This window comes from Phaseolus vulgaris, chromosome 1 (genome assembly GCF_000499845.2).
Source record: "Phaseolus vulgaris cultivar G19833 chromosome 1, P. vulgaris v2.0, whole genome shotgun sequence".
Classification (NCBI taxonomy): Eukaryota; Viridiplantae; Streptophyta; class Magnoliopsida; order Fabales; family Fabaceae; genus Phaseolus; species Phaseolus vulgaris.
In genome coordinates this window covers 19210056-19280708 of record NC_023759.2, presented here as the reverse complement: position 1 = coordinate 19280708, position 70653 = coordinate 19210056, and the positions used below count along the sequence as shown (strand labels likewise).

The 70653-nt window shown below is 44.0% G+C and overlaps 6 protein-coding genes and 1 long non-coding RNA gene across 9 annotated transcripts; 3 read left to right on the top strand and 4 right to left on the bottom strand.

Moving 5' to 3' along the window:
- Positions 1-3726: 3726 nt before the first annotated feature.
- Positions 3727-5043, bottom strand: LOC137815642 (uncharacterized). The gene has a single exon (XM_068618756.1). It carries the CDS (start codon positions 5041-5043, stop codon positions 3727-3729), a length of 1317 nt encoding a protein of 438 aa, XP_068474857.1.
- Positions 5044-12673: 7630 nt separating this feature from the next.
- Positions 12674-13321, top strand: LOC137815641 (uncharacterized). The gene has a single exon (XM_068618755.1). The coding sequence runs from the start codon at positions 12674-12676 to the stop codon at positions 13319-13321; it is 648 nt and encodes a 215-aa protein (XP_068474856.1).
- Positions 13322-19771: 6450 nt separating this feature from the next.
- LOC137815640 (uncharacterized) lies at positions 19772-20671 on the bottom strand. The gene has a single exon (XM_068618754.1). It carries the CDS (start codon positions 20669-20671, stop codon positions 19772-19774), a length of 900 nt encoding a protein of 299 aa, XP_068474855.1.
- An 11787-nt stretch (positions 20672-32458) lies between these two features.
- LOC137815639 (uncharacterized) lies at positions 32459-33246 on the bottom strand. The gene is made up of 2 exons (XM_068618753.1): positions 33151-33246; positions 32459-32905 (listed from the first exon to the last, which is right to left on the bottom strand). Exons 1-2 carry the CDS (start codon positions 33244-33246, stop codon positions 32459-32461), a joined length of 543 nt encoding a protein of 180 aa, XP_068474854.1.
- Positions 33247-39084: 5838 nt separating this feature from the next.
- On the top strand, positions 39085-39603 carry LOC137815638 (uncharacterized). The gene has a single exon (XM_068618752.1). It carries the CDS (start codon positions 39085-39087, stop codon positions 39601-39603), a length of 519 nt encoding a protein of 172 aa, XP_068474853.1.
- Positions 39604-48581: 8978 nt separating this feature from the next.
- LOC137813743 (DNA cross-link repair protein SNM1) lies at positions 48582-61660 on the bottom strand. Of its 3 annotated transcripts, XM_068616157.1 has the most exons (11): positions 60998-61660; positions 60559-60739; positions 60172-60411; positions 59939-60083; positions 59668-59722; positions 50198-50332; positions 50044-50110; positions 49838-49915; positions 49265-49317; positions 48953-49152; positions 48582-48862 (listed from the first exon to the last, which is right to left on the bottom strand). In XM_068616157.1, the coding sequence occupies exons 1-6, from the start codon at positions 61542-61544 to the stop codon at positions 50262-50264; spliced, it is 1239 nt and encodes a 412-aa protein (XP_068472258.1). In that variant the 5' UTR covers positions 61545-61660; the 3' UTR covers positions 48582-48862; positions 48953-49152; positions 49265-49317; positions 49838-49915; positions 50044-50110; positions 50198-50261. The 3 variants fall into 3 exon arrangements, with proteins under 3 accessions (XP_068472258.1, XP_068472256.1, XP_068472257.1); XM_068616155.1 differs by lacking the exon at positions 59668-59722; XM_068616156.1 differs by lacking the exon at positions 59668-59722 and having other exon boundaries at positions 48582-48807.
- Positions 50582-51726, top strand: LOC137813744 (uncharacterized). Its single transcript, XR_011081501.1, has 2 exons — positions 50582-50713; positions 51488-51726. It is a non-coding gene; the product is annotated as an uncharacterized lncRNA (long non-coding RNA).
- Positions 61661-70653: the final 8993 nt, after the last annotated feature.

Sequence of the window (70653 nt, the reverse complement as noted above, 5' to 3'; positions counted from 1 at the left end):
CTTGGGGGATAGCTTGTTCTCTAGCTGGTATGGGTGGGCCTTCCACATCACCAGGTCGGCGACCTAGAACTGGCGAGGCTTCAGCTTTGAGTTGTGCTTGTACTCCACCTTTCTCTTCAAAGCTTCAACTTTAATTCTTGCTTCCTCCCTGACTTCATCCAGTAGGTCCAGGTTCACCTTTCTCTCTTCGTTGGACTCTTCAGCCACGAAGTTCTGGAAGCGTGGCGAGCTCTCCTGGATCTCCACGGGAATTATCGCGTCTGACCCATACACCAAGCTGAAGGGTGTCTCTCTGCTGGTGGACTGGGGGGTGGTGTGGTAAGCCCACACAATTCTAGGAACCTCCTCTGCCCAGGTTCCTTTGGCCTTTTCGAGCCTTCTCTTCAGACCTCTGAGCAGGACTCTGTTGGCAGACTCGACTTGCCCATTCGTCTGGGGGTGCTCGACTGATGCGAACACCTACTTTAGTCCAACTTCTGAGCATAACTTGCCTAGCTGTTGACTCGCAAATTGTGTGCCATTATCAGACACCAAGCGCTTCGGTACCCCGAAGCGACACACTATGTTTTTCCACACGAAGTGCTGGATCTTGAGGGCCGATATGACTCAGCCTCTATCCACTTCGTGAAGTACTCTATGGCGACCACGAGGTACTTCATCTATCGTATCGCCAAGGGAAAGGGTCTCAGGATATCGATTCCCCAGGTATGGAATGGCCAGGGGCTGTAAATCGACCTGAGCTCTTCCGGTGGCACCTTGTGCCAGTCAGCATGTTGCTGACAATGCTTGCATTGTTGTGCGTACCTCGTGCAACCTTCCCTTACGTTTGGCCAATAGTATCCCGCATGAATGGCCTTCGATGCTAGAGATCGACCACTGATATGACTCCCACATATCCTTTCGTGGAGCTCTACCATTATACATGCACATTGGTCGCCGCTTACACATACTAAGATTGGGTGGGTGAACCCGTGTCTGAACAGCTCTCCATCAATGAGAGTGTACTTGGCAAAAATTTTCTTTATTTTTCTGGCTTCTGTGGGTTCCAACAGGAGTATTCCATCAGCTAGGTAGCCCTTGTAGGGCGTCATCCAGGTTTCCCCTCCTTCGACCAGGCAGACCTGTAATGATTCTTCTCCCAAGGTTGGATATGTGCTTACCCTGGGAGTTTTCTATGTCTCCTGAGTCAGTGACTGATGACTCCTCGCCCCTCCTCTCGACGTGCTGACCTGGTGGACCCCCACCAGATTGTCTGCTGTGAAGGTTCGAGGTATCTTCAGGGTTTCCTGTATGACGGTCCTTTGTCTGCCCCCCTTGCCTGAACTGGCGAGCTTAGCTAGCAATTCAGCTCGAACATTCTTCCCTCTAGGAACGTGTACCAGCTCAAGCACCGAGAACGAGCCCTTTAGAACTTGGACGTACCCTAGGTACGCGGCCATCTGAGGGTCTTTGGCCTGGTATTCTCCCGTCACCTGACCTGTGACAAGTAGGGAGTCACTCTTTGCGAACAAAATCTGCGCCCCCATCTCCTTGGCTAATAGCATGCCAGCAATGAGGGCTTCGTACTCTGCTTGGTTGTTGCTGGCCTTGAAGGTGAACCGTAGGGCCTGCTCGATCAATAGCCCGTTTGGTCCCTCCAAGATGACACCTGCCCCGCTGCCTTGTTGGGTAGAGGACCTATCTACGGAGAGCACCCACCGGAAGTTGGCTTCCTCTTGGTGTGCATCTGCCGAGGAGAGCTCTACCACAAAATGTATGTAGACTTGGCCTTTGATAGGACCTCGGGGCTCGTACTGGACATCGAACTCTGATAGTTCCACTGTCGTACCATCCTTCCCGCCACGTCCGGCTTCTGTAGGACCTTGCTGATAGGCAGGTCTGTCATCACCACCACTGTAAAACTTTGGAAATACCGGCGAAGTCTCCTCGCTGAGAACACCACTACCAGGGCTACCTTTTCTAGGGCCTAGTATCTTACCTCAGGCCCTTGCAATACTTTGCTCACAAAGTATATTGGCCTCTGCACTTGGTCCTGCTCCTGCACATCGCCCGCTCGTCACAGCGAAGTACAGGCGGACCAGAGTACCTAACTATGGCTTGCACAACTCTGGGGGACTGGCCAGGTACTCCTTCAGCTTGAGGAACGCCTCTTCGCACTCCCTGGTCCAGATGAACCTGTTATTCCTCCTCAGACACTGGAAGTAAAGGTGACCCTTGTCTCCTCCAGCTGATACAAATCTAGACAGAGCGGCCATCTGCCCTGTCAACTGCTGCACCTCTTTCACTATGATCGGGCTTCTCATCTCGAGGATTGCAACGCACTTCTCGGGGTTCGCCTCTATCCCACGCTCGGTGAGTAGGAAACCCAAGAATTTACCCGCTTCCACCCCAAACACGCTCTTCTCGGGGTTCAACTTCAGTCTAGTCTATACTTGACTATTGTTGTAAATAACTCTTCTAGATTAGTTACATGTTGATCCTTCACCTGTGAGGTCACCACCATGTCGTCCACATAGGCTTGCACATTTCGCTCTATCATAGGCGCGAGCACTCTGTCCATCAGCCTCTAGTAGGTGGCGCCTACATTCTTCAGCCCAAAGGGCATCACTGTGTAACAGTAGCAAGACAGCTTTGTCATGAACACTGTCTTGCATTCGTTCCTGGGATGCATCTTAATCTAGTTGTACCCAGAAAAAGCATCCAGGAAGCTAAGCATCCTGTAGCCCGAGGCACTGTCCACGAAGGTGTCAATGCTTGGTAGAGGGTAAGGTTCCTTCGGGCAAGCCTTGTTGAGGTCCATGAAGTCAACGCACATCCTCCACTTCCCGTTGGCCTTCTTCACCAGGACCACGTTTGCCAACCATTCAGGGTACTGAATCTCCCTTATATGGCTGGCGCTCAACAACTTCTTCGTCTCTTCTTTTATGACCTGCCGCCTCTCCTCATTGAACTTTTTCTTCTCTGGCGGACAAGCCTGACCTGTGGGTCCATGGTGAGGCGACGGCATAGGAAGTCTGGGTCTATTCCTGGCATGTCCGAGGCGGACCATGCGAAGGCATCCAGGTGCCGTGATATGACCTTGGCAATCTGGTTCTGTGCCAGTTAGCCTAGTAATTTGCCAAATTTGAACATCTTGCCTCCAATCTCCCTCTCCAGGACGTCTTCTGCTGGTTAGGGTCGCCACTCCCCGGCGATCTCTGCACAGGCAATCTCTGCACTGACAACCCCTTCTTCACTTGGGGCTCGTGTGGTGACCATGAACACCCTTCTCTTTGTCTTGAGACTATTCTCATAACATCTCTTAGTCTCCTTTTGATCTGACTTGATGGTGATCACCTTTCCTCCCAAGTCAGGCAACTTCATCTTCATGTGCCTCGTCGATGTCACCGCCCTCAGCCTGTTCAGTGTGGGTCTACCCAACAATATGTTATAAGCTGAAGGGGTGTTAACGATGAGGTACCTGATGTTCTCTGTGCGGAACGCGACACCATCCGTGAAGGTGGTTCTCAGCTTTAGGTGCCCACGCACCTCCACCTGGTCTCCCGCGAAGCCATACAAACAACCAATATAAGGCCTCAGTTGATCAGGGGACAACTACAGCTTGTTGAAGGTCGTCCAGAACATCACGTCTGCCGAGCTTCCCTGATCCACCAGCACACGGTGTACCTTTCTCCCTGCGGTCACTACTGAAATCACCACAGGGTCATTTTCGTGGGGGACGACATCTCAGAGGTCAGCCTTGGTGAAGACAAGGTCGAAGTCAAGGGCCTGGTCTGCCTCTTGCGCCTCTACTGACATCACCGCTCGTGCATACTTCTTCCGTTGAGAAGCAGTGCACCCTCCACCTGAGAAACCCCCCAAAATAGTGTGAATCTCGCCATCCACGGGCATCTCGTGCCCCTTATCTTCTTCTGGCGTTGTCAAATTTTGCGCTCCCTGTGACTCCACCAAGTAGTCCTTCATGAAACCATTCCTCACCAGCTCGTCTAACTGGTGTCCCAACGCCAAAGAGTTTCGTATGGGGTGGCCAAACGCTTGGTGGAACTCGCACCAGGCGTTCTTGTTAGGTCCCAACTTCTTGTCAGTCTTTGCGGGTATCTTCAATCTCTCCGTTATGTTGGGGACGGCGATCAAGTCCTTCAATTCTACTACGAAGTTGTGCCTTGGTGGCACATTCTCCCTGGTGCGCCCCCTAGTTTGGGGCTTCCTAGACTCGTAGGGCTGCTGCTTCGCTAGGGCCCTCTTATCCGTCGTTACCTCATGCACCCTCAGGGGCTGAGGTCGACCTGGTGCTCGCGGGCGCAAGGGAACAACGCATGTGCGCTTCTCATTGACCTCTCCCTCTGCGACAATATGGGCCACTGCTCGACGCCTAATCTCGCCAAAAGTCTTGGGGCGGTTCCTGATGAGCGATTCACTGAAGGGTCCCGGCACGATCCCCTTCCTGAACGCGTGTACCATCATGGTTTCGTCTTTGGTGTTCAACTTCACCACCTGTGCCCCAAAACGCTTGAGGAACTCCTTCAGGGACTCTCCCTGATACTGTTTTACGTTGAAAAGATCATAAGAAATTGGTGGGGGAGCCCGATTGGCTATATACTGCTCCCTGAACAACTTAGAAAGTTGTGTGAACGACGTCACGTGGCCATCAGGGAGGCTAATGAACCAATCCATCCCTGTGCCTACTAGTGTGCTCATGAACAGCTTGCAACGCACCGCGTTGGAGCCCCCAACCAACATCATCTGCGTATGGAAGGTCGTGAAATGAGCCTCTGGGTCCTCTATACCCGTGAAGGTGGCTTTGAGCCTCACGAACGTGGCTGGTATCACGACGACCATGATCGCTTGCGAGAATGGCATTGGGAAATCCCTGGGTGGCGTGGCAGGTTCTTGCTCTTCCACCTCACGTTCCCATGCCAGATTTCGCAAATCCCTGTGCAATTCTTCATATCTTGCTTGCGACGCAACCATATCAATCTGGATGCGTTCTTGATCTACTCTTGATGCTGCCACCGCTTCTTGGAGCGCCTGCATCATTTCCATGATCTGTTGCAGGGTGAGTTTCTCGCCTCCGTTTGGTGCAACGGATCCCTGCCTTGTGTTTCTCATCTTGATGGATCTTTTCTGTTCTTGCTAATGGGACAATGTTTTAAATCGGGCCCCACGGTGGGCGCCAAATGTTCCTGCCGGTTGACTCGATTGCCTTCGTACATCTACGACGATCACACGCCCAATTTTTTCTTCCTTCGTTCGTGCTTTCCTGTGATCAAAAACTTGAAATTGCAAAGACAAAGGGCGCCCTAGAGGTCGTTTACACTCTGACGCTCAAGTCAGTACTGGGCTAGGAAACACCAAAACATAGCTGTAAAAAGCTCTATGTGTAAACTGTGTGTATTCACGTAAATGTTGCGTACCTTATTAGGTTTGTTACTGCCCTTTATATACTCTAGGGTTTCCGCTATTTCCGCTAACCGCAATTAGGGTTACCGAAGGTGTGCCTTAGCACCACTACACCCACTCTTAGGGCAATCTAGCGCGTAGGGCTCCCTTACTAGAGTGCAACCTCTAATGTGTTGACCACCTGGGTACCAACTTGTGCACCTAATCTCTGGGGCCATGCATCCTGGGAGTGCCCTAGCTGCTCACGTGCCATGCATGCAGCTTACCCCTGTAACGCAACCCTGATAGGTCTTCGCTCTTTCAGGGGCTCTTTACTTGTGTTACGCATGAACGCGTCATCCACAGTACACGCATAGACCCCTCGTGATCTAGGCTTCTCCCTACAAATAACTGGTGTGTGGTATGGGATCCACCTCACGTGGCCCAACTCTGCTGTTTGAGTCACCGATGTTCGGTGTCACATCGCTCTCACTCTGTTGCCGATGACACATCAGCACATGCTGGTGATCGACGCCTGACCACTCTTCGGAACCTTGGCTCACGTGCCTTGCGAGACACTGGCCCACGCCGCTCGTGGGACCCAACTTACGTGGCCCACCATTACTAGCGGTCAACGGGTAGACACTCGGGGGTTATAGACTTGTATACTAGGTTCAGTGAAGGAAAACATCTTTGCCGAACTATGAAGAAAAGGTATTTGATAGTTGAGGCTAAAACCTCCTATAATATCTGTCTGGGAGACCTTCTCTCAATGTCCTTCAAGAAATAGTGTTAACACCCCACCTCGTCATGAAGTTTTTGTCCATGTCCGAGGACATTGTCATGGTGCATGTAGATCAGAAGGTGGCATGAGAGTGCTATGTGGCCAGTCTAAGGGTGAAGTCTACTAATAGGGAGTGGTCCCGAAAGCCTCACAAAGAACGATCGCGAGAGTTTCACAGGGAATGATCTCGAGAGCCTTGTAGGGAACACTCTCGAGACAAAGAACGCATTCGAGAGCTTAAAACACCTAGGAGGGAGGTCTCAAGAGCCTAGGGCCCCAAGAAAAAACACATGGTTGCTCTTGTTGACTTGGACTCCAGAATGAATGATGCTCGGTTAGAGTTGAAGGAGGACCTATGTTCAATCCCTTTAAAAGATCAGGAGCATACCACAAATAAAGAAGTACCATTGTCTCTCGACGATGCTACCCTCATACGACAAACGCTCCTTGAAAATGATGACCTCTTTGGTTGGACTGCATTAGATATGCTTGGGGTACACCCAAATGTAATCACTCATAAAACTTATGTCTACAAGTCAATCAATCGCCTAAAAGAAGAGGAAGCTAGGTGAATAAAAAAGAAGCACTGCAAGGGCCAAGACTGAGAAGCTGCTTGAGGCCAAATTTATATAAGAGGCTCATTATGTCACATTGTTGGCTAATGTTGTGATGGTTCAAAATTCGAGTATAAAGTGGAGGATGTGCACAAATCTGAACAAGACGTGCCCGAAAGATACCTATCCACTACCGAGCTTTGACCGATTAGGGGACGGGGCAACTGAACACCGATTGCTGAGCTTCTTGGATGCGTATTCTGGGTAGAACCAAATCAACATTCATATGAGAGATAAAGAAAAACAATATTCATGAAGGACAATGCCAATTACTATTATGAAGTCATGCCCTTTAGGTTGAAAAATATCAGAGCCACTAACCAACCACTGATAGGCAAAGTCTTTAAAGGAATGCTCAGACAAAGTTTTGAGGTTTATATCGACGATATTATGGTAAAGTCTGACTTGTTTGACCAACACACAAAGGACTTACGCGTAGTGTTTAATGCACTTCAAATAACTGACATGCAACTCAACCTTGAAAAATGTGTGTTTGGGTGGAATGGGGAAACTCATCAGGCATTTAACTGCCCTATATCGATTCGTCCTGAAGTTGGTCGAGTAGATCCGATAATGGTGCACTAGGATGTTAAGTGTGAGAAAATATTTCAACAGTTGAAGGACCTTTTAGATTCATCACCGACAATCCAAAAACGAAACCCCGAGCAACCGATAAGAATTTACTTATCGGTCTTTGAAGACGCTGTCAGCGCTGCACTCGTCCAGGACATCAAAAAAGAGGAGTACCTGATTTACTTCGTGTTCCGGCCGGTTGACCTGGGTCGTCTTTATGCGTGGCTTGTTCTAATGAGCTAGGGCACCTTCGTTTTGCTTCGTCTGTCAGTACCTGAAAAAGAAGAACAAAGGGGCGCCCTCGCGGCCGTTTGCACTCCGACGATCAAGTCAGCTAGCGAGAAACACCAAAGTAACTAGAAACTGTATAACTATCTCAATGACTGAAACTGTGTGATTTAACTGTGTTGCCCTAATTGTCTTGTACTCTCAGCGGATGCGCCGTCAAAGACAACTAGAGGTTACTACTCTGAGTAACTTTATGAAAACTAGGTTAAAACTCATGCAACTGGGGACTGAGAAAACGTACCTCTTTAGGGCTTATTCGTGCCCTATATATAGGTGAAAACTAGGGTTTACCTCTGCGTTGCTTGCTATTATCTAGGGTTCCTGGGAGAAGGTCCTTGCGCCGCTATCTTTAGGATCTTAGCGTATCTGGCCCATGGACTTCCCTTATCCTGGAGTGCAATGTATAACCTCATGGCCCCTTGGGCTCTAACTTGAGTGCTGTATTTATCGCGCCATCATTCTGTTCGAATCCCCTAATTGGACACGTGTCATGCATGCAGCTTTCCCTGGGTACCTTCAACGAGCACGTGGGCATTACCACGTGCCCCTTTGACTTGATCATTTATTCTGTACACAGGGACCCACAGCGTCGCTGCCCAACTTAGGGTTATTCCCTCGTGTGGGCCCCCTCTCTGTGAAATGCTTACGTCATGTAAGTTGATTCTTTAGGCGATGGGCGATGATCCATCTTGGCGATGACACATCTCGGCGATAACCGTTTACGCAGCGGTAGAGCACGCCGCGTTTACACACGACGACCAAGTTGACTTCTTGACTACCTACCTCTCTCTTGTCCACGTCATCATACCCGATGACCTGGTCGGTACACAAGCCCCCAGTCTTGAGCTGATAACTTGTTTTCAGCGAAAAGACTAAAGCTTGCCCCCTACTGCCGTTGCGGCGTTATGATGACATGCCATCTTCCGATCGATTGACGTGATATTTTTGCATCGCCGGCGCAACGTACCCTCAAGGGCTCTGACGATGTGACACTCTCTGAGTGACATAAATGACGTTTTGATCCGTACCTTTACCTCGCTACACGTGGCCCACTCGCGAAACGCTTGCTTTACTGCTGCAATCATGAGGCTCGAATCTTGAAAACCCCGCATCTCAACTCATTGTCTCTGCTTCTTTCGTATCTTTCTTGCACTATTCACCTTCTTTCCAAGAACCTCTTGCCCCACGTTCTTTCTTTGCGACCCTTCTCTTTGTTGCGTTACTGAACCCTTGACCCCAGTTTCTTTCCTGCCAGTACACACTAGGATGTCTGCCAATCCATCTTCCTCCCGAGTAAGTCACAAGGATCTCTATCCCTGGGCTTTGAGTGAACTACTCGACGAGTACTCTTGCTTACTTTCCTCCAGGGCCCTGAGAGAGCACGTGGGGGAAGCATGCTCCTATGACCATCGTGCCTTCGCAAAGAGGCACGATGATGACATCGTCGTGCTCCCTTGTTCCATGGGGGAGCCGGTGCGCGGGGATGAACAATCCAACAACGGGGTCCCCTTTTTCTATTTCTATCAAGTAGTTTTTAAGTGCGTCGGCGTACGCCTTCCCTTTTCCAGGTTCGAGAGGGAGCTGTTAACGGAGATGAACACCGCTCCAGCCCAACTGTACCCTAACAGTTGGGCCTTCGTGAAGGCCTTTGACATTTTGTTTGGCTTCCTTGGATGTGCGCCTTCCGTGGACATTTTTCTTCACTTCTTTGAGGTGAAGAGGCAGAGAAACAATCTTTGGGTAACTCTTAGCAATATCCCTGGTAGGATTCTTTTGACTCCCTTTCAGCAAGCCTTCACAGGGTGGAAAGCAGGTTTTTTAAGGTATGCTGCTCCAGCTTGGTGCCTTCTGCCCTGGACGGCTTTCCTTTGTACTGGACAAAGGACGCAAAAGCTTTGAAATCTAAACCCCTTAAGAAACTGTCTTCAAGGGATCAGGAAGCTTGCAAGATCCTGGCGGGTGTTGGAGGATTTGATGCGGCTGCTTTAATAAGCTTGGAATATAATGCCGAGCTTCTTAAAAAATATATATGTGTGTGAGGCTCTTTCATGACCTTCCCGCTTCTTGTTATGATTCCACTCAGAGATACTTTGTTTCACGTATGTTTCTTATTATACTTTACTCCTTTCTTTCACGTAGGTTCAAAGTTAAACGATCATCAGAGGACTCTTCTGACTCGGGCCTTGCGGTTTGGAGACGGGACCTTTTCGTCGCACTGCTTGAAGCCTGGGACCACCGACGAGTGATGTGCTCTTGCTTTTTGTGTAGATATTTAGGACGTATATAGGTTTACAATTCCATTTTGCAAATGCTACAAACTTTGGTCTGTAACCCTAACATTGGTCCTGCACTGTTACTTATGCTGAAATGCTGTTTAAATTATCTTGCATGCTTATGTTCTTTGTCATGCCGCGCACGTCACTCCGATATCGCCTTTACGCTTGGCGTGAATTTCTTAGATTTGTTGGTTCCCGTTCCTTAAACATCCTGTCCCTGGTTGCCTTGTTTATGGCTCTACTCGATCTTCGCTTTTGTGACAGATGCCTTTCCGTTTGGGCTTTCGTGTTTGAATCTTCAGCATTATCACGCCGAGCTCATTGGGATGATTGGCGACATACTGCTCGTAGCGATGTCAGACTGCCTAGCCCTTCGTTTGCCGACGACCTGTTGGCGGTCATGTACATTTTGCAGACCACCCCTCTCGCACTTCCTGATCACGTCATCGCCCCTGACGACCCGGGGAAGGTGAGTTTAAATTTCGGCGATCTACGTGGCTCGCGCGCTAATGCGCACGCCGGTATCTGATTTGACACTTCACCAACCTTCTCCCATCCAATGACACGTGGATCCATCGACGGTTGTTATTTCGTGTCGTTTGCGCTTCCCATAACCTTCAAAACTCTAACTTCTCGCGCCACCCCTACTGTTACATTATCTTCCTGCTTCTCTTTCAAACCCTTGATACGCTCTGGTGAACGCTTCATCTTCCCAATCATCATTTCCTCGTACGCTCCCTCGACCATAAAAAAAAAAAAGGTAAGCCCTTTATCACTTTGTTGGCACTCATCGCATTTTGATCAACTTGCATCATCTCTTAACTGTCTGATGCATACGCTGTGGGCTGTTTGCTCTCTGTTTCGCTTTTTTTTTTTTTTCTCTGCGCCTTTAGGTTTTCTTTCCCTTCCTACGACCCCCGTTGTTCATGCTGCTTTCCCTTCACATTTTTCGAATTGAATCATTCCTTTTAGTGACCCTCCACTTTCCTTTTCTTACTTTCCTTTCGTCTCTCCTGCAGTTCGCGATGGCTCGTACAGGTGCCAACCCTGCCTCCTCTCGAAACCCTCCTTCAAAATCTCGTAAACAACCTTCATCAGGAAACCCTTCCACGTCTCGTAACCCACCTAGAGACCCTGGCATCCTTCCAAATCGGGCTCAAAGGCCTGCGCCCTCTCCTCCCAACCAATCGCACTCAACTCCCCCGCAAACTAACGCCACTGCCCGCCTCATTCCTGATTACAAGCTGTTGTACTCATGGGCTCCTCCAGCTTTGCTGAATGAAACTTCCTCGATTAACTCTGAGGCTGACATTCTTCGACTGAGGGACAAGACCCACCTCACATTCCATAAGGAGCATGATGACAAGGTTGTCATTCGTCCTTGTCCTCCCGGGGAACCTGTTTGTACTGATAGCGAGGGCAACGATGGTCACCCTTTCTGCTTTGTTTACACAACCGTGTTCAAGAAGGTCAAGCTCAGGTTCCCCTTTACTCGTTTTGAGAGGGAGCTTCTTACTGAGCTTGATATTGCCCCTGCCCAGCTGCATCCCAATGGCTGGGCGTTTGTCAGGGCATACCAAATTGTTTGCGCACATTTAGGCCATCCAGCCTCTGTAGACGTGTTCCTATTTTTGTTTGAGGCCAAAAACCCCGGGGACCGCTTGTGGGTAAGTTTTAACGGGATTGCTGGGAGATCCATCCTCTCCATTTTCCAACAATCTTATAAGGATTGGAAGGGTAAGTTCGTTCGCGTTTGCTGTAATGACCAGAGTCCCACACTCCTCGATGGGTTTCCCTTGTACTGGGTTGACAAGAGGAAAAAGGATTCTCAGGATCACTTTCGAAAGGCTAGGAGTCCAGAGAAGATGGGGGAGCTCGATAGAGACCTGTGCCACTTCTGGAAGGAAGTTGCCTCGACCAATACCACCTTACCTACCTCTTCAATTATCAAGTTCGAATTCTATGAGAGTCAACTAGACTTTTACATAGGTCTGTTCCCCCACTCCACCTGGATTTCTCTTCCTGTGCCAAATCTGTTTTACTTCTTTACTAAGCTTGTTCGCATTACATATCCTGCGCTTACCTTTGCACTGCTAATTATCTGTGTTTGTAATTGTATTGATTTGTGGACATTGATCACTTCGTGCATACACAATGCTGGGGAAGGATCATATGGCTAGGCTGCGTTCTATAGTCAAACGGCACAAACTCGTCGCGGGCTCTCAAACCGTCCCGAATTCTGTGGCGGAAGCTGCTGTTGCCCGAGGCGAGCTTCCTCCCGTGGGCTCATCTTCCCTTACCGCCCCTCCTGCCCCTTCGAGAAAGAAACTGCCGCCAAAGAGGGCCAAGAGGAAAAATCCCATAATGGTGTCGGATGAGGAGGACGACGAGAGCACTGAAGATGGACTTATCCGCAAAAGGAATAGGGCAACCGTCACCGAGCTACCCGCAAACGAGAGTACGGGCCCAGATTATGCGGAAAATCCCCCAGTGTTTCTACACCCTTTGAGAGTGCTGGGGATGCTTTGCCATCAAACACCTCAGCTGCTGGGGGCGTTCTGGAGCAAACTACGGACACTCAACGGTCTCCCCAACCTGTAGTGGAGCCAGACGTGTCGCCGCCGCGTCCTGATGTTCCCCTGATTGTCCATACTTATGAGGGCAGCGACGAGAACCAACCCCCGACCCCTCTTCCAATCCCTGTTCTTCCAGCCCCTATCGAGGAGGTCTTGAAAGCCCACGCCGCTTACCTCAGCGCTATGACCACCGAGTGCGTAGAGAAACGCCTTTACCAGATGATGGGCGAGGCTTTAAGGGACTCCTTGAGCCAGTATGAATCCGAAGCCGGTGTTGCGAAAGACCAAGTTCAACAACTTAAGCGTGATCTTACGATGCGGGGGTTGGAGTTTTCGCGGTTAGAGAATGCTTTGAAGGAGGAGTTGCGGAGCGAACGCAAAAACAGCGTTGAACTGGGCCAAAAACTCAACGCCAAACTTTCAGAGGTCACTGAACTCGAGGGCAGACTCATGCATCAGCAGGAGAAGATAGCGGGCCTTGAGGAGACTCTCAAGGCTAAAGGGGACTACGCCGATGAGCTCGAGGCCAAGTCGATTGAGAGGGAGGATCTGCTGGGTAACATCAGAGCTGACATGGACCAAAAAGCCAAGGAACTGAGCGAGAAGGATAAGGAGCTGAACGAATCTGCTGCAAAACTTGCTCAGGCGCTTGAGGAGAACGAAAAGCTGAAGAAACAAAGTGAAGAACTCGACCTCAATGCCGCGGACGTTCTGACTTTCGGATTTGGCGCAGCCTTGGAGCAGTTCGCTTGTGCTTACCCCGACTTGGACCTCTCTCAGTTCTCAATTTGCCATGAAGTGGTAGACGGCAAAATCGTACCCTCAGACTAGCGTTTTCATTTGTTCTTATCTGACATTTTCTTTAGAAACACTCTGAAAGACTTACATACTCGACCTCTGTCTATGTGCAACGAATCTGTTTGAAATGACCTCTTTCTTCGAACCGTGTTAACTTATGCTCATGATTTATCTTTTACCTGTTGTGCGATCGCCTGATAACTTGGTTGGTTTTTACTCAACCCAATTAACTTAGCGTAAACTGATGCCTAATTTCCTGGAAATCAACTTATCTTGAACAAACAGTTAGTCTATAGCAACAACATTTGACACAAAATTACTTACTGAGCAGTAGGCAGGAGTCATTTTTAGTGTCTGACATCTCGCTTTCCTGATCTGCACGTGTATTTCTAGGTCATCACCTAAAACTTTCGAACTTGCCTCAATTTGCTTAAGCAAAGAGGTCTTGTATCCTGTTCTTGCCTGAACTCATCCAAGGGTGAGGAGGACTTTATCTGGCCTGAACTCGCTCGACGGCGAGAAGGACTTTATCTGGCCTGAACTCGCTCGACGGCGAGAAGGACTTTATCTTGCCTGAACTTGCTCGTTGGCGAGAAGGACTTTATCTTGCCTGAACTCGCTCAACGGCGAGAAGGACTTTCTCTGGTGCCTCAACATTGTCCAGGGGCTACCTTTTCCCTGGATGCACTGAGGGCTTTTAACCTTATCTTGCCTGCACTCACTCGAGGGTGAGGAGGACTTTCTCTGGTGCCTCAACATTGCCCAGGGGCTACCTTTTCCCTGGATGCACTGAGGGCTTTTAACCTTATCTTGCCTGCACTCACTCGAGGGTGAGGAGGACTTTCTCTGGTGCCTCAACATTGCCCAGGGGCTACCTTTTCCCTGGATGCACTGAGGGCTTTTAACCTTATCTTGCCTGCACTCACTCGAGGGTGAGGAGGACTTTCTCTGGTGCCTCAACATTGCCCAGGGGCTACCTTTTCCCTGGATGCACTGAGGGCTTTTAACCTTATCTTCTTGCCTGCACTCACTCGAGGGTGAGGAGGACTTTCTCTAGTGCCTCAACATTGCCCAGGGGCTACCTTTTCCCTGGATGCACTGAGGGCTTTTAACCTTATCTTGCCTGCACTCACTTCGAGGGTGAGGAGGACTTTCTCTGGTACCGGGGCTAGCTATTCATACTTGAGGAGGGGGCGTCCCGAAGGAATCCCTTAACCCCTGCTCAAGGACTAGGTGCCCGGATTTTAACTCATACTGTACATATCTGTCATCTTGCTCTGAACTCTCGCCTATACTCGTTCTTGGCGAGTAGGACTTCTTATTCTGTTCTCGCCTATGCTCGTTCTAGGCGAGTAGGACTTAAAACTTAACTTTCACCTCCGATTGCCAGGTGGCGACAAGAACTTAAAAACTTTATACTTGTGCCTCCGATCGCTAGGTGGCGATGAGGACTTAAAAAACTTAATTTGTGCCTCCAATCGCCGAGTGGCGATGAGGACTTAAAACTTGACTTGTGCCTCCAATCGTCAAGCAGCGATGAGGACTTAAAACTTAACCTTTACCTCCGATCGCCAACTGGCGATGAGGGCTTAAAACTTTATACTTTTGCCTCCGATCGCGAGGTGGCGATGAGCTCTTAAAACTTTGGACTGAATGCATGCGATCTGACTCTGCCCTAAATTACACAAGGACGACAAAGTCTTTTCTTTGAAAACTTAAAATGACAATCATGCAAACTCAATAACTGGGAAGCTTTGATAAATTATTTGAAATGATAAGCATGCAAGCTCAATAACTGGGAAAACTTTGATAAACTCGAACTTTCTTTATTGGGTGGCCTCATTAAAAAACCCTTCTCAGGGAAAAAGAGCGCCACCTTGAAAAACTGTTTTCACTTGACTGTTCGAATTAACTGCTACTTACAATGTTTCAACTGTAATAAAACTTGAGGTGAGTAGCGTTCCAAGTGCGAGGAATCGCCCCTCCCTCCAGTGTTTCCAAACGATAGGCGCCATTCCCGAGTGCTTCGGTTATTCTAAACGGTCCCGTCCATTTGGGTGACAGTTTATTCTGCATCTCGTACAGGTGGGCCTTCCTCATTACCAGGTCACCATCTCTGAACTGTCTTGGCCTTGCCCTAGAATTGTACGAGCGCTCGACTCTTCTTTTTATCGCCTCGGCCTTTACCCTTGCCTCCTCCCTGACCTCATCCAACAAGTCTAAGTTCATCCTCCTTTCTGCATTAGAGTCTTCTGCCACGAAGTTTTGGAATCTCGGCGAGCTTTCTTGGATTTCAATTGGGATCATTGCATCGCACCCGTACACCAAGCTGAACGGGGTTTCGTGGGTTCCTGACTGTTCAGTGGTGTGGTATGCCCATATTATACGGGGAATTTCCTCGGCCCAAGACCCTTTGGCCTTCTCCAATCTTCTCTTCAAACCTCTTAGTAAAACCCGATTAGCCGACTCTACCTGCCCATTCGTTTGCGGGTGTTCCACAGAAGCGAACACCTGTTGAGTTCCAACGTCCTCGCATAGCTTCTTCAGCAGGTGACTTGCGAACTGAGTCCCGTTATCCGACACCAAACGCTTGGGCACACCGAAGCGACACACAATATTCTTCCATACGAAGTTCTGTATCTTGTGCGTTGTGATCTGGGCTACTGGTTCTGCTTCAATCCACTTCGTGAAGTATTCGACTGCCACAACCAAATACTTCATCTGCCTAATCGCCAATGGGAAGGGTCCCAGGATATCGATTCCCCATGTGTGGAAAGGCCAGGGACTGTAGATTGATTTCAACTCTTCCGGAGGCGCCTTGTGCCAATCGGCGTGCTCCTGGCACTGCTTGCAACGTTGGGCATATCGCTTGCAGTCTTCCCTCATTGTCGGCCAATAATAACCCGCACGAATGGTTCTTGTTGCCAAGGCTCGACCTCCGATGTGACTCCCGCAAATCCCTTCATGAAGCTCGACCATAATTCTCGTGCACCTCTCTCCATGCACACATACTAACAGGGGGTGTGTGAACCCAAACCTGTACAACTCACCATCAATGAGGGTGAACTTGCTGGAGTTCCTCTTTACCTTCCTAGCTTCCGTCGAGTCCATTGGGAGTAAGCCATCTGTGATGTATCGCTGGTATGGCGTAATCCATGTGTCCGGCTCGTGGACGGCGCAAACTTGCGTCATTTTTATCTCCCCTACTGGATGTGCTCTAACCCTTGGCGTTCTCAAGGTCTCCTGAGATAGGGACTTATGACTTCTTGCCATCCCTTCCTTTGACTTGCAGATTTGGAGAACTTGGTGGTCTGCCACGAACGCTCGAGGTGTCTTCAGGGTCTCTTGTATGACGGTCCTCTGCCTGCCCCCCTTGCCCGAACTGGCGAGCTTTGCTAGTAAGTCGGCCCGGGCGTTCTGCTCCCTTGGCACATGCACTACTTCGAACGAAACAAAACACTTCCTCAACTCCTGCACATACTCCAGATAAGCTGCCATCTGCGGATCTTTAGCCTGGAACTCGCCGATTACTTGGCCTGTGATTAGCAATGAATCGCTTTTGGCCAAAAGCACCCTTGCTCCCATCTCCTTTGCCAACAAAACGCCAGCGATCAAAGCCTCGTATTCCGCCTGGTTGTTGCTGGCTTTAAAGGCGAATTTTAGGGACTGTTCTATCAGCACGTCGTTGGGTCCTTCAAGAATTACCCCGGCCCCACTGCCCAACTGGTTGGAGGATCCGTCCACTGAGAGCACCCAACGAAAACCATCTCCGGCGCTTTGCACTGTTTCAGAAGATAATTCGACCACGAAGTCAGCGAAGATTTGTCCCTTGATCGGTCCCCGGGGCTCATACTTGATATCGAACTCCGACAACTCTACCGCCCATTTTACCATTCTTCCAGCCACATCTGGTTTCTTTAGGACCTTCTGGATAGGTAAGTCCGTCATTACCAACACTGTAAAACTCTGGAAGTAGTGGCGCAACCTCCTCGCGGAAAACACTACTGCCAATGCCGCTTTCTCCAAGGCCTGATATCTCACTTCTGGGCCCCGCAATACCTTGCTGACAAAATAAACGGGCTTCTGAACTTGATCCTGATCCTGGACGAGCACCGCACTCAGCGCCTTCTCAGTTACGGCGAAGTATAGTCTGAGGGGCGCTCCTACTTGGGGTTTGCACAGGACCGGCGGGCTTGCCAAGTACCCTTTGAGTTTTACGAAAGCCTCTTCGCACTCCTTCGTCCAGACAAATCTATTGTTCCTTTTCAAGCATTGGAAATAGGGGTGACCCTTTTCTCCACTGGCAGACACAAATCGCGACAGGGCGGCCATCCGGCCCATGAGCTGCTGCACCTCCTTCACCGTAGCAGGGCTCCTCATTGCCAGAATGGCCGCACACTTGTCAGGGTTTGCTTCGATCCCTCTTTCGGTCAAGAGGAAACCCAAGAACTTTCCCGCTTCTACGCCGAAAATGCACTTCTCGGGGTTCAGCTTTAGCTTGTATTTGGCTATCGTAACGAATAGCTCCTCCAAGTCAGCTATATGCTGGTTCTTCTCTAGGGATGTTACGACCATATCGTCGACGTAAGCTTGCACGTTTCTCCCAAGCATAGGTGCAAGCACTTTGTCCATCAATCTTTGATACGTGGCTCCCGCGTTCTTAAGCCCAAAAGGCATTACTTTCTAGCAATAACACGACTTCTCCGTCATGAAGGCAGTTTTTTCCTCATCCATGGGGTGCATCTTAATTTGGTTGTACCCCGAGAACGCGTCCAAGAAACTCAACAATTTACATCCTGCTGCGCTGTCCACTAGGGCGTCAATACTTGGCAAAGGATAGGAATCCTTTGGACAGGCTTTATTTAGATCTGTGAAGTCCACACACATTCGCCATTTCCCATTGCTCTTCTTTACCAACACGACATTGGCTAGCCATTCCGGGTACTGTATCTCCTTGATGTGGCTTGCCTCGAGGAGTTTTTGCGTTTCATCCCTGATCGCCTGTCTCCTTTCCTCATTGAACTTTCTTCTTCTTTGTCGGACTGGTCTGACCTGGGGGTCCATTGCTAGGCGATGACATAAAAAATCGGGGTCGATTCCTGGCATATCCGAGGCAGACCATGCGAACGCGTCTAGATGCTTGCCTATCACCTTGGCGATTTGCTCCTGTGTCCCGTCGTCTAAATTTTTCCCCAACTTGAAAATTTTACCACCGATCTCCTTCTCGAGCCAATCTCCAACTGGGTGTGGCCTCCTCTCGCTAGCGAGCAAGGCTCTCACAATGCTTGACTCCCTGGCGGCCTCTGGGCTGCTCTCCTCTTCTTCTACTCCAGCGCTATTCTCAGGCTCCGACTCGACATCTCCCATGGTTATGTCGCCGTCTATGGCTACCTCCAACGTCATGTCCATACCCGCATCGCCTTCGGTGGTTCCTTCTGTCGCCGCATCCATGGTCCGTCGGCCTTCCTGCGTATCCTTCGCACCGGGAGGTGGTGTCGTGGTCACATGGCATACTGATCGCCTGTTCTTGAGGCTATTTTCATAACATCTCTTTGCCTCCTCTTGGTCAGATCGGATGGTGACGATTACCCCTTCCATTGAAGGTAACTTGACCTTCATGTGCCTCGTGGAGGGTACAGCCCCTATCCTATTGAGTGTTGGCCTTCCCAGTAAGATATTATACGCTGAAGGGGCGTTCACGACAAGGTATTTGACTTTCTCCGTGCGCGAGGCGGTCCCATCTGTGAATGTCGTTCTCAACTCGATGTATCCCCTGACTTCGACTTGATCGCCTGCAAAACCGTATAAGCAGCCCCCATATGGCCTCAACTGATCCGTGGATAGTTGTAGCCTTTCGAAGGTTGGCCAGAACATCACGTCTGCCGAGCTCCCTTGATCGACCAAGACCCGATGAACTGTTCTTCCTGCCGTGACGAGCGAGATCACAATGGGATCGTTGTCATGCGGCACCACATCCCTGAGGTCTCCCTTAGTGAACGTGATGTCCACATCGGGTGAGTGGTCCTCGAAAACTTCTACTGACATTACGGACCTTGCATATTTCTTACGCTGCGACACCGTACATCCGCCACCCGAGAACCCACCAGCTATGGTGTGGATTTCACCGAGGACGGGTGCCTCGTGCTGTTGCCCCTCACTGCCTCCTGCTTGCGAGCCTGGTGGTCGTCCCGCCTGTTTCTCCATCAAGTAATCCTTCAGGAAACCGCTCTTAACGAGCTCATCCAACTGATAGCCAAGTCCCAGACAATTGTTGATATGGTGGCCGAATGCTTCGTGGAATTCGCACCACGACTCCTTGCGAGGCCCTAGTACCTTGTCAGCTTTGATCGGTGGCCTCAACCTGTCGGCTATGCTGGGTATCGCAATCAGATCTTTGAGTTCCATCACGAAACTGTGTCTTGGCGGTTTGCGTACTTCTCTCCCTTCCTCTACTCGACTCTTAAATTGAGCCCTTCGTGGCTCTTAGGCGCGTTTCCTGTCAAAGTGTTTCCTCTCTGTGACAGTCCTCTCTGTGACGGCTTGGTGAACCCGAATGGGTTGTGTGCGTATCTGTGCCTTGGGGCGCGCCGGCATAGTGGTTGTAGATTTTTCGTACGTTTCACCTTCTGAGGCAATATGTTCCACCGCCTGTCGCCTTATTTCAGCGAAAGTTTTGGGGCAACTGCGGTTAAGCGTCTTGCTGAAAGATCCGGGGCGCACTCCCTTCTTGAACGCGTACACAATCATGGGTTCCTCCTTGGTACCTACTTTCACCACCTGCGCCCCGAAGCGGCTTATGTATTCCTTTAGGGTTTCACCTTGGAACTGCTTGACGTCAAAGAGGTCGTACGAGATTGGGGCGGGAGTTCTGTTGGCTAGGTACTGTTCTCTAAATAGTTTCGAAAGTTGGGCGAAGGACGTGACGTGGCCCTCTGGGAGGCTGATGAACCAGTCCATGGCCATCCCTGTCAGGGTGCTCATGAAAAGCTTGCATCTAGCAGCATCCGATCCACCTACTAGTAACATCTGCGTGTGGAACGCCGTGAGGTGCGCTTCGGGGTCCTCCGTTCCTGTGAACGTTGCTTTGGGTCCCGTGAACGTGTTGGGAATTGCTGTCTCCAAGATTGCTTGTGAAAACGGTGTTGTGAATTCCCTGGGTGGGGATGTAGCCTCCGGTTCGTCTCTGCCCCGCCATCTATGACGTAACTCCTCGTTGGTGCGGTGGAGTTCCTCGCTTCTTACTTGAGAAGCTGCGAGGTCCGCCTGCATGCGTTCCTGTTCTACTTTCGAGGCGGCCATTGCGTCTTGTAGCCCGTGCACCATCCCCATGAGCTGCTGTAGGGTCATCTCTTCACTCCTAGCGCGTGCTGGTCGGGTGGCCATGGCTCTCCGGGGTCCCTCTTAACTTATCTGAGTGTTGAAAATCCTGAACTGAAATCTTGTGTGGTGGAACCGATGTTTATATCGGCCCCACGGTGGGCGCCAGATGTTCCGGCCGGTTGACCTGGGTCGTCTTTATGCGTGGCTTGTTCTAATGAGCTAGGGCACCTTCGTTTTGCTTCGTCTGTCAGTACCTGAAAAAGAAGAACAAAGGGGCGCCCTCGCGGCCGTTTGCACTCCGACGATCAAGTCAGCTAGCGAGAAACACCAAAGTAACTAGAAACTGTATAACTATCTCAATGATTGAAACTGTGTGATTTAACTGTGTTGCCCTAATTGTCTTGTACTCTCAGCGGATGCGCCGTCAAAGACAACTAGAGGTTACTACTCTGAGTAACTTTATGAAAACTAGGTTAAAACTCATGCAACTGGGGACTGAGAAAACGTACCTCTTTAGGGCTTATTCGTGCCCTATATACAGGTGAAAACTAGGGTTTACCTCTGCGTTGCTTGCTATTATCTAGGGTTCCTGGGAGAAGGTCCTTGCGCCGCTATCTTTAGGATCTTAGCGTATCTGGCCCATGGACTTCCCTTATCTTGGAGTGCAATGTATAACCTCATGGCCCCTTGGGCTCTAACTTGAGTGTTGTATTTATCGCGCCATCATTCTGTTCGAATCCCCTAATTGGACACGTGTCATGCATGCAGCTTTCCCTGGGTACCTTCAACGAGCACGTGGGCATTACCACGTGCCCCTTTGACTTGATCATTTATTCTGTACACAGGGACCCACAGCGTCGCTGCCCAACTTAGGGTTATTCCCTCGTGTGGGCCCCCTCTCTGTGAAATGCTTACGTCATGTAAGTTGATTCTTTAGGCGATGGGCGATGATCCATCTTGGCGATGACACATCTCGGCGATAACCGTTTACTCAGCGGTAGAGCACGCCGCGTTTACACACGACGACCAAGTTGACTTCTTGACTACCTACCTCTCTCTTGTCCACGTCATCATACCCGATGACCTGGTCGGTACACTTCGTTATCTAAAGGTTGCATGATGTTGAATCTCGATATCAAACAATAGAGAAAGTGACATTTGCACTAGTCTTAACCGTTTGAAAGATGCATACGTATTTCCAAAATCACAACGTAATAGTACGGATTAGCTACTAGATCGTGAAAATCCTCGCTAAACTAGAGCTTGTAGGGAGGATAATTGGATGGTCAATCGAGCTGTCAGAGTTTAAAATCTGGTATGAGCCAAGAGAAGCAATCAAGTCATAGTGCCTGATGGATTTCTGTGCAGAACTGAATTAGAAGCTTGATCAACAACCATGTTGGACGATCTATGCCGACGAGTCCTCTAATAAAATCTTGTGTGTTAGAATATATGGTCAATAAATAAGTAGGGGGTGAATTGTTTTCAAAAGATTTTTGCAATTTTCTCATTTGTTTAAGTGAAATTGAAAATTTCATAAAAACCAATTAACTGAAATCATTGTTCAATCCATTGTAAAAAGAGAAACAAACATAAAAGTAAAATATATACCAGTTGTTATGTTTAGGTATGATTACCTTTTTCGTCCCTTCATTTGGGGTCAATATTCAATTTAATATAATGGTTTAAAAAAGTCAATTTGCTCCCAAAACTTTTTAGAAAGGTTCAATTCGGTCCCTTCCGTTAACTTCCACCAACGACATTAACTGTTGATGACGGGGTGCACACAATTGTATTGGTCTGCACACGGGGCGCATCATAGGCTAAGGCTACATAGTCTTGGGTCTCCACATTTTTCGTACCTTTTGTTCTCTTCCCGATGCTTTGAAAGCTTACATTGGTACTCCTCCTTTCCTAGTTTTGACAAGAAAAACTTATATCATTTGTTCTAATCCTTTTTCCTTTTTATGAATGGTAACCACATTGGTGGTCATGGGGTTGATAAATATTTGTAAATGTATCTTTGGAATGTCTAGAAGGTTTGCTTTTAAAAGAAGAGAGAATATTTCTACCAAATCCACCTCTTGAGCAATCATTTGACCAACTTGAAGATGAACCTTTTGAAGAACTCTATTGCTGGTACTGCATATGGTGTGTGCTCTAGTGAGGATGAACTTGCTGCAGAAAAGCAGAGGGCTTATGATATTAGGGACTAAGATGTAAGTTTTTTACAAATGAGTGTCCCATTGTATGGAACACCTGGCACTGGGAAGATCACACTTGCCAAGGCTATTGCTAAGGAGTTTGGAGTAGTTTTTATCAATGGTTGAATGTCAAACTTGATGAGCAAGTGGTTTGGAGATGCTCAAACTTGTGTCTACCATATTTAGCCTAGCTCATAAACTCTACCTGCCATCATATTCATTAATGAAGTTGATAGCTTTTTGGAACTTGATGAAACAATACTTTGACGTCTTCCTCAAGCATTTGAAATTGATATTCCAGATCAAAGGAAAAGGGCTGAGATATTGAATGTTATCTTGAATGGTGTTCCCGCCGGTTGACCTAAGGTGTCTTGTGCATCTACGACAGTTGTGCATCCAAGAATCCCTCCTCTTCGACGGCGCTTTCCTCCTTGTGGATCACCTGAAAACAAAGAGACAATGGGCGCCCTCGCGACCGTTTGCACTCTGACGCTCAAGTCAAACACTGGGCAAAGAAACACCAAAAACTCCAAATTCTGAGAGCTCTGTGTGTGTTACTGTCCTTAGGAATGCGTACCTTGTTATGCTAGTTGTTTCCCTTTATATACCTTTCAGTGTCTCTGCTCCTCTTGCTAATTGTGACTTAAGCATACTGTAGGGGCGTCTTAGCGACACTATGACCCAGTCTTAAGGCCATCTAGTGTGTAAGACTACCCTGCCGAAGCGCAACTGGCGCAGGATAACCACTTGGATGCCAACTCATGCACCCAATCTCTGGGTCATCCGCCCTGGGAGTTCCCGGTCTTATTCACGTGCCATGCATGCAAATCACCCGTGGGACGTGACCCTTATGAGTCATCTCTTTCCCAATGGCTCTTTGATGGTGGTGTGTACTACCGCGTTCCCTACACCCCATGCACGAACCCCTCGTGATCTAGGCTTCCCCTTACTGATAACTGGAGTCTGGCCTGAAAACCGCCTTTTTCGGTCCATCTTTACTGTTGGGTTGTCGAGGCTCGAGGACTCCACGCCCTGCCTCGATGCCGCCCCCTCCTCGGCTCTCCTTATTCGTGATCCTAGCGAGACTCTGCCCTGTCCTGCCAACCTCCTAGTGGACCCAGCCTTCGGGGCCCCACCATGACCTTGGTCAACTCCCGAGTTCGAGGACTGGTCGGTACACAAGCCCCCCAGTCTCGAGCTGTCAACTTGTTCAGCAAAGAGACTATGGCCTCGCCCTGCCGACCTACGTGGCTTCACGTGACAGGACGTGTACAGTGCACCGAAGTGATGCTAAAAAAGGAGAAGAAAAAATAAGAAAAGGCAAAGTTCAGAGAAAGAAATGGTGTGCTTCAGGAAGAGAAGCAGATAAGCATGAAAACGAAGAACAATAATCATAAAATGCAGAAAACCTAAACAGTCTGCAGATTAAAAACATCGGAATGATAAAGCAAAGGCAGTTATGAAGTAAAAGGCATATCTTAGAGTGATTGCGCTTCGAGGAGTTGAAGTGATTGAGAGAGGAAGATAGAGCGTTCTGAGAAATGAAAGGTTTTGAAAAAATGCCAAAGAAAAGTAATGGAACAGTGAAAGGAGCGTAAGGTTTGAGGGGTTTAAGGTATCAGAGAAGCGCAAGCGAACACAAGCCTCGACTGTTGATCTTGCCACACGTACGCTGGTGAAAAATTATGGTGAAATATCACGTCAGCGCACTGTGCGCGCCCTATCACTCGTTCTCCATGTAGGTCGCCGTGGGCGATCACTTAGCCTCTTCACTAAAACAAGTTACAGCTCGAGCCTAGGGGTCTTGTGTACTGGCCAGACCTCAGACATCGTAATCATATGTAGACATAGGACCTCGGTGGTCTGGTGCCGTTAGTGGACCACGTAAGTGGGCCCCAGGAATAATAATGAACTATCATCCAGATATAAGAAAGACCTAAATCACGGGAGGGTTCATGCATGAGGTGTGTATAGTACGTTCAGGTATATCACGAGTAACTGTTCTCTAGAGGCGCTAAGGCCCATAAGGGTTAGGGTTTCCATGGAAAGATTGCATTCATTGCACGTGAATAATTAGGGAACCTATAGAACAGATGGCCCCGCAGCGCTGGTACATGAGTTGGTACCCTAGCGGCTGTAAGATTGTGCACTCCAGAAGAGAGAAGTCTTGTGCGGCGGCTGTGCTAAGCTTGTGTAACACGCAACAGGACGCCTTACTAGTTACCCTAATTCCACTTAAGGAAAGAGCCTCATGGGATAGGGAAGTTGACCTAGATACAGCCTCTATAAAAGGTGGTAAGAACCCTATAAAGGTACGTCGTTTCTAAGACTGAAACTATTTTGCATACTTATTGTTTCTTAGCCCAGTACTGACTTGATCGTCAGAGTGCAATCAACAGGTAGGGTCCCCTTTGTTTCAACGGAGCCACTCTCAATCACCCAAGGGGAGAGAAGAAACCACCAAGAAATATGATGAGCCACCATCTGCCTTTGAAGTCAACGGTGGCTGAGTCAACTGGTGAGAACACTCACCAAAGATACATGGATGACTCTTTATATACGCTACATGGCGGACAAAATGCTTATATCAAATCTAGCACAAGCAAAAGTTGTTCAGAAGAATGTCAGACGATATACATTATTTGATAGTCATCCCTTTCGGCATGACTATGCTCATCCTCAACTCACTAGTGTAAGCGGAGACCAAATAGAACCAATATTAACAAAACTCCATGAAGAAATATGTGGCAACAATATTGGCAAACGAGCTCTCTCTTTCAATATAGTACGGGCTAGGTATCATTGGCCCACAATAAAAGAAAACAACATCACATATGCCAAAAGATGTGAACGCTGCCAAAAACATGTTGATAGGCATTGTTCATGTCGGTTGACTCGATTATCTTCGCGCGTCTACGACGATCACATGCCCAATTACCTCTGCCTTCGTTCGTGCCTTTCTTCGATCAAACACCTGAAAATGCAAAGACAAAGGGCGCCCTAGAGGCCATTTTCACTCCGACGCTCAAGTCAGTATAGGGCTAGGAAACACCAAGGGTAAGCTGTAAAAAGTTCTCTGTGTATCTGTGTGTAAAAGTTGCGTAAGAATTCGCGTGTGAATAACGTTCCTCATTAGGTTTAATACTACTCTTATATACTCTAGGGTTTCCACTGTTTCCGCTAACCGCAATTAGGGTTACTGAGGGTGTGCCTTAGCGCCGCTATCTCCCACTCTTACGACAATCTAACGCGTAAGGCTCCCTTACTGGAGTGCAACCTCTGACAGGATGACCACCGGGGTACCAACTTGTGCACCTAATCTCTGGGGCCATCCCTCCTGGGAGTTCCCTAGCTGTTCACGTGCCATGCATGCAGCTCACCCCTGGAACGTGACCCTCACGGGTTGTATCTCTTCCAGTGGCTCTTTACTGGTGTTACGCCTGAACGCGTCATCCACCCCACACGCATGGACCCCTCGTGATCTAGGCTTCTCCCTAAATGGTAACTGGTGTGTGGTCTGGGATCCACCTCTTGTGGCCCAACTCTACTGTCTAACTCACCGATGTTCGATATCACATTGCCCTCACTATGCTGTCGATGACACATCAGCACATCCTGGTGATCGGTGTCTGACCACTCTTTGGCACCTTGGCTCACGTGCCTTGTGAGACACTGGCCCTTGCTGCTCGTGGGACCCATCTTACGTGGCCCCATCATTACTAGTGGTCAACGACACCCGGGGACGTCGGTACACAAGCACCCCAGTCTTGAGTTGTAACTTGTTCAGCGAAGAGACTTAGTCCTCGCCTCTGGCTACCTACATGGCTTTGTGTGACGGGACGTGAACAGTGCACCGAAGTAACGCTTCTCTGTGCCTGTTTTAATCTGTGCATACGTGTCTTTATCAATGGCCAGGACTTGACGTTGCTTGCGCTTCTTAGTTTACGTTAACTCTTTCAAAAACGCGCGCTTCGCCACTATTCCATCACTTTCTCTGAAAATCTTGTGATCATTTCACTGATGAAAAACTGTCTGGGACTGTTTAAATTCTTGCATTTAGGTTTTCCGCACTTTACGTTTCCTCTGTTTGCGGTGCGTCCCTGTTTTAGGTTTCCTGGGTTTTTCCTTCGTCTTCCACTGAACCTTCGTTTCTGATGTGATTCCAATAGCAAAGAGGAGAATGATTCTTGACATTCTTAGGAATCATCTTGAGTTGGTTATGAGATAGACACTTTATCATAGAATTGGATCAAGGTTCTATGAACAAGAACTCACCAAAACTAGTGCCAAAACACAAACTCATATGGAAGTTCCAATTATTGTCAAATTGAACCGATTAAAATGAAAGGAAAAGCAATTGCACCGAATAGAATTGACATAGAACTGAAATGAACCGATTAAAATGAACTAAAAGGCAAGAATACTGAAAAGAAGTGCTGGAAATGTAAAAGCACCGAACCAAAATTCAAAATAGAAGAAGAACAGCTACTGAAAAATGAAAGTGCCGAACCAAAACACAATAACACAAGCTTAAGACATGAATATCAAAAGAGAAGGAAGGAAGGAGAAGAGAAAGCTCATGAAGATGGATGTATGGTTGGATGATCACGCCACTAGGAGGATGGAGACTCCAAGATAAGTGTGCAAGCCGCCACTTGAGGTAACCATGGAACCATCAAGATAAGACTAGTGAAGAAGGCACAAAGCTCTCCAATGCTCTCTCAAAAATTGAGTATAGTTTCTCTAATTAAAATTCAAATCTGAAATGTACAAGGGCAGCACCTTAATTTATAGCCTAGAGGTGCTGAAAAATAGGTGAGAAAATTCAAATAAACTCATTTGAAATTCCCACCAAAAACAAGTCACATGGGAGGTGTGACCTTTTTCTACTATGACACCTCCTAAAAACTACACCTACACCACTCTCCTAAGTCACATGGACAATGTGACTTTATTTTACATTTTTCACACTCCTTTATTTAATAACCACACCTCCTAAAACTATACAAGAGTATTTCAAAGCTTGGCCTTGCCCCTCATGGGATGGACTTGGGCTCTTTGGGCTTTGGCCTTCTTGGGCTTGGGCTTTGGGCTTTGGCCTCATCTTTATTTTATGTCTTCTTTTAATTTTGAGAAGACTAGAAGGAAGAACTTCAAATGTGAGGGTGGATGTCCTCTTCCTCCATTAATAAAAGCTTCCTTTATTTGATTCTCATCAGTTTCTTTCTTCTTTTTTCCTCTCCTTCTTTGACTTCCTTTGAGATGGCTATAACCAAAACAACCTCTACCCTTGGGCCTCTAAGGACCTCCTTGTTGAGATCTCTAAGCTTACCTCTGGTGAGGATGTGGCCAAGCACCGGGAAGATGAAGCCGCTCATATAACTCGTGTGTTTGGGGGGGGGAATGTGACGCTTACGTCTCTGTTCGCCCCTGCGTGGAGGGCGAGCCTATGTGCGTCGATGGTCGTGTCAACTATGGGGAACCCTTCTTCTTCTTCCTCTATGCCACCATCTTCAAGCGGATTAAACTTCGTCTGCCTCTTACAGGGTTCGAGGGGGCGCTCTTAACAGAAATAAACGTGGCCTTTGATCAACTGCACCCGAACAAATGGGCGTTTGTAAGAGCGTTCGCAATCTTGTGCAATCACCTGGGGTTCACCCCTTCTGTGGACGTCTTCCTCTACTTTTTTTAGGCTAAGAGTCTAGGGATGAAGCTTTGGGTAAGCTTCAATGGTATGATGGGGAGAACTCTCCTTACCCTCTTCCAGCAACCCTACAAGGGCTTCAATGGGAATTTTTTCAGGGTGTGTTGCACTGCTCATAACCCCACCCTACTAGATGGGTTTCCCCTTTACTGGGTGGGGAAACTGAAGTTCAAGAGACCAAGGGGTCTTGAGGATCTAACTCCCCCCGATCGGGAACTCTGTCAGCTTCTCTCGAGCTTGGGAGTGGTGTTCAAAACCGCTCAGCTAATCAAGCACGAGTTCAACCCCAAAGACCTTAAGGGCTACATTGGTATCGATTTCTGTCCTTTCTTGGTCTTTACTTCCCTTTACTTGCATTCTTGTTTCTCTTGTACTGCGTAAAAACTCATGCTCATTATCTTGGTGTAGGTATTGTGCTCACCGAGAAGAAGAAACTCAGGCTAGCCGAGGCTTTTGCTCGTCGTTAGGGCACCCATACCGATGCTTATAGTTGTTCCCACCGATGCCAGCCCCTTGGCTGTTGCTCCCCCTGCCCAAGATTCCCCCAACCCACCTGCTGTTGTGGTGGTTGTCGATTCTGACGACGAGGTCACTGGAGAGGGTATAACCTTCAAAAGAAGAAGGGTGGTCGCAACGGCGACTTCGCACTCCTCCACCGAAGCCCCTCCTTCAACTTACCGGGAGCATCCTCCTAGTGCTTCCTCTCCCCACGAACCACTTGCCATTGAAGGTGGCGGGGAGAGCACCCTTGACGGTGTTCCAGTGCCACCTGCTCCCAAGCTGTCTTCCGCCCTCTAACATGCCCTCAAGAGGTTTCAAGAGAGGAGAGTCGCGAATGTCTTGGGTGAGGGTCCTCTGGAAGAGCGCATGGGGCTAAGCCTTATGGACTTCCTCGCCGACTCCTTCGCCTTCGCGAGCCAGGCGGGGTTGAGGGCCCAAGAGGATCTAGCGGCCAAGGTGCGGGAAATAGAGGCCAAGGCAAAGGAAGAACTTGCTCGCCAAATCCAAGCCTATGCCCATTGTGAGACTGCGCTGACCCAGGAGCTGAGCTGCCTTCGTCAAGCGAAGAAGGACCTCAAGAAGCGAATTTTTGACAAGGGTCAAGAGTACACCCAGTTGAAGTCAAAGGTTCTGCCTCTGCGCACCAGGGTGGTGGAGCTCGAGGAAGAGGCCGAAGCAACCAAAACCAAAATGGCCTGGAGGAAAGGGTCGTCTCCCGAGAAGTCCAACTGGGCAGAGTGGAAGGCGACCTTGCTGAGAAAACGGAGCACTTCCAGAAGGCTGAGGCAGAGCTCCTTGAAGGTCGCAGATGCCTACAGAGGAGGGTTTGAGGATGCCCTAGCTCAGATTGCCTGCGTGCACCCTGAGTGGGACCTTACTCCCTTCTCCGCGCTGAAGCAGGTTGTTGATGGGTAGCTTGTGCCCATTGCCCCTCCCTCTTAGGCTCATAAGGAATTCATCGCCTAATTTGTATCACTGATGAACAATTATATTTATAAATGACGTCTTTGATTTCCACTACCTGAGCTCTTAATTGCTTTGAACCTTTAACTGCTTCACCTGTTAACTACTTTAACAGTTCTCTTGATCTCAACTTGTAGAAAGTTGTTCTTCCGTTTGAACGCTACGCAGTACTTGCTTTAACTTGCGATCTTCGTCTTTGACTATTAACTTTTGCACCTCGCACTGACGCTTCTAACAACGGCTTTGACAAACACTTGAACCTCGCCCTTGCTTAAAATCAAGGGAGGACTTAACTGTAAACTGTGTTGTTCAACCTTGGCGTTCTCACTTGAGGGGGACGTGTTCTCTGCGAACCTACCTTTCTCGCTCCCGAGACTTCTAACCCAAGGGAAAGCTTGTGACTGACCTCATGAAAGAGGATTTCTCTGATGCACCATTTCTCTCAACCTTAGCGTTCTCACTCGAGGGGGAGGCATTCTCTGCGAACCTGCCTTTCCGCGCTCGAGACCTCTAACACAAGGGAACGGCCCGTATCTGACCTCATCTTCACTTAAGGGCGAAATAGGATTTAACTGGTGAATCACACTTGTCCGTTCTTGGTGTTCTCACTCAAGGGGGAGGTATTCTCTGCGAACCTACCTTTCCCACTCTTGAGACTTCTAACCCAAACGAAGGATTCACAACTGACCTCCACTCAAAGGCGAAGAGGATTTCACTGGTGAACCACTTCGTTCGACCTTAGCGCTCTAAGTCGAGGGGGGAGGCATTCTCTGCGAACTTACCTTTCCCACACCCGAGACCTCTAACGCAAGGGAACGAGTGCATAGTTGACCTCCTCTTCGCTCAAAGGCGAGGAGGATTTCACTGGTGAACCACTTCGTTTGACCTTAGCGCTCTCACTCGAGGGGGGAGGTGTTCTCTGCGAACTCACCTTTCCCACACCCGAGACCTCTAGCGCAAGGGAAACAGTTCATATCTGCATTGTACAAAAATTCGAGAATATACTTCAATCGAAATTTATTGGGTGACTTCATTAAAATACCCTTATAAGGGAAAAAAGAGTGTCCCCTAAGAACTATGTACAATGCTACTGTTCAACTGAAATAAAACTTGAGGTTGGTCGCATTCAATGTACGAGGAATCGCGCCTCCCTCCAGCGTCTCAAGCCTGTATCCCCCATTCCCAAGGGCCTTTGTTACTCTGAAAGGACCAGTCCACTTGGTGGACAACTTGGTCTCTAGCTGATATGGGTGGGCCTTCCGCATCACCAGGTCAGAACCTGGAATTGGCAAGGCTTCAGCTTCGAGTTGTGCTTATACTCCACCCTTGTCTTTAATGCTTCAACTTTAATTTTTGCTTCCTCCCTGACTTCATCTAGTAGGTCTAGGTTCACCCTTCTCTCTTCTTTGGACTCTTTCGCCACGAAGTTCTGGAAGCGTGGCGAGCTCTCCTGGATCTCCACTAGAATCATCGCGTCTGACCATACACCAAGCTAAAGGGTGTCTCTCTGGTGGTGGACTGGGGAGTGTTGTGGTAAGCCCACACTATTCTAGAAACCTCCTCTGCCCAGGTTCCTTTGGCCTTCTCAAGCCTTCTCTTTAGATCTCTGAGCAGGACTCTGTTGGCAGACTCGACCTGCCCATTCGTCTGGGGTGCTCGACTGATGTGAACATCTGCTTTATTCCAACTTCTGAGCATAGCTTACCCAGTTGTTGGCTTGCAAACTGTGTGCCATTATCAGACACCAAGGGCTTCGGTACCCCGAAGCGGCACACTATGTTCTTCCATACGAAGTGCATGATCTTGTGAGTCATGATCTGGGCCACGAGCTCAGCCTGGATCCATTTTGTGAAGTACTCTATGGCAACCACGAAGTACTTCATTTGCCTTATCACCAAAGGAAAGGGTCCCAGGGTATCGATTCCCCATGTAAGGAAAAGCCAAGGGCTATAAATCGACCTGAGCTCCTCTGGCGATGCCTTGTGCCAGTCAGCGTGTTGCTGACACTGCTTGCACTACTGGGCATACCTCGTGCAATCTTCCCTTACGGTTGGCCAATAGAATCTCGCACGGTTGGCCTTTGATGCTAGAGATCGTCCACCGATGTGACTCCCACATATCCCTTCGTGGAGCTCCGCCATTATCCGTGTGCATTGGTCTCCGCTTACGCATACCAAGATTGGGTGGGTGAACCCGTGTCTAAACAAATCTCCATCAATGAGAGTGATTTTTCTTGATTTTCCTAGCCTTTGCGGGTTCCAATGGGAGCATCCCATCAGCCAGGTAGCACTTGTAAGGCGTCATCCAGGTTTCTCCTCCTTCGACCAGGAAAACCTGCATTGATTCCTCCCCCAAGATTGGGTTTATGCTTACCTTGGGAGTCTACAGTGTCTCCTGGGTCAATGACCGATGACTCCTCGCCCCCCCTCTTGTCGTGCTGACCTAGTGCACCCCCACCCAGTTGTCTGTGGTGAAATTTCATGGTGTCTTCAGGATTTCCTGTATGACCATCCTCTGCCTGCCCTCCTTGCCTGAACTGGCAAGCTTAGCTAGCAAGTCAGCTCGGGCATTCTGCTGTCTTGGGACGTGCACCAGCTCGAACACCACGAATGCCTCCTTCAAGATCTGGACATACCCTAGGTATGCAGCCATCTGAGGGTCCTTGGCTTGGTATTCTCCAGTCACCTGACCTTTGACTAATAGGGAGTTGCTCTTCGCCAACAGACTTTGTGCTTCCATCTCCTTTGCCAATAGCATGCCTGCGATGAGGGCTTCGTACTCCGCCTGATTGTTGCTGGCCTTGAAGGTGAACCGTAGGGCCTGTTCGATCAATAGCCCGTTTGGTCCCTCCAAAATAACACATGCCCCGTTGCCTTGTTGGTTAGAGGACCCGTCTACAGAGAGCACCCACTGGAAGTTGGCTTCCTGTTAGAGTGCATCTGCCGAGGAGAGCTCTACCACAAAGTCTGCATAGACTTGGCCTTTGATAGGACCTCGGGGCTAGTACTAGACATCGAACTCTGAAAGTTCCACTACCCATCATACAATCCTTCCCGCCACGTCCGGTTTCTGCAGGACCTTGCGGATAGGCAGGTCTGTCATCACCGCCGAAGTCTCCTAGCCGAGAACACCACTGCCAGAGCTGCCTTCTCTAAGGCCTAGTATCTTACCTCAGGCCCTTGCAATACTTTGCTCACAAAGTATATAGGCTTCTGCACTTGGTCCTGCTCCTGCATGAGGACCGAACTGATCACCCGCTCCGTCATAGCGAAGTACAGGCGGAGTGGAGTACCCAGTTGTGGCTTAAACGGCACTGGGGGACTGGCTAGGTACTCCTTCAACTTGAGGAACGCCTTTTCGCACTCCTTGGTCCAGATGAACCTGTTGTTCCACCTCAAACACTAGAAGTAAGGGTGACCCTTGTCTCCTCCACCTGATACAAATCTGGACAAAGCGGCCATCCGCCCTGTTAACTGCTGCACCTCCTTTATTGAGATTGGGCTTCTCATCGCAAGGATTGCAGTGCACTTCTCGTGATTCGCCTCTATCCCACGCTCGGTGAGTAAGAAACCCAATAATTTACCTGCTTCCACCCCAAACACGCACTTCTCGGGGTTCAGCTTTAGTTTGTACTTAGCTATTGTAGTAAATAGCTCTTCTAAATGAGCCACATGCTGATCTTTCACCTGTGTGGTCACCACCATGTCATCCACATAGGCTTGCACATTTCGTCCTATCATGGGCACTAGCACTCTGTCCATAAGCCTCTGGTAGGTGGCACCTACATTCTTAAGCCCAAAGGCATCACTGTGTAACAGTAATAAGACAGCTCTGTCATGAATGTTGTCTTGCACTCGTCCCTGGGTGCATCTTTATCTGGTTGTACCCAGAAAAAGCATCCAGGAAGTTGAGCATCTTGCAGCCCGAGGCACTTTCTACCAAGGTGTCGATGCTTGGTAGAGGATAGGAGTCCTTCGGCAAGCCTTGTTGAGGTCCGTGAAGTCGACACACATCCTCCACTTTCCGTTGGCCTTCTTCACCAACACCATGTTTGCCAACCCTTCAAGGTACTAGATCACCCTTATGTGGCTGGTGCTCAGCAGCTTCCTTGTCTCTTCCTTTATGACTTGTCGCCTCTCTTCGTTGAACTTCCTTCTTCTCTGGTGGACAGGCCTGACCTTAGGGTCCATGGTAAGGTGGTGGCACAGGAAGTCTAGGTCTATGCCTGGCATGTCCAAGGCGGACCACGCGAAGGCATCTAGATGTCGTGCTATGACCTCGGCGATATGGTCCTATGCTGCTTGGCCTAGTGATTTTCCAAGCTTGAACATCCTGCCTCCAATCTCCCTCTCCAGGACTTCCCCTGCTGGTTCAGGTCGCCTCTCCCGGGCAATCTCTGCACGGGCAATCTCTACAGGGGCGACCCCTTCTTCACTCGGTGCCCTGGTGGTGACCATGAATACCTCTTTCTTGGTCTTGAGGTTATTCTCGTAGCACCTCTGATGTGATTCAAGAACATGATAGAGATATGATATGGACATGTTATGGATTCAAAAAGGGTTGGAATATGATTAGGCACTTTTTAAGAATTGGATCAATGTTCTTAATCATTCAAAAACTCACCAAAACACAAAAACCAAGCCAAACTCACATAGAAACCCATTTTGAACAACAAACCCATGCATAGAAACTCAAGAACACAACATATAGCATTTATACCCATGGAGGCTGTGACCAAAACAGCAAGAACAACCAATTTTCACCGATTAAAATTGAATATAAGTGCAGCAAATGAAAGAGGACATCATAAGGAAGAGATTGCACCGATTGAAAGTGAAAACAAACAAGTAGAACAAAAATGGGTAATTTGGAAAGTGAAGGAGAAATGGACTTATGTGGATGAAGCTCTTGGAATGTGCACGCCACTTGAAGGATGGTTGGCTTCAAGATGAGTGTTGTTGCCGCCACTTGAGAGCCCAAGAATTCACTCAAGGTAAGACTAAAAGAGAAGAAGACACAAGTCTCTCTCAATCACTCACCAATTTGGTAGAGGTTCTTTACTCTCAAAAATCAATCTTATTATTTCAAAGACTTAAGCACCCCTTTTATAATAGAGAGGGCTGGTCACAAATGTACAAGAGAAGCTTGAAAGGTTACCTTCTAACTCCTTCTATTCTAGCGCCTAAAGGAGTGTGAAGAGACACCTTTCTAGATCTTTCCTAAAACTAGCGCCTAAAGTGCTATACAATGGAGGTGTCTTTAAGGTTTCCTTCTTTAGCACATCCTAAAGCTATTCTATATTATTTACAAATTTATACAAAAGAAACTACAAAGAGAAATATTAATTGGAGCCCATTCTTGAATGCTTGTAGTCTTCTTGTTGGCTTTAGGCTTGGTCCTCTCTTTATTTAATTCTTCTTTAATTTTTTAGAAGACTAGAAGGAAGAACTTTAAATGCTTGGGTGGATGGCCTCTTCCTCCATTAGTGAAATCCTCTCTTACTTGATTTCCATCATGCTCCCTGAGTTGGAGAGAATTCGTCCACGAATTCTGAATCCCTGCATATAAAAAAGTCAGTTTACTATCAAAATTAACAGTTGAATAAGATAAAGGCAAATATGACTTAGAATTTGTAAGCAGTGGGAGTTCAGAAAAGGAGGTCCTATAGACAGCCCAAGTTGGAAAAAATTGTTTGGGAACGATGATATTTTTTGGAAAAAGACCTCTTAAATGGTGAAAACCATTAGGAGGTATGAAAAAATAATTCCTAACATTCTTTAACCAAGTTGTTGTTGAAATAGGAACCTTAGGTAATGAAAAAGATAAAGAAGAAGAATACCTTTGAGGTTCAACTTGAGGCATAGCACGAGTCAACATGATTGATTTAGTGGATAAAGTATGGTGACTCGGTTTATGACTTACTTCTTTCGCTTTCTCATTTTCTCTTTTAGTTTTCATTTTTATTTGGTCCTCATGAACCTCTTTGGGAGAGAGGGGTTTTAAGGTAACTTTGCGCTCTTGGAAGGAAAAAAGACATTGTATTGGATAGGCCATCATGTAAAACATGTCTATCATATTGTCAAGGCCTTCCTAAAAGAAGATGAGTTGCTTCCATGGGCACAACATCACATAAAACCTCATCTTTATACTTTCCTATTGCAAAGTTAATGAGGACTTGTTTGTTAACCAAGATTTCACCTTCGGTACTAAGCCATTGTAATTTATAGGGCTTGGTATGAGAGATAGTGGGTAAGGCTAACTTCTCCACAACTCTTGTACTAGCCACATTAGTGCAACTACCCCCATCAATAATCAAGGAACATAACTTGTTGGTAGTGGATGTGGAAAATATTTTCTCTTTGGGTATCATCCAAAGGTTTTATAATTGTTCCCAACATTTTTCTTATCATCAATAAGTCACCTTCACAAGGACTTTCGCTCTCAATCTCACTTAGGGATCTAGAAGGTGAGGAATGTCTAGAGTTTTCGGAATCATGCTCACTAACTACCACCCCATCATGTATAAACATATTTCGTTTAGAAGGGCAATTAGAAGCTATGTGACCATATCCTAAACATTTAAAACATTTCTTACTAGACGATTTGATTGGTGATTTATGAGTAGAAGTAGAAGGCTTAGACTCCTTAGGTTTGAAAGAAGAATCTTTATAAGGAAGTTTTGAAAACACTTTTTTATTTTTCCAAGAGTTGTTGTAGTAGCCATCATTGGGAGTTTTTGAAAGCATTTTTCTTTGTAAGTTGGGATTCAACCTTCATTGCAAGGTGAACCAAAGATCCCAAAGATGAATACTCTTGAAGTTCAACATCTTGAATATCCACTCACAAACCTAGCTATCTTAACTTCCTCACTATCATGCATTTCTACTTTGAGTAAAAGCGTTTTTAACTCTTTAAAGTAAGCATCCACACTTAGCGTGCCTTGCTGAAGACTTTGGAGATTCAACAATAGGTCTTTCCTAAAGTGGGGTGGCACAAATCTAAGGCGCATACACTCTTTCAAATCGTCCCAAGAAACCACGGGAGGTCTCTTGTTATATCCAATGTCCATTACAATGCTATGCCACCATTTCATGGCATAATCTAAGAATTCTAAAGAGGCTATTTTCACCTTTTGGTCTTCATGGACCCCATAGGCTTTAAAAATTTGTTCACATTTAGCCTCCCAATAAAATACACATTAGGATCACTATCACCACTAAAGTTAGGTACTTTTACAAAAGAAATTTGAGACTTGGCTTCTTGGTGATGTCCAACTTCACGGTGATGTCTATCTCCATGAGAATGATGGTGATGTCTCCTCCTTCTATGTTCTTCACCATGGCCGTGAACATTGGAAGAACCTGTGGAAGAATGTATATGAGAATGGTCGCTTCCATGGGAGGAATGGGAGGACTTATCTTGCTTCAAATTAACTTTTTGTAATTGGTCTTTCAACTCTTTAATAGCTTCATCTTGGAGGGCAAGGGCACGTTTTGCCTCTTTTAATTCATTAAGAACACAAGCTTGATGAGTAGAATGTGGTTTGGAAGAGTCACCACTTGAATATGTAGCCATTAGAAAAAAGAAAACAGCAAACACAAGAACAAACAATATCAAGAAAAACAAGGTTAGAAAATGGAACAATTATAGTGCTGTAATGAAAATTAAAAGACACTCAAATCACTCCAAGAAAGAATACTTCCCTCAACCAATCTGCTCTTGAGGTTTTGGTAACTCTCAAATGAAATATGTCAAAGCAAACCACTCTTTCTCAAAGCCAAAACACCACAAAACTTAAAGAACAAGAAAAGACAATAAAGAAAAGGTGTAAACAAGAAAGGCTATAGCAAAAGGAATACAAGATATATGACAAACTCAAAGAATAGTGAAGAAAAGACAATCAAGAAAAATAAGGTACTCAATTAAAGGATGGCACACAAAAGAAACCTAAAGAAAAGCACAAGAATAGATGAAGAAAACAAAAACAGAACTATTGGAACTTTACAGATTTATCTGGAACTGAAGAAAGCAAACTGGATTATGAAATTTAAACCAATGAAAGATCAAGATCTTATCTCAACAATGGCATTGAAATCACACAAAAATAGGGCGCCAATTAATTTTGATAAATTTTGCAAAATTACTGCCACTTTACCGTATTTTTTGTGCCAGAATTACACACTAGACGTATTTGATTTATCATTTTTTTTGTACTTGGAATTTTGATATACTTTTTTTTTTCTTTTTTTTTGTAACACTCTAAAGAACTCAAATCCAGAATTCTAATATGTTCAGAGAGCAGTACATCGCGAATTGGGCTCCCCCACCCATCTCTTACGATCTCTTTGACGTAAGACAGTATCAGGGAGAGTCTCTGAAGGAGTTCCTCAACTGTTTTGGGGCACAGGTGGTGAGGCTAAACACCAAGGATGAAACAATAATGGTGCACGCATTCAGGAAGGGCATCGTGCCAGGACCTTTCAGCGAATCACTCATCAGGAACTGCCCCAAAACTTTCGGCGAGATAAGGCGTCGAGCAATGGCTCATATTGCCGCGGAGGGAGAAGTCAAGGAGAAGCGCATGTGCATTGTTCGCACGCGCCCACGAGCACCAGGTCGACCTCAACCCCTGAGGGTACATGTGGCAACGACAGAGAAGAGGGCTCTAGCGAAGCAGCAAACATACAAGCCTAGAAAGCCCTAGACTAGGGGACGCACAAGGGAGAATGTGCCTCCAAGGAACAACTTCGTGGTAGAACTGAAGGACCTGATTGTCGTCCCCAATATAGCGGAGAGATTGAAGATACCCGCTAAGTCCGACAAGAAGTTAGGGCCTAACAAGAACGCATGGTGCGAGTTCCACCAAGCGTTTGGTCACACCATACGCAACTGCTTGGCGTTAGGACACCAGTTAGACGAGCTGGTGAAGAACGGTTTCCTGAAGGATTACTTGGCGGAGCCACAGGGAGCCCAGAACTCGACAGCATCAGGAGAGGATCAGGGGCACGAGATACCCGTGCATGGTGAGATTCACACTATTGCGAGGGGGTTTCTCAAGAAGAGGGTGCACCGCTTCTCAGCGAAAGAAATATGCCCGAGCAATGATGTCGATAGAGGCGCAAGAGGCAGATGAGGCCCTTGACGTCAACCTTGTCTTCACCAAGACCGACCTCCGAGATGTCGTCCCCCACAACAATGACCCCGTGGTGATTTCAGTAGTGACCGTAGGGAGAAAGGTGCATCGTGTACTGGTGGATCAAGGAAGCTCGGCAGACGTGATGTTCTGGACGACCTTCAACAAGCTGCAGTTGTCCCCTAGTCAACTGAGACCTTATACTGGCTGTTTGTATGGCTTTGCGGGAGACCAGGTGGAGGTGCGTGGGCATTTAGAGCTGAGGACCACCTTCACATATGGTGCCGCATCCCGCATAGAGAATATAAGGTACCTCGTCGTCAATGCCCCCTCCGCTTATAACATATTGCTGGCTAGGCCTACACTGAACAGGCTAAGGGCGGTGGCGTCGACGAGGCACATGAAGATGAAGCTGCCTGACTTGGGAGGAAAGGTGATTACCATCAAGTCATATCAGAAGGAGGCTAAGAAGTTGATGGAGATCAAGTAAGAGAGGATTTCACTAATGGAGGAAGAGGCCATCCACCCAAGCATTTAAAGTTCTTCCTTCTAGTCTTCTCAAAAATTAAAGAATAATTAAATAAAGAGAGGACCAAGCCTAAAGCCAACAAGAAGACTACAAGCATTCAAGAATGGGCTCCAATTAATATCTCTCTTTATAGTTTCTTTTGTATAAATTTGTAAATAATATAGAATAACTTTAGGATGTGCTAAAGAGAGAAAACCTTAAAGACACCTCCATTGTATTTTATTTTTAAAGAAAGGTTATATTTATAGCACACAAACTAGTCGTTCAAGGCAGCATTTATTGCCAAAACAGTTTTTATTCACATCCAAAACAGATTAACAGGTTTTCAAAAAGTTGTTATGAAATGTTACAATCAACCGGTTCAAAAGTCGTTTTAACCGGTTGAATTGGTTAGGCAGTTACTTGACCAAGTCAAAAACAATTTTAAAACTTTCAAACAAGCCAAGTGACAAACAATCGATTATTTCGATAATTCAACCAGTTGGTTTTCTCTTTGCTTAGAAAAACACTTTTCTTAAAACAAATTGATCAAGCTTTGTGCAAGGGACTAGGAAAGATCTTACAAAGATTATAAACACTCTAGACTAAACCCAAAACAAAGAGCAGCACAGCTTCAAGCTTCATCATGGATTTGAAACATCAAAGCTCTCATGTTCAATAAGTGTGAGCTAAACATGGAAAGCATGACTCCACATGGCACCATCTCATTGAAGAGTTTTATTTTCAATTTTCAAATTTTGGTTCCAAAATGTTCAGCCCTCTCTCCTATAAATTGATGTGCTTGGCTCTCATTTTCTAGGATCAAATATATAAGTGATTTGCTGCCCAAGTTTGCAAACATTCTCACTCCCTTGTCTAGACTCTCTAGGATAGACACCTTGATCTTCTTCTTTACCTCTCCAAGTGATATGTGTTGGGTTTAATAGTGCCAAAGTTCAAGAGGGGGGGTGAATTGACCTTTTAAAACTTTCTCGCAGAAACAGTGTTTAACCCAGTTTTACAGAAAATAAATCGATTTATGTGAAAATGAACAGATTTATTTCAGCACTGTTTTTGTTTGAAACGCTTTTAATACAGCAAGGTTAATCACAAGACTATGCAGATAGGTTTTCCAGATGCTCACACACAGATATCAGATTGAAAAACAGTGAAACACCAAAACAGCAAACTTCAGTTTCAAGCAAGTGATTAAGGTTCAATTGATAGCATGCTAGTTAATTGAGTGACCTTTGCAAACAACCTGTTCCAGTGGCTTTTAATAGACTATGCGTGTTCTTCTTGATGACAAGCAATTTTCCAGAAATTAAGAACAATGAATCACAGAACAGCAAGCTTCAACTTTAAGCAATTGTTTAAGGTTCAATTAATAGCTTTGACAGTTTCTTGAGCAACCTATCACAGTCAATCTGTTCCAATGGCTTTTAGCAGATTATATATGTTCTTATCAGATTCAAACAACTTTTTCAGAAATCAAGAACAGTATGCACTGTGCCCAGAAAGAACAGATTTATTTTCAATTGAACAAATTTATTTCTTTGTTGTTTTATCAATTATGCAGAAACGAAATTGCAGAGAGTGAGAGAGAATGAACACAAGCAATTATACTGGTTCACTCAACTGAGCTACATCCAGTCTTCACCAACAACAGGTGGAAATCACTAACACACAGTACAACCAAGTACAATTCCCACTGTTCTTGAAACCTACAAGAACTTAGGTACTCTTGCTGAAAAAACCTATTTCAGCACACACACACCCACTCTTCAAGAACACCTATCAAGAAGAGTGTTCAACCAAACTATTACAAGAAATGAGAAGTGAAACGACTACACCTGATTGAGGATACACAGATCTGCCTTAAACCAGTAGGCAAGATTGCTAGAACAGTAGCTACACCTCACACCAAGCTTTTGGAACCAAACCAAGAACAAGCACTTTGTGATTTTCGAAATCTTTGAAGAACAAATGCTAATCCTTTGTAAACACTTAACTCTCTGCTGTCAAAACTTGTTTTTGCAAATGTATGAATTAGTTTTAAACTCAGAAACAAGTTTGCATTTTATAGAAAACCAACTTATAACAGATTTTTGAAAAACAGTTAAAGCTGTTATAAAATGAACAGATTGAAAATAAAATGAACAGATTTATTTTCAAAAGCAGTTAGAGAATTTGTTAAGTGAGGAGACTTAGTCAACCATTCTGGTGCTGAGATAAAACTGAGAAAACGTTTAAGCTTGACATGGCACCAGAGACAAAAAGAATCTATTCATTTACAGATGAACAGATTTATTTTTCAAAACGAAAACAGAGAAAGTTTAACTATTTAAAACTCAGTCGTTTTGAAAAGAAGAAGACTTAGTCAAAATACCTGATGCACAAAATCTAATTTTTACAAGACTTAGCCAAGGCATCAGTGTAAAAATGAATTTGTTTATTTAGAAAAGAACAGATTTATTTTTATGCAGTAAACGTGTTTTTTTTTTTTGTAAAACATGTGAAAAACAGTTTAAGAAAACTTATGCTTGTTCTTATCACATGGCCAGTGGTTATGAGGTGAGTTACTCAGCAAAAAGCCACTTTTAGACAACCTCTAAGCACTACCTAAGACATACTTAAAGCAAAGCAAAAAAACAAATGAAATGTACATATAAGTCTTCATCAAACACTACATATAAGCCTTCATCAAACAAAATCTTGAAGGGGCAGCAACCATCTTCAACAATATGGTCCAACCAATCACACTCCCTACCTCTCATGCACTTCAAGGAAACGATAGCTTCATTAGAGCCCTCCTTGTTCCATCTCCTTTATCAAGCTTCCGCCAACTCCAACAAAAATCCAAGGAAATTCAATCGGTCATGAAAGCAACACCATCATCATCTCTAATAAATACTCATGTCTATTTAACATTCATGTTTACTTCTCCCGAATAATTCTTTTTCAGAATTAGATCTACTTTTTCGATGAAAACATAGATCTACTTTTCCGTTGAAAATCGGATGTACTTTTCTGATCAAAAACACGAATCTACCTTTATATTCAAAATCGAATCTACTTTTCCGATCAAAATCACGAATCTACTTTTTTGTTCAAAATCGAATCTACTTTTCCAATCAAAACACGAATCTGCTTTTTCATTCAATATCGAATCTACTTTTTCGATCAAAATCATGGATCTACTTTTCTGTTACTTTTCTGATGAAAATCGGATCTATTTTATCGATAAAAAACCAAATTTACTTTTCCGATCTTGAATCTACTTTTTCATTCAAAATCATATCTACTTTTTCGATCTTGATCTACTTTTTTGACCAAAAACGTGGATCTACTTTTCCGTTTAAAATTAGATCTACTTTTCTTATATAAAACATAAGTTTACTCTTTCGTCCAAAATCAGAACTACTTTTCCGATCTTGGATCTACTTTTTCAACCAAATATGCGAATCTACTTTTCCGTTGAAAATCGGATATACTTTTCCAATCAAAAACATGAATCTACTTTTCCGATCTTGGATCTACTTTTCCAACCAAAAACGCGGATCTACTTTTTCATTCAAAATTGAATCTACCTTTCTGACAAAAACACAAATTTACTTTTTCATTCAAAATCAGATTTACTTTTTATCTTGGATCTATTTTTTCCGAACAAAAACACGGATCTACTTTTCCAAAAAAAACACAAATATAATTTTTGTTCGTGCCTGTTGACTCGATTATCTTCGCGCGTCTACGACAATCACACGCCCAATTATCTCTGCCTTCGTTTGTGCCTTTCTTCGATCAAACACCTGAAAATGCAAAGACAAAGGGCGCCCTAGAGGTCGTTTGCACTTCGACGCTCAAGTCAGTATAGGGCTAGGAAACACCAAAGGTAAGCTGTAAAAAGCTCTCTATGTATCTGAGTAAAAGTTGCGTAAGAATTCGCGTGTGAATAGCGTACCTCATTAGGTTTAATACTACCCCTTATATACTCTAGGGTTTCAACTGTTTCCGCTAACCGCAATTAGGGTTACTGAAGGTGTGCCTTAGCGCCGCTATCACCCACTCTTAGGGCAATCTAACGCGTAAGGCTCCCTTACTAGAGTGCAACCTCTAACGGGATGACCACCGGGGTACCAACTTGTGCACCTAATCTTTGGGACCATCCGTCCTGGGAGTGCCCTAGTTGTTCACGTGTCATGCAAGCAACTCACCCCTGGAACATGACCCTCACGAGTCGTATCTCTTCCAATGGTTTTTTACTGGTGTTACCCTGAACGCGTCATCCACCCCACATGCATGGACCCCTCGTGATCTAGGTTTCTCCCTAACTGATAATTGGTGTGTGGTCTGGGATCCACCTCTCGTGACCCAGCTCTGTTGTCTTAAGTCACCGATGTCCGATGTCACATCGCTCTCACTATGTTGCCGAGGACACATCAGCACATCCGGGTGATCGGTGTCTGACCACTCTTCGGCACCTTTACTCACGTGTCTTCCGAAACACTGGTCCATGCCGCTTGTGGAACCCAGCTCACGTGATCCCATCATTATTAGCGGTCAACGACACCTGAAACTAGTCGGTACAATTTTCCATTCAAAATTAAATCTACTTTTTCTATCAAAATAAGAATCTACTTTTCCTTTAAAATGAATATACTTTTTCGATTAAAAAAAACTATTTTTCCATTCAAAATGGATCTACTTTCTATTCTCGGATTTACTTTTCCGACCAAACTCAAATCTACTTTTCCATTCAAAGTCATAGTCTGAGGTTAGTATTTGAGGTAAACTGAAAATTTTTAATTTGGTTAAATCCATTTTATATTGATTTATTGGTGTAAAATTTTATTTTTGGAATAATGACCTTTTTTACTGAATCGTCTAGGTAAAACTTCGCTCATGTGTAAATTTTTGGTCGAGTTGAACCTTTAGTCTAAAGTTCATTTCCGGATAACAACGCAAGTCATTCTTTTAGTTAAAAATCCAATTAGATGAATTGCATTAACAAATAAATCATTGCGCTTGCATAATGGAATTTCAATTAAAAAAAACACTTAAATTTTTAAATAGATAAATGTTCATAAGACAGAAAAAGAAATTAAATATCCTCTACTAATCTCCCATCGACCACCACCTTGCACAGAATTATCTCAGATAAATCAATAGAGGGGTGAACGATGATGGTTTGCTCCATGGCAGCTTCAAAGCCAACTTTGTAAGAGCTAACGATATCATTCTTCAAAACCTCAACAATTTTGTTCAGGTTGCTATCAGTTTGTTCAGGTCGGCCTCATTCCAAGAAAACTCTTCTTTCCCCGCAAAAATCTCATCATCATTTGATTATAAATCCTTCTCCATTTGGTGAACTCGGACATGAAAGTCAACTTTCTCTGTACCGCTTCGAAATGAAGACGATCCACTTCAACAGCTTCGTCCTGAAGCCGCCCTAATTTCTTCTGAAGGTCGAATATTTGTTGTTAATTTTTCTCTTCAATCTTAGAATTTTCCTTAGCTTTTATATTAGCTTTCGGTGCTCAGATATCCCTAAGACGACAAGTCAACTAGATTTTTTTTGGAGAAGGCATCATTTTTTCTATAAAAGGAAAAGATACAATTAACAAAAGAAAAACAACTATAAATTTAGCCTATACAAGAAAATGACTCAAAGAGGTACTATATCGATGTATACCTTTAAAGCTACAACTTGGTATTCATGTTTCAAGATTGGAGAAGTGTCAAACACAATAAGTTTTTCCAGGAAGTCACAGATTCCCTGCTCCCTGGGATCCAGATCTTCCATTTGACGAGCACTCTAAAAATGGGGAGTGTGGGTCCAGTACAAAGGGACCTTTGAAATTCTTATATGATAATTAAACAAGGAATGTTTCTTCCTGCACCTCTATATCTTCTTCTAGCACCTCCATACACAACATGAAAATACATTTTTATTCTTTTTGTGCCACCCCATAGAATAACTTCCAGACTATGTAATCCGGAAATGCATTTGAAAAAAGACTTCCGGATTACATAATCCGAAAGTTAAAAAAGACTTTCGGATTATGTAATCCGGAAAGTAATCATGCATCTGAAAAAAGACTTCTGGATTATATAATTCGGAAGCTAATTACAAATTTGAAAAATGACTTCCGGATTATGTAATCCGGAATATTACAGAGGGGCATTTTTGGAAATATGAAAATCTATGGAGGTGAGAGAAGAAGGTATGGAGGTGCAGGAAGAAGCAGCCTTAAACAAGAGTAAGAATAGAGGAAGCCCACTACTACTAAGGGAAGCCCACAACTGCCTAGTAGAGCTCTTAAGGCAATTGCTTCCTGCACCCGATCAATTATGACTGGCACCCGACGAATTTTTAAATCTCCCATTGTGCCCTTCTCTTTTTCACTTTGAAAAATAGTGTATGGTGAGGTAGAGGAAGTTCATTGTTGTGGTGAAGCTTTGCATTGAGCTGCAGAAGAGGAGGTTACATTCATTGTTGTGCACGGACATTCAGTGTAAGCTTCGTTTGCCGAGATAATGAGTTAACAACAACATTTTGGAAAAAAATATCCGCAAGTCAAATGCGATAAAAATATGCAGAAGTCATTCCTGAACTGCGGATAAAAATATCTGGAATGCAATAGTGAACTACGGATAAAAATATGCGGAAATCAATAATGAACAACGAATAAAAATGTGTGGAAGTCAATAATGAATTACGGATAAAAATATCCAGTAGGCATGACAGAGTACCTTGACTTCTTCGACTTCAGAAGCTGACCGTGGCGGCTGCTGCTCTGCCTGCGATGATGAAGGTTACTGACGGTGAAGCAAACGAATGGAGACGACGGTGGATGACAGTGGCTGACGGTGGTTGCGGTTGCCGCTTCACGCACGAAGAAGAAGAAAAATAGGGTTGGATGCATGACATTGGGTGCAAATCACACTTTAAGGTATTTTCAAATTCATTAAAGCTAGTTTCGTCTTTTCCTATATGTGATTGGGTGCCAGTTCAAAATGATCGGGTGCAGGGAGAATCAGTCAGCTCTTAAACTCAAAATAATAGAGGACTATATTTAAAGAATGAATAATGCCAAAATGTGGCAAAGTATATTGAACGCACAAATGAAGACCCAACTATTTGAATAAAGCTGGACTGGGGCAACATTTAACTCGGTTAAAAGCTTTTTTTTCAAACAAATCTGAAGGTAGACGCAACCCTGGTTTAATAAATAAGGTATTGATGGAAGAGGCCCCAGCACCAATCCATTAAAAGGCCACCAAAATGTCAAATTGAAGCAACCACTAAAGTTATGGTCAAAGAGGGGTCAAGAGGACGCATTCTACATGTCATAAACTCTAGTGTAGAATAGTTTTTACATTTTTGTCAAAAGTAGCATAGTTTAATTCTTTTATATTTTTGTTGAAACATGCAAAGGGGTACCTAAAATGTTAACCTAAGTTTAATTAGAGTTTCCTACTCCTAATTAAACTTAGGTCCAGCCCACATTTAGCCTAAGTGGAGCGTAAGGTTCTAGAATTCCTAGCACATGGAAGAATTATAGAACCTACCTCACATGTGTTGAATTTAGGAGCCATCTTCCCATGTGCCAACATTTGAATTTCCCTCCAATTCTCTTTTCATTTTCAGCTCACTCTTGCTATATATAGAGGAGTTTGGTTCATGTAAATTAAAGATTAATACATGAGTGAATTGCTGTCAAAATTATGTCAATATCATTCTTTGCCCAAAACCTCTAAGTTAGGCTTTTGATCTTCCTAAACCATCACCTTCCAAGTAGAGTTGGCCTCACCACTCTCAAATCCTACATATCATGCACCTTCAAGGTCACCACCACTCCTAGGAGGACCTTGCTCCATCTCCAATCCATGAAGCTTCCGCAAATCATCTACAAAACCGAAAAGAGGAGGACACAAATCTATTAGGTATCATAGAAATAACAAAATGGATCTACAGGGTCAATGGACTCATCCCTACAAACAGGTTCATCTTGATCACACGCAACCCTTAATAAGATTCTTGTCAGATTTACTAAGTGAGCCAAATTCTCGAAAGTCTCTAACTTTCTCCCAAGAAATATAGGAAGAAATTTCCCTAAGCAGTTCCTTTCTAGCCCAATGATATCCAGAGGTTGTCCATTTTTGAGGAAATATGAACAGAAATCCAGAACCAACAAATACGATATTTCTATGAACCACCACCGAAAAATGACTTAACGACAAAAGAAATAAGTCAAACCTAGGAGGAGATGAAGGTTGCAAAGGAGCAATGATAGTGAAGGAGGAATGCGAAAGGGTGACAAATGAAGTGGAGGAAATGGAGGTTATTTTTGAAAAAGTAACGAAAACGTTTTACTTTTTGAAAAGCCACTAAATGAATGACATGTATACCTAAGCATTTAAAATTGTCAGATCTACGTCTTGTTATGGAGTGTCTAAAGCCACACACAAAGTTGTTTTTAAACAAGGGGAGTCTTTTCATATGTACACGGACAAGCCTCTTTTCCTCGCCCGCTCAACTTAAGGTTGGAGGTTGTGTATTAGATCAGCAATGTAAAACCATTGTAACCTTAATCAGGTATAAAATTGTTGTAAACTTATAAAATCATTTGTGTTCTTAATTGGACAAGTAGGTATTGTAGTTCAGCTTGAGTTCATAATCAATACAAAAGCGAGCTTTTGATAAAGCTTATATATGTCTTATTTTATCTCTTATGAAAATTAGCCGAGATATCTAAAATTATTAGTCTTTCAATTTAATGAAAATATAAAAAAATTAATGATATATTATTTGATAAAATCTTGTTACTCAATTCTATTATGCTAGTTTTTATTCTTTTTACATAAATTAATTAATGCAAGAAGATTAAAGATATACTTATTGTTATTCAATTATGTTATAATTGACATGATATTATGCTAAGACAAAAAGACAAATGAGAAGATAAAAAAAATTTATAAGACAATTCATATATTCTCAATACATATTACATTCATATTTTATGCTTTCACTTAGTGTCAGAGTATTCTTATTTTTTACAAGTGAAGCTTTCTCATCTTTACGACTCCAACATCAAGTATTGGTGTGCAGAAAGAGATCATCTCGATGATCTGATCATCCAAACTCAGCTCCGGAGAACAGTTGTCATTATAATTTTGAATGCCCTACATTGCAGCTGAAATTCAGTGGCAACAAATGACAAGTATACCGGGGCTTAAACTGAAACAAGCAGAAAAACACATGTTGCATTGCAATTTGAGAAAGTATGTAATCCAATCGATTAGAAGTGTAAATAAAATTCACATATACCTTCTCCAAGCAGCAATGTTGAGTCCCGTAAATTGGTTTTAAAATGGAAAACTTAGATTAACACTTAAATCTCTTTTGGAAAGAGAAGAGAATCAGATACTTTAGCACCTCAACCAGTCTCGGAAGTAGGATTGCATCTTTTCTCGATTAGCAGCATTCCCAACATTCACAGTTGGAATGATCTTGTCAGGTCTCAAAAACTGTGAAGATAAAGATAAATTCACTCCAAAAGGAAAACAATGCAAGTTTGTCGATATCATCAAATAAACTAACATGTCTCGGTGAAAGTAATCACAATATTTAGTTCCGGACCTGAACAAAATCTCGCAGTTCTGTAAAGCTGGAGTGCTCACTGTAGGGAACCCCTGGAAGAAGTAAGAAAAGGGACTCGTGAACTGTGCTGCAATGGTAGATAAATAACTATTGCTACTTCCATACCTTTTAAGAGCTAGTTTTTTAACAATATTTTTTTTTATCAATTTAAAATTAAAAACAATATTAATTATCTTGTCAAATATATCTTAACCTTCACCTAGTTTTAAATACACATTTATCACGGAATTAAGAGAAATGAAAAATATTAAATGACGGAATGAATTAATAATATAAGTATAATGAAAAATAGCATTTTTTATAAGAATGATAACATCAACTATATTTCTTAATTTTTACGTAACAGGAGCCTTAAACAACTTTAAAAGTCTGTTGACACTCAGGGACAATGATCTAGTACTTAGCATTTCAGCATCTCAAAGCAGATCGTTACTATGAAGAAACACTATACCCAGATCCACCACAGTTCAGTCCAGTGCATTTTCAATACAACAAGTGCTTACACTTCATATTTTATAGCAAGAGTGGTTGCCGAGATGCAGTTAATCTTACCATATATCGTGATATTTCCTTTGGTAACAGGTTTAATTAGTTCCAGATCGTTGCTTATCTTCTCACTGAAAGTCCAACCTAAAAATACGAAGGATGAAGTATTTGACACTTGAATTAAACGACTCTGTCGGCACAAATATGTTCTCTATTGATAACTTAAAATACCAAGATGATTCGGAAGTCAAGTTAAAGTATTGGTAAAATACCTGTTGGACGAAACGCCAAAACTGCTGTAAATTGCTCCTTGTAGGTCTTCAAGTAATCCTTTAAGGTCTAAAGTAACAAGTAAAAACATTATCGTGAATTATGATAGACAAAACAAAATTTTAAGAGGAAAAATGTAACGGCATAAAATTAAACCTCAGGTCTCAAAGATGCCATAGGCAGAACATGGATAAGCGTGTTATTTCCATTTGTACAGAGTCTATCTGAAAGGTCGGACCAACCAAAAGCTTGTAAAATCCGTCTTCTTGAAGCATTGGCATAAATTTTTACCTGAATCATAAAAAAGAGGCATAGACGTTGCGTCACTGGATCAAACAGACTAAGAGGAGACATAACAAGTTAATTCAGGGCAGACACACTCATTAGGACAACTCATAGCCGACAAACTTATCATCTAAAGAACGATTTGTCAATGCTAGACTTTATATTTCCTTAACACTATTATGAGGTGTTCTCTTCTCTATGTACTTGGTCAGACACCTTAAATCCAAGTCAATACACAGCCTTCCAGTCTTAAGACGAATAGAACAAAAAGACTAAGTAAGCATTCTAGAACCCTCATACGAGATTCTCAAACGTCACATCCACGTGGAATTCAAGCATGTGAACTGCACGAGCCGGTTTGCAAGAATGAATTCGACGATGTAGAGGGTAAATTTTACATTTTTTACGACATTGTTTTTATTAAGCTCGGTCTCCATCTTACCCTAGATTCCTTTGAAAAGAAAGTACTTTGATGAATGTCGTCCACACCCACTACATCCTAATAGCTGAGTGTTTTTCCGTGCCTTTCATATATTATGCACACACTTTGACATAATTCTGACCTCAAACATGATATTTATTTCTGAGTTTCAAACCTCTTCTCGCCGGTTGTGGGCTTCATTAAATAGTGTTAGCAGGGTGTCTTGACCTTTTCCAATCCTCCTATAAGCGTTTAAAAGGCCGTTTTTTGAGAATCCAAGCCCTACTCATAACCCTACCTTACTAGAGGGTTTTCCTATAAATAGGACACAAAACCCTCACGTTCAAAGTGCTCAAAGATGGAAAAGCTTGAATTGTTCGAGCACAAAGAACTGGGAGAAATTGGAAAAGCTAGAGCCTAATTTAGATATAGCCATCCTACTAAAGCTTGAATACCGAGTCGTACATATGAAAGTCTACAGCAATATATAACTCCCTCTTAGAGTTTAATTTTTTTATGTTCTTGTTTTAACCTTATTATTTTGTTTGCAAATAACCAAATGAAAATCTCCAAGAAAGAAATGGCTTGTCATTTTAAGGAATGAAGGCTTTGAAAAGGGCCAAGAATGCTATCATAACAGAGCAGGATCATTGTACCCTAATGACTTGATGGCCATCTTCTTCGCGTTGAACGGTTTGTCTTTGGTTTCTAATAATTTTATATTGTGTTGTCTTGTGCAGGTAGGAAAAATTTTACCTAATCCCATGGTGGACATCAATTTGTTCTGGTCAAAGTAGTAACTTTAAGCCAGTAAGTTCAAGTGTTCTCTCAACCTGAGACATGTCATATTTATAGGACTTTTTTCTTCTTAGTGCTCGTTAGATAAGTTTAAGTACTAGAAAACTGATTCAAGGGGTAGGAGATGTAAGATACTAGAAAAATGAATTTTGGAATCCACGGATTTTAACTGTTTCTCAAACTTTCAAAATTTTGGTAACAGAAGCATCACTGCTAATCTCACTAGGCCTTCCAAAAATGATACCCCATGACCAACAAATTCATTGCCTAAACCAACAAACTTGTCGCCTAAAGGATGATTTCCCGTTACCTGACACTTACAATTTATATTTCTCTAACACTATTGTTCCTGCCGGTTGACTCGAAATGCCTTCGTGCGCCTACGTCAGTGTTATCAATATCGGATAACGGTTCATATCGGAGACCCCAAAAATCTTTTACAGAGTTATAACGGACAACATAACGGGTTATGGCGAAAGCATTACGATTAAAAAAAATATAATATAAATATATATAAATAACTTCAGAAAATACAAAAATAATGAACGTGTAGTGGTTGTCACATAGATAAAAAATATGGTGTGTAATTATAATGTTTTAAATGGGCCCAAAATAGTGTAAAAAAACCTAATTTAAGTAATTTGTGATTTTTTATTAGGGTTTCAGCGGCACATTGCTGCAAAGCATTCAATATTAAAATTATATTTAATTTTATTAGGGTTTTTTTAGGTTAAAGATGAAATGGGCCTTTGGCCCAAAAACTTAAATAGGCCCAAAAAGCCTAATTTAAGTATTTTGTGATTTTTTATTAGGGTTTCAGCGGCACATTGCTGCAGAGCATTTAAATATTTAAATTTTATTAGGTTAAAGTTGAAATGGGCCTTAGGCCCAAACTTATCTTCCTTATGTTCAGCTCCGCCGCAAGCCCTTCTTCCTTAAGCGCAGCCCCGCCGCAACTCCCGTCTTTTCTCTGCTTTTTTCGATATCTCCAATATCCGTTAGCACTCCGACATGGCAATAGCGGCCGCCATGGGCTGCCATGAGAAATCTGATTCGCCACCGCCTTGTTGTGACGGTGGTCAGGAATTCCGCCACCGAAATCCGCCATGGCGACGCCATGGCCGATAAGTGATAACACTGGCCTACGTCACTCTTTCGTCCAGAATCTTTGCGTTTGCACGTGCCGTCCCTGTGATGAATGCCTAAAACACAGACAAAGGGCACCCTAGAGGCCGTTTGCACTCCGACACTCAAGTCAGTATTAAGGTTAGGAAACACCGAAACTGTGTAACTGTCACTGTATGTGTTTAAGCGGCACAAATGAATAGCGTACCTTGCCAAGTTTGTTATCTTACTATTTATAGAATGAAACTAAGGTTTCATTTTTACCCAAAATGGGCCTTTCTGCCGGAACGGGCCCAACACTGTTGTTACCCTACTCTTAGGATAACCTAGCGAATGAGGTCCCTAACTGGAGTGCAACCTCTGACGGGGAGACCACCCGGGTGCCTCCTCGTGCACCTGATCTCTGGGGTCACTCGCCTCTGGGAGTGCCCTAGTTGTTCACGTGTCATGCATGCAGCTCACCCCTGGAATGCGACCCTCACCGGTCATATCTTTCCAGTGGCTCTACACTTTGTGTTACGTCTGAACGCGTCATCCACTCTACACGCATAAACCCTCGTGATCTAGGCTTCTCCCTTACAGATAACTGGTGTTTGGCCTAGGACCCACCTCTCGTGGCCCAGCTCTATTGTTTGGGTTTCTGATGTCCGGTCTCTTCACATTGTCTAGTGGCACGTCAGTACATCCTGATGACCGATGTCTGACCACTCTTTGGCTCCTTGGCGCACGTGCTTCGCGAGACGTTGGCTCACGCCGCTCGTGGGACCCGCTTATGTGGCACCAACATTATCAGTGGTCAACAACGCCCAAAGACTGATCGGTACATAAGCCCCCAGTCTCAAGTTGTAACTCGTTCAACGAAGAGACTAAGTCCTTGCCCTGGGTGACCTACGTGGCTCTGTGTGACAGGACGTGAACACCGCATAAAAGTGACGTCTTTCTGGGCCTGTCTTATCTGCGCACACGTGTTTTGATCAACGGTTGGGGCTTAACGTCGCTTACGTTTCTTTTCTTTCTTTAAACGTTTGAAAACGCGTTTAATCATTGTTCCATCATTCTCTGAAACTTTGATTGCTCCATCTTCTTCCTCAAGCATTCTCGTGTTTCTCCTACACATTCCAACAACTTCTTGCTATTTGATCAAAGGTACGAACTTTGACTATTGTTCGCACTCGTTTATTGATTCTGATGTTAGATAACTGTCTGGGCGGTTTAATCTTTGCATTTCAGTCGCCCTATGTTCCTTTTTCCTGAATTTTCTTTGGGTTACGATTCAAGAAACCCGGGACTTTGGCGGTGCTAACTCTTGTTATCGTAATGTTGTGTTTGCACACTCTACTTCCGTGCATTCGCATGTTTTATCTTTGTGTTTCTTCTGAAATTTGCACGCAGGTACGGTTTTGAGTAAAGAGAAACGGGTTAAACTAACTGATATCCTTGCTCTTCTCCACGGGATTTCTAGGGATGTGGGCACTTCTCGCCACCACGCCCTTGCTTTTGCCACCGCCGCGCCTTCGCCCACTTCTTCTACTCCGGGAGTCGCGGTCTCTCCCGCTGCCGTCCAACCGTCTCCCACCCCACTCCTTTACAAGGGTAAAGTGGTGGTAGAGATCGACTCAGACGAGAACTCCGCCGAGGGGCCAATCCCTAAAAGGCCCAAGCCTACGCCTGCGATGGCCTCCCGTTCCTCTTCTATCGATCGCTCGGTTTCTCCCCTGGATCACACGACCAATGTTCCCTGCTCCCTGACCTTGGTGGGACAAGCGCTTCTGTGACTCCTCCTGCCCTCGAGCTGCCCCTTGTCCTTCAGCATGTCCTTAAAGGCTGATTGTGGACTCAGATGAGGCCGCTGCGAGGGAGAGACTGGACTTCAATTTTGGGGCTCTTTTTGCTTAGTCTAACGCTTTTCTAACCAGGTCTGAACCGGTAGAAGCCAAGACTGAAGAGGAAACGTCCATGCTGGCTCGTTTGTTCGCTGCCCGTGAGGCTGTGTTAAAATAGGAGTTGGCCCGCCTTCGTCATTCTGAAAAAGATCCTTTTAAGCAACTTCACGTCAAGTGCCGAGAGGTTGCTGAGTTGGAGGCAAGAGTTCTGCCCTTGCGAATTCAGGTCTTCGAGCTAGAAGAGGCTGCTGATGTGTCCCAGTCCAAGATTGCGGGGCTTGAGAAAAGGTCCATCAGTCAAGAGGTGTAGCTGGGTCAAGTGGAGGCCGAACTCCTTCAACAAGCTAAGAGGTTTGAAGAAGCTGAGGTTGAGCTGACCGGAGATGTTCTCGATGCTTATAACAAGGGATTCGGAGACACTCTTGCTCAAGTTGCTTGCGCACATCCTGGGATGGATACCACGCCTTTCACGGTATTAAACCGTGTCGAAAATGGGCAAATCGTTCCCAGGGTCTTTCCTTAACTTGCATTTGGTTGTCAGACAAACAATTTATTATCTGCTCAAAACTTTACTTTCTCGAACATATAGCTGTTTTTATTTCCTTAAATCAAAAACTGCTCTTTGACTTGCTTAACTGCTAACTCATGGTGTTTGGCACCAAAATGTTTCTTTTAGCGTTTTGTTGTATGTTCCCCTCATTGTGAGGAAGGGTTTTAACTGTGGACTAGGTTGTCCCTCCTTGGCGTTCTTGCTTAAAAGGAGAGGTGTTTTTTACAAACCTACTTCTCTACTTTCGAGGCCTCTAATCGCAAGTGGAACAAACTCTCCACTGACCTCGGCTTCGCTCAAAGGCGCGGAGAATTTATCTGGTGAATTATTTCGTTTTACCTTGTCGTTTTCACTTAAGAGGGGAGGTGTTCTCTTACGAACCTACCTCTTCGCCCATGAGACTTCTAACGCGAGGAAAACAAATTCTTAACTGACATCGGCTGCGCTCAAGGACGAGGAGGATTTAACTGACAAACTATCAACTGACCTCGACTTCGCTCAAAGGCGAGGAGGATTTAACTGGCGAACTGTTTCGTTCGACCTTGGCGCTTTCACTCGAGAGGGGAAGTGTTCTCTCACGAACCTACCTGTCCGCTCACGAGGCTTCTAACGCAAGGAAAACAAGGTTTTTAGCTGACCTCGACTTTGCTCAAAGGCGAGGAAGATTTATCTCGCGAACTTTTTCGTTTAACCTTAGCGTTTTCACCCAAAAGGGGAGGTGTTCTCTCACGAACCTACTTCTCCACTCACGAAACTTCTAACGCAAGGAAACAAGTTTTTACTTAATTGTACATAACTGGAGAAAACATTTCAATCGAAATTTGTTTGGCGACCTTGTTAAAAAACCCTTATAAGGGAAAAAGAGTGTTCCCTAGTACCATGTACAACGTTACTGCTTAACTGAAATAAAACTTGAAACCGGCCGTGTTCCATGTGCGAGGAATTGGGCCTTGCTTAAGCGTCTTAAGTCTGCCTGCTTCGTCCCAAGGACTTATGTCATTCTGAAAGAGACAGTCCACGCGGGAGAGACCTGACGTGAAACCAGCGGGACTGCCTTCTCTAGTACCTGGTGTCTTTCTTCAAGTCCTTGGCATACTCTGCTTCCCCTGTGTATAAGTTCTTGAAACTGGTTCTGTTTTTGCACAAAGACTGAATTGATCGCCTGATTGATCATCACTGGGTACCAACTAAGCGATGTGCTTGGCTGTGGTTTGCACAAGATTGGAGGGTTGGCTAAGTACCCCTTCAACCTGATGAGCGCCTTTTTACACCCTCCTTGGTAAGGGAGGTCGCCCCCTCCTCCGACTAGTGTAAATCTAGACAAGACAGACACGCGCCTTTCTGGGTTCATCTCTGTACCGGCCGGAACAGTCTCTGTACCACGCTCAATGAGCAAGGAACCCAGAGGTTTCCCTGATTCTCTCCCGAACACCTCGGGGCCCGGTTTCAGCCTGCATTCTACTATCTTTTCAACCAGACCTTGTGCCGTTTGGCTGAGGATGTTGCTCAACTTGGAGACTTTGATCCCGCGAGCGATTTCTGCTATGGTCTTGTCGGGTTCAACGCGACTGACACCGGGCAGAGGGACCTCCTCAGTGTACGGTGGTCCACTAGTAACCATAGATATCCCTCTCCTTGTTTTGAGGTTGTTCTCGTAGCATCTCTTGACCTCCTTCTGATATGATTTGATGGTAATCACCTTTCCTGTCAGGTCCAGTAGCTTCATCTTCATGTGCCCTGTCGACGGTACCGCCCCTAACCTATTCAGCGTTGGTCTACCCAACATGTTATAAGCAGAGGAGGCATTGACGACAAGGTACCTGATGTTCTCCGTACGTGACGCGGTGCCATCCGTGAAGGTGGTCCTCAACTCTAAGTATCCGCGCACCTCTACCTGGTCTCCTGCGAAACCGTAGAGGCAGCCACCATAGGGCCTCTATATGTCGGGGGATAGTTGCAGCTTGTTGAAAGTCGTCCAGAATATTACATCTGCCGAGCTTCCCTGGTCTACTAGCACACGGTGCACCTTCCTTCCTGCGGTTACCGCTGAGATCACCACTGGGTCGTTGTCATGGGGGGACAACGTCCTCTAGGTCTACCTTGGTGAAGACCAGGTCAACGTCGAAGGCGTCGTCGGTCCTTTGTGCTTCTACTGACATCACTGTTCGTAAGTATCTCCTTCGTTGAGAAGCGATACACCCTCCTCCCGAGAATCCTCCTGCGATGGTGTGAACATCACCGTGCACGAAGACTTCATGCCCCAGGCCACCCCCTGTTGCCGCCATGTCTTTGGTCCCCTATTTTTCTTGCAAATAGTCCCTTAGGAGACCGTTCTTCACCAACTCGTCTAGCTGGTGTCCTAGCACTAAGCAATTGCGTATAGGATGACCGAATGCTTGGTGAAACTCGCACTAGACGCTCTTGTTGGGCCCGAGCCTCTTGTCGATCTTGGGAGGCACCTTCAGCCTCTCTGCTGTGTTTGGGATAGCGATGAGGTCTTTCAATTCTACCACGAAATCGTGCCTTGGCGGCATGTTATCTCTCTCGCGCCCCCTCGCATTAAGCTTTCTTGGTTGATAGGGTTGCTGCTTCACGGGGGTCTTCATCTCTGTCGTTGCCTTGTGCACCCTTAGGGTTTGAGGACGACCTGTCGCGCGCGATCGCGTGGGAACCACGCATGTGCGCTTCTTGCTAACTTCTTCCTCCGCAATATGGGCCACCGCGCGGCGCCTTATCTCGGCGAAGGTCTTAGGATGGTTTCGGATGAGTGACTCGCTGAAGGGTCTGGAACAATGCCCTTCCTAAACGCGTGCACCATCATCTTCCGTCTTTGAGGTTCAACCTTACCACCTGTGCTCCAAAGCGGTGGAGGAACTCTTTCAAAGATTCTCCTTGATACTGTCTTATATCAAAGAGGTCGTAGGAGACGGACGGGGGAGCCCAATTCGCGATATATTGTGCCCTGAACATCTGTGAGTTGCAGGAACGATGTTACATGGCCATCAGGTAGGTTGATGAACCAGTCCATCGTTGTTCCCGCAAGTGTGCTCATGAACAACTTGCACCTCATCGCGTCGGACCCCCCAACCAGCATCATCTGCGTATGGAAGGCCTGAGGTGAGCCTCCGGGTCTTCTGTACCAGTGAAGGTCACCTTGGGTCCTACGAGCGTGGCTGGTAGCACGGCATCCACGATTTCTTGTGAGAACAGTGTTGGGAACTCTCTGGGTGGCGTCACAGGCTCCTGATCTGTACCCTCACGGTCACTTGCGCGGGTTTGTAGATCTTTGTGCAGTTCCTCGCTCATTGCTTGCGACGCTACCAAGTCTGCTTGGATGCATTCTCTGTTTGCTCTCGACGCGGCCATCTCTTCCTGAAGGGCTCGCATCGTCTCCATAACCTGTTGCAGGGTGGGGTCCTCACCCCCGTTTGGTGCAACAAATCTTTGCCTCGTACTTCTCATCTCCTGGATTTTCCTCGTTTTTGCTGGTGGGACAATGTTTTGTATCGAGCCCCACGGTGGGCGCCAAATGTTCCTACCGGTTGACTCGAAATGCCTTCGTGCGCCTACATCACTCTTTCGTCCAGAATCTTTGCGTTTGCATGTGCCGTCCTTGTGATGAATGCCTGAAAACACAGACAAAGGGCGCCCTAGAGGCCGTTTGCACTCCGACGCTCAAGTCAGTATTAGGGCTAGGAAACACCGAAACTGTGTAACTGTCACTGTATGTGTTTAAGCGGCACAAATGAATAGCGTACCTTGCCAAGTTTGTTATCTTACTATTTATAGACTGAAACTAGGATTTCATCTTTACCCAAAATGGGTCTTTCTGCCGGAACGGGCCCAGCACTGTTGTTACCCTACTCTTAGGATAACCTAGTGCGTGGGGTCCCTAACTGGAGTGCAACCTCTGACGGGGTGACCACCTGGGTGCCTCCTCGTGCACCTGATCTCTAGGGTCACCCGCCCCTGTGAGTGTCTAGTTGTTCACGTGCCATGCATGCAGCTCACCCCTGGAATGTGACCCTCACCGGTCATATCTTTCCCGTGGCTCTACACTTTTTGTTACGCTTGAACGCATCATCCACTCTACACGCATGAACCCTCGTGATCTAGGCTTCTCCCTTACAAATAACTAGTGTTTGATCTGGGACCCACCTCTCGTGGCCCAGCTCTACTGTTTGGGTTCCTGATGTCCGGTCTCTCCACGCTGTCTAGTGGCACGTCAGTACATCCTGATGACTGATGTCTGACCACTCTTTAACTCCTTGAAGCACGTGCTTCGCGAGACGCTGGCTCAGACCGCTCGTGGGACCCGCTTACGTGGCACCAACATTATCAGTGGTCAACAACGCCCAAAGACTGATCGGTACAACTACCATGAAATGCCCTCTTCTCCACATCCTTGATCAAACATGGGTTGACCCCAAGTCCAAGGATGGTACAACCACAAATAGCCAAAATTGTTGTTTGCCTATAATGGAAGGTCACCATTATGCACAAGTTTAGACATTGCATAAGGTTAAAATAAACCCGGAAAAAACTTCAAAACCATCAGCAATACCAATCAGATCTTCAAGAAGACAAACCAATCGCTTAAGTATTGATCTCTGATCTGTCTGAAGGATCAAAGAAATAAAGTGAATACTTCAAAACCATCAGCAATATATAGATTAGATCGTCATAAAGAAATAAACAATCCCTTAGGCTATCAATATATATTTTTATTTTTCGTGGCACATCCCTCTTCTTGTCAACATGAAGGACAATTGGAAAAAAAAAGTGTATAGAATGAACGAGTCAAAATAGAAGTCTGTCTAGAAAAACACACATACCCCAAGAGCTTTAGAAATTGCAAGATATACACATTCTTTGCCAATACTGTATGCCCCAACAACCACTAAAGTTCTGTGATGAATTTTGAGGTGGTTCTTCGTAATTTTGACAACATAATTTAGTACATCTTCCTTGGAAGGGAACCTGAACCAGAAATTTGTAAAAACCAATTATTACATTACATATCGTAACCAAATGACAAGACCTGTACAAAACCAGAACAGTGTCATACCTGTATTTTGGGTCGCAATATGTTGTATCCAAATAAAGTACATTCACACGTTGATTTACAAGAAGATGGTAAGCTTGCATTGCTTTACACGCTCTAAAGTCCCCAGTGTGCAAATAGCATTGGTCATTTGGGAGGCTAAAGTGAATCAAAGCCGCACCAGGGCAATGATTAGCTTCTAACAAAGTCACTTTGACACCATCAATCAAATGTTCGGTATTAAATTCTAAAGGGTAGATATACCTGTACAAATAAATATAAAAAAAAGTTAACCCCTTCACCGAAATGCAAGGTGAAAAACATGATCAAGTGCAGTCTGATTTGTAAGTTCATGTACGTGAGCAATCTATAAACAGAGCATCGGATACATGAGAGTTTCTGAGTTCTTACAAAGGATTTACAGAGAGACACATTTGAACAAGCCGTCCCGTGAGAGGAGAGCAATATATAGGGCCATGTGACCATTTCTTGCTGAGGCCACCATAGTGATCGTAATGGAAATGACTAAGAAAATACGCTGAACACCCTTCAACACACCCATACCGAAAAGCATCAACAGTGAATGTTGTCCCTGCATTTACAAAAAAAGAATGTTCATTTAGAACATTTAGAACATTTACAACATTTACAAACTACATGTTTTCTCATTTTCATAACAAAATATAAGGACCAAAAAAACAAGATGGAACTATTCCCAAACTAATTTCACAATCAATTTGTTTCGTCAGTCTCTTAGACTAAACCAAATTGCAGTTTTGGATGTACTTGTTCCATTAAGTCGGTTCCCTGACTCGACATGAATTAGTAGAGTTAAGATAATAAGTTTCACCTGGGATTTTCTTATAAAAGGGACAGGAACGTGTAACCCTATTTTCACCACTGAAACCCTTTCTCTTGCGGAGAGATTTCGTGTTCTCAGACTCTTTCCCTCTGTCGCGCAAAATTGAACCCCAATTTCCAGGTTTCACAATCTTATTCTCAGAAGAACTACCTCCTTCATCAGAATAAACACTCAGACTCGGTCCAGATTCAACTGAACCTACAGCGTCATTTCTTTTGAAACCCCAAATCTGAAACAGGTTGGTCTGCTTCATCTTCTTCCCCGAGCGTTCGAAATCGATTTGTCTATTATTTTTATCTTCCAGCAACAACAGCGAGGACCAATCGGTTCCGCAGCGATAGAAATCGTCGGTGAAACTGCTCTTTCCCGACGGCGTTTCCGATCCGGAGAGTTGCGATGGAAAACCCTCGTCGTCCAGTGAAACGACGCCGGACGAAGCGACGTCGTCATCGTTCAGGTCGTAACCGTCGCCGTCGAGAGGTAACGGCTCGTCTCCTAACGCAGGTGGCGGTGATGCGTCGGTGGATAGCACCATTGCTTTCGTAACGGCGCGTAAATGGTCAAAACTAAATGCTATTTGGTTTTTTAAAATGATCCCGCGGGAAAATTAAAGAGATTGTGATAAATTACACTTCTTAAATATTTTGCGCAGTTTTTTTCTTATGTTGAATTTGTTTGTTTAATTTTATTTCAAAAACAATTAACTTTTATATTTTTTAAATAATGTAAAGTAATATTTTATTAATTGGTTTTCCTAGTAAGTTTTAAATATTTTATAAATTTATATATCTTTAATTGAAAATATTTAATTTATACATTTCTCCTTAATCAAACACATATCTTTCAAGCACTTCTCAACCTTAAAAAGATGGGAGACAAAATAGAGAAATTTATAAACAGAATTATCATTCCCATCTTCTTCTTATCCTTTAAACCATAAGAAGGAAGTGGTCCATGCTCATCCTAAGTCCACCTCCTATCATCATTATTCTCAACCTATTTTTATGTCTCACTCCCAACCTAAACTTACTAATAATTCTAGCTCTATCAAATGTCATAAATGTTTTGGATATGGACATTTTTCAAATCAATGTGTAACTAAAATAGCTATGATATTATTAGAAAATAAAGCAGTTAAATCTAAGCACTCTTTTACTACCTCTTCTTTATCTTCATCGTCTTCATTTTTACCTCCTTATTTTTCTTCAGAAGCTTTTCGTGAAAATGAGCATGACACACCAAGGGTTAATTCTTAAAAGCTAAACACCTCTTAGGGCATGTCTAAAAGGATTTTAAGGACACCCATAGAGAAAACATATTAAGCAAGGTGTCTAGTTAAGAAAATTATCTAGTCACTCATCATTGATGGGGTAATCGTACTAATGTGGCTAGCAAGAGCCTAGTGGACAAGCTAGGTTCAAACCTTACACTTCATGCAAAGCAATATAACCTACAATGACAATGACTTAGTGAAGAGAGGGAAATATTAATAAAAAAACACTTTCTTATGAGCTTTGTAATATGTACCTACAAGGATAAGGTGCTTTTTGACATAACACTAATAGGTGTCAAATGCTCTTAGTTATTACATTGATTTAGGCACTTAAATTGGATAAATTGAAGAGAAAATAATATGAAATTGAGCTTCTTCCCACACAAAATTCTAATTAAAAGGATAATCTCATGTGAAATTTGGTGAAATATTGTAGGAAATGAAGGAAAAACAACAACTAAGCCTAAGGGGAGAAAAAGTATAGCATCTGTTGAACGCACGCATGAAGTGTTGAGCATATTGGTGGTAGAGAGGACATGAAAGAATGACCTCCAAATGTTGAGCACCTAGAGAAGTGTTAAGCAGATATGCGCTAGAGACAAGGTTAATCTAATGAATTGATCTACTGAGTGAATACTATGAAGTGTTGAGCATAAGGGAAATCCTATGGCTAAGGAAATATAATTCGTTGAGTTAGGTTGGAGATGAGCTAAGCACATAAGATTCCTTGAGCTAAAGAAAGCTAATCCACTTAACGGACCCACCATAATCTGAGCGAATGATGACTTTTTACGGCAACTGCACCGCATTGTCAGAAGTAATAATTGTCCCTAAGGATGGATATCGATCCCATAAGGAACAATTAATTATCGAGTACAATAACCGCTAAATATAACAACAGAACAATAAAAAGAGTTTTGAATTGGTTATGTTGGCACTGATCAATAAGAAAACAAACAAAGAATTAATTGTTTCAATTGGAAAAATAGGGATTAGGTTTCATCTCTCTCACACTCATGTATTTTGATTAGCATGTTAATATTAAGTCCTTTGATTGAAATTGATGCCCATAGAAAATTCATTTATATTGATCCCTCGCATATAAAATCTTTAAGAATATTTCCCAAATATCGATCCCTCGCATATTTATAAAAACAACTTAGAATCACACTCAGACATTAATGGAAATTAACATTTCAAGTTTATCCCTACCACTCAAATATGTTAAGTATTTTTGTTTAGGTCCGAATCCTAAAAATACCTCCCGGACAGATTTAAGATTCTCAATTTGTCACAGAAATTTGAAAGTAAAACAACAATACCAATAATCAATCAAGAACTGAATATTAATATATAAGATATCACCTCAATACATAAGAGTTTAAGCATATTACTCCCAATTCCAAAGGGTAGAATTAGTCACGCATACTTATAGCACCTTCCATTCTCCCGATTGGGTTACAATTCACTCAATGGTGTTTTCCTCTCAATCTGACACACTAGGGTTGAACCTCTAGCCCCCTATTTAACCTAATTTCTAGGGTTAGGTTGCTTCCTATGTCACGCTAATGGGCTAGGTGATAAAACATAAAAAAGAGCCCAATTTGTTTGACGCATTCTCGCTCAAGCCAGAATATCTCGCTTGAGCGAGATACTCCTATTGCGAAATTGGCTTTTTCGGCGCTTTTCTCTATTCTGGGACCTTCCAACTTACTCTTTTTAGCTCAAATAATTATTCTTTAATCCAAATTTTCAATCTTTCCTAGAAACCTGCAATTAACACCAAATTTAGGAATAAAATGTTCTTATTCAAAGAAAGATCATAAAAAATATAAAAAGATATAAATTCATAAATTAAGGATTATTTTATATATAAATTAGCAATAAATCCTCATAAGTGTCTATATTTTAATATGAAATATTACTGAAATTAGGCACTTATCAGCGAATCACATGAAAAACAAAGCCAAAGACTCAACACTATAAATAGAAGATGTCATGGTCTAGAAAGGGTGTGAGAAAAGGAGGAAACGAAGTAAAAAAGCGAAATCAATTCAATATGTCCTTAGTTGCTAGCTACTTAAGCTTTCATTGTTTTTTATTCATGATTATGAGTAGCTAAATTCCTTTTGTTGGGATTGAAAGACAATGTAACACTTTTGTACTCTCTTATTTATAAATGCATGTAACCCATAGTCTAACCAAGTTAACCAATAACTGTACTGGACAGGTAACATTGTCTAACACATGTTAGACTATCTAAGTTAGGTTAGACGGTCTAAACCATGTTATTGCACTTTAATTTTCTTTTATTTCCAATTCTAGTCAAAGGCTTATTCAATTTCTTTTATTACTTCAGTTTAAGATTCTCAATTTTAACTATAATGAAAATTTCATTCCAATATCCCATCGTTGAATGTATTGTTCTTACATTTTCTTTTTATAATTCTACATTTACATTTTAATTCCTTTATAACAATTTATATTTCGATGTCGTTTTCATTTCAATTCATGTTTTTTTTTTCAAATTCAATTCAGTTTTCACTTTTCATCCCCAAAATCCTTAATTTGCTAAGAATTTTTTTTTTCAATGAACTTAATGCACTGATATTCCTTGGACTGTGTAACACCACCCAGGTTAGACCTATCTAACATGGGTTAGACAATTTAACCAAGCTAACCAATAAATGTAGTGGACAGGTAACACTTTTTAACATAGGTTATACTATCTAACGCATGTTAGACCGTCTAAGCAAATTAACCAATAACTATTAGACTATCTATTGAAAGAAAAAATCTCATATAAAACCACTATAATTTATACACAATTGGTATAAATAGAAGGACCCCATAGGAGAGACATAAGTACCTATTAGGACTAAATGAGGCCCAATTCCTAACAATTTCAAACAAACATAATTAATATTTAAATCATACCATTAACCAATAAAATTGCTAACACTTACATCCAATTTTCTTATTATAACATTTTATTGTGATTTAACCACTAAAATTCCTAACATGAGCCCAATTTCGTTCCTTTCACCTGACATTTACAACCAATTTATTCATAATACTAACATTTATTACACATAGTTCAAATATTAATTCATGTAACCTTCCTTACTATGCCTTCAATTGCCTTTAATATTAACAAACTAATATTAATTAGGGGATGCAATTACATGTTTGAGGCTGATCACTACACTACTATGGTTAACATAGGCTAACATTCGAAGTTTCAAAGTTTTTAAACTTCTCAAATAAGTCCATCAACTCTAACAATAGCAACTCAAGACCATAAAGGAAATTTCAAAATTATTCATAACCAACACAAAACAACTAATGCACACAACCATTCATAGTGAAAATCACAACCCTGCCATAGTATAAGGAATCACCATTCCAAAAAAATAAACTCACACTAGTGAAAAAGCGTTGTTTAACCACAACATTACAATGTTGTTTGATAGTCAAACATCGTCCATTAAAATGTGGTGACATCTTTGTGATTATTATGAACGTATGGGCAGTGGTTATTGGTGGAACATGCGTCTATACTCAGCGCGAGCAAATAGGCAACGATTATAATCGGAATTGATGCCTATTTGACGGGGATAGACGCCGATTATAGGGGGAATTGGCGCCTATTTAAGGGATACTACCATAGGCATCGTTGTTAGTGGACAACCGTCACCTATGATCTTTTTAAACCACCCAAACCCCTTTTTCTGTGCGCGCTCAATTCTTATCATTATTTTGAAAACTTTATTTGCTCTTTGTTGTGAAAACTGTGCAGAATTGTCTCTTTGCATTGTCATTGGTGCTTGTTTGTTTTGAATTATTTGTTTATTTTTCATTTTTATTTCTTATTTTGCATATTGTTACCCCTAGGATTTGCATTTTCTTTGTGTTTTGCACTCTTTTGCTCCATCGTTGTCATTGTTGTGTGATTCATCGTCATTGTCGTTGTTATCGCTGCTACCATTGTTGTTGTTGTTGTCGTTGTTAACGTTGTTGTTGTTGCTGTCAACGTTGTTGTTAAAGTACTTAAGTTGTTTTTGAATTTATTAATTATATTTAATTATTTAATATATGCTTAGTTTTTAAATAATTTTATAGTATAATTTTTAGATTTATAATTAATATTGTTTTAGTTAATATTATTTTAGTTGTAAAATTAATATTAATAAATTCTTATAATTAATATTAGAGTTTATACTAAATATTATTTTAGTTATATAATTTAGATTATTAAAATTTAATAATTAATATTAGAGTTTATAATTAGAGTAAGAAAATTTTATAAGTAATTTTAGGATTTATAATTAATATTATTTTAGTTAATATTATATTAGTTATATAATTTATATTATTAAAATTTAATAATTAATATTAGGGTTTATAATTAGAGTAATAAAACTTTATAAGTAATTGTTATCGCTTGCTGACCTTGGTCGGATTTGGAAGTGGACTCCAGGTTGAAGCAACTTTGCTTGATGTATTGAACTGAGATGAAAACACTTTGTGACGAAGGGGGCTCCACCTATTGATCACACTCCGACGATCAAGTTAGTGAGAGCATTCAAACTATGAAATCTATATCAGTGTAGAGTTCTAAAAAAACTTACCTTTACTCAGGGTCTTAAACCCTTTTATAGACATTCTTTCAACAATTTCAACAACAAGAATATAATCTCAACAACAAGGATATCCCGTTAATGTGTACCTTTATTTTTCGGGTACAATGCAACATTATTCTTAACAACTTTTATTTACTTTGAAAAAATATATATACGCTTAACTACTTCAGTTATTCACCATGTGGTTTTTCTTTTAATTATCTTTTTAATATGAATTGCCAATTATCTAGGCTGACCTCATAACATGCCATTAGGCCCATATTTTCCCCATGTTGAGCTAGTTATTTCTCACATGGGCTTGTCTATACGAGCTACTACACTTAAGTGCTTGGGTTGAGGACCCGAGCACATCCGACCAGTACACAACCCCCAGGCTCAAGCCGAGCTTGACAAGGCGAAGAGGCTCTTTTACACCGACGGCTAACATGACATTTCTCACAGAGGATAGCTAGGCACGGTTACCGAAGCACCTTGTGAAAAGACATTTCACCTTACTAAATGTGGAGCGTACATGTGGCACGCGCATTGACGACGGGAAAATCCTACCGTTTCACCTTCCCTATTTCAAATACATCCTCTCTTTCTCTCCCAAACCATCACTATGCTACCATCACTGTGCTCGAGCCTTTCTCCCTTTCAAAACTTCTCCTTTCTTCTTCGCACCACCACACACCGCCGTCTCTCACCGAAAAACAAGTGTGCTTTATCCTCTTAACTCCACTGGAAGATCATCGTTTATTTTATTGATTGCATCTTGAGAAATGTATCTTAGCTTACATTAATCTGATTAACTCAACAAATGCCTTGCCCTGAATTGTGTTTGTATTCTATCTTTGTTTATGCTTTAGTTATCTTCGAGGATTGATTGTAGTTTTGCGTATCCCTAGGCTAAAACTGAACTTCTTAAAGAGACCTCTTATTATACCTCTCGTTTACGAATTAGGGAGTTAAGGGAATCAGTGACATTAGGTAAGAAAGACCAAAACTTAGTAAAGGTCGTAGCTTGTAGGGAGGGTGAGCCTATATATTGCGATGAGTCATCGGATTCTGATGGTCCATTTTTGTTTTTTCTATGCTATGTTCTTTAAAAAGGTCTTAATTCATCTTCCCTTGTTCATTCTCGAAAAAGAGTTATTAACCGAGTTGAATGTAGCACCCGCCCATCTACATCTGAATAGCTGGGCATTCATCCGAGGTTTTATAATTTTGTGTTCCCAGCTCGACATTTCGCCGGTTGTGGAGGTTTTCTTATATTTTTTCGAAGCCAAACCCTCAGGTCGCCAACTATGGGTTTCTCTAAACAGTGCTCCCGAGAGAGGTTTGCTTACTTTTTTCCAGTCATACTACAAACAATTCAAAGGCCGATTCATCGAAGTCCGAGCCTCGGCAGGAGATCCATCTCTACTGGATGGCTTTCCTCTATACTGGTCACCCAACCCGTGATTCCAGAATGCCCGGCGCCTGGAGGACCTTTCCCCAAGGGAACAAGGCATTTGTGAATTTTTGGGGAATCTTAAAGTTGTATTTGATACTTCGACATTGTTGACTAAATAATATCTCCCCGGTGCTCTCAAAGCCTATATCAGTACATCTCCTTTCTCACCCTTGAAGGGAAAACTTAATCCATGACCTCTAACTATTTGTTTGTTTTTACAGATAACATGCTTTCCAATATAAGTAAGGCTGAGCTGGCCAAGCTTACCAGAAAAAAGAGGGCAGTTGCGAGCTTGCACAAGGATTCTTTTTCGCAAAAGACAATAACTTCAGCTGGTGCTGCTCACGTCCAATCTAACCAAGACGAGGATACCACCTCGGGTTCGTCTTTAAAAGGAAAATATTGGAAGCCCCACCTACCGAACATTTTCAATCAAATGGTTGATCCCCCAATCAGGAGGTCATCACCATCCAAGAGTGTGAGACCAAAATCTTGCTGAAGAAAGCTTATGGGACCCCGATTTCGACATCCCAGTTCATGGTGAGTTGTTCTTTTTGCCAGGTGAGGATAAGGCCAGACTGATGGCTCATGACGAAGACCACCTCCGCCACGATGCCGAGAAACTCCTCGACCAAGCATTTGATCTGACCTGCCTAGTCAATATCAAGGTAAAAGATTGGTAAAGAGCTGAGGACCAAAGAGTTAAGGAGAACATGGAACTTCATCAATAGGTGGAACGCCTTCAAGCCGAGGTTAACTGTTTGGGTGTGGCTTTGACTGACAAGACCCAGGAGGGATTCGTCTTTGTGACGAGAAGAGCACACTTTCAAAGGGGATTGAAATCTTGAAGAGAGAATTAACTCGCAAAGAAGAAGATTTTTCTAAGGCCACTAACTCCTTCGAAGAAGATGTTGCACAATCCTACCTCATTGGGTTCAAAGCTACTTTGGAACAGACACCTATCGTCCACCCTGCCATAGTATTCTCAGAACTAGACCCGGGCAAGATTGTGGTTGAGGGAAAGCTAGTAGGAGATACTTAATTTGAACTTTTATGGACTGTATTAAGTATTTTGCTTTTAACTGTTGAACTTATTTATGTTTGGACCCTTTGTTAACATTTATTCCACACTTCAGAACTTTAGATAATCCTAAGACGATTATTATTTTGGAATCAACGGGCTTTACCTATAGCACTATTAATGTATGCACAAATTCTTTGCCAATTTAGCTAACATACCTTTTACACCTTAAATATAACATGATTAACTAACCCGGTATGACGAAAAGCATAAACAATATCAATTCTTAACGAAAAGGCTAACCTTTCAAAACCGATATCTTTCGGGTTGACCAGTTGCTCCCTTCATCTCAAATTGTCCATCGGGTGACTTCATTCATCCCAAGTCAGATCATCTTACCATGTGCAAAATCGGATAATTCATTTGTTCAAACTAATTCATTACACAGGGCGCCTATATTCGGGTGGCCGTGCTTACACCGAGTTAGGTCGCCTTACCATGCGCCATCTCAGACCTCACCTATTTAAATCAATTCATCTCATAGGGCACCTATACTCGAGTAATCATGCTTACACCAAGTTAGGTCATCTTACCGTGTGTCATCTCTAACAACGTCACTCATTCGAATCAATTCATCTCATAGGGCGCCTATACTCGAGTAACTGTGCTTCCACCGAGTTAGGTCATCTTACCATGTGCAAAATAAGATAATTCATCAATTCAAACTAATTCACTGCACAGGGCGCCTATACTCGGGTGACCGTGCTTACACCGAGTTAGGTTGTGTTACCATGCGCCATCTCAAACCTCACCTATTTAAATCAATTGAAGTTAACTCATTTCATACTTCTCTCCAAAGAAAAAAATTACTATTGGTGACTTCACTAAAAAAAACCCTTTGAGGGAAAAAGAGTGTCACCTCAAACAGAAACATAGTGTTCAAAGGAAAGATATGAAAACCTAGGCATCTTAATTGAAATAAAACTTAAGATTTGTCGCATTCCACGTTCGTGGGATGGCTCCTCCCTCCTTGGTTTCCAACTTATATGCGCTGTTTCTTAGTACCTCAACTATGCAAAATGGGCCAATCCATTTCGGAAAAACTTGTTCTCAATCTGATAGGGGTGGGTCCTCCTCATCACCAAGTCGACAACCTTGAACTGCCCAGGTTTCGTCTTGGTCTTGTGCATTAGTTCCACCCTTCTCTTTAAGGCTTCTGAGTTCATACGGGCGCGATCGCGTGCCTCTTTCAGCAAATCTAAATTCATTCTC

What these genes read in the sequence shown, in the direction of transcription:
- LOC137815639 (XM_068618753.1), bottom strand. Translation starts at nt 33,246, where the DNA reads ATGACGGAGCGGGTGATCAGTTCGGTCCTCATGCAGGAGCAGGACCAA. An exon ending in AAGTATTGCAAGGGCCTGAG is followed by an intron (nt 32,906 to 33,150) that starts GTAAGATACTAG and finishes GCACTCTAACAG; the next exon opens with GAAGCCAACTTCCAGTGGGT.
- LOC137815641 (XM_068618755.1), top strand. Translation starts at nt 12,674, where the DNA reads ATGACCACCGAGTGCGTAGAGAAACGCCTTTACCAGATGATGGGCGAG.
- LOC137815638 (XM_068618752.1), top strand. Translation starts at nt 39,085, where the DNA reads ATGTCGATAGAGGCGCAAGAGGCAGATGAGGCCCTTGACGTCAACCTT.
- LOC137815642 (XM_068618756.1), bottom strand. Translation starts at nt 5,043, where the DNA reads ATGGAAATGATGCAGGCGCTCCAAGAAGCGGTGGCAGCATCAAGAGTA.
- LOC137813743 (XM_068616155.1), bottom strand. Translation starts at nt 61,544, where the DNA reads ATGGTGCTATCCACCGACGCATCACCGCCACCTGCGTTAGGAGACGAG. An exon ending in CTTTTATAAGAAAATCCCAG is followed by an intron (nt 60,740 to 60,997) that starts GTGAAACTTATT and finishes TTGTAAATGCAG; the next exon opens with GGACAACATTCACTGTTGAT. An exon ending in TGTCTCTCTGTAAATCCTTT is followed by an intron (nt 60,412 to 60,558) that starts GTAAGAACTCAG and finishes TTATTTGTACAG; the next exon opens with GTATATCTACCCTTTAGAAT.
- LOC137815640 (XM_068618754.1), bottom strand. Translation starts at nt 20,671, where the DNA reads ATGGCCACCCGACCAGCACGCGCTAGGAGTGAAGAGATGACCCTACAG.